The sequence below is a fragment of the Cryptomeria japonica genome, chromosome 6 (genome assembly GCF_030272615.1).
Source record: "Cryptomeria japonica chromosome 6, Sugi_1.0, whole genome shotgun sequence".
NCBI classification, from domain to species: Eukaryota; Viridiplantae; Streptophyta; class Pinopsida; order Cupressales; family Cupressaceae; genus Cryptomeria; species Cryptomeria japonica.
Window position 1 is genome coordinate 271,900,959 of NC_081410.1, and position 72,089 is coordinate 271,973,047.

The window sequence follows — 72,089 nt, forward strand, 5'->3', positions numbered from 1 at the left end:
GAGTGAATGTATGTATGGTATCAACATCTACATCTTTAATGCTACAAGTTCCTCCAAGATTTGTCTCATTTATCATTTGTATCTAACATACCTGTTGACATAATCTTGATGGTTATGTGACTCCCTGTCGTCTACTCCATTCAACTTCCTCGGGACTAATGATTAGTTCTGCTTATGTAGCTTCCAATGCTTCTTGTGTAGTCCCATACCTGATTTGTGTTGTCTTATTAGAGGGGTATATAATAGATGAAAAAATTTCTGGTATTCTTCCTTCTTTCAGCCCTTGTTCATAGTCTTGTTGTCTTTTTAGTCTGATTTCTTGTATCTCCTTTTCTAGCTTTAAGTGCATCATCTCTTGAGTGTCATCTGTGATATCACTGGACTCTTCTGGATTTTCTGTAATGGATGTATCAGAGAGGTGGTCTGGACCCTATTCATACTCGCTTGAGTCAGTTTCTGAATCTTCTACTTGTTGCCTACCAGTGTATGTGATTGGAACTTTCAGGGGTGCAAACAATTCTCTGATTCTTTCTACTTCGTCTCTCATATCTTCTGGAACTTCTACTCCTTGCATTGTTGTAGCTGACACCATCAGAACTTGAGTACTGACTCTTTCTTCTCTCTTGATTGGTAGTTCATCTTGTTCTTTTCCACACTCTGCTTGAGTTTGTTGAGTGTCGACTTCTTGTGATGTTGAAGGCGATATCCTTTTCTTCCACTTAGACTCAGAAGCATGTTTTTGGTCTGATGTCATTTTTGGATTGTATCCCAGTCCAACCTTATCATTTGTAGATTTTGTTTGCACCTGAATAGGTTCAATAATACCCTCTTGATGTTTGCCCAAGGGACCAGTACCTGAATATACCATGTGTTAGATCATTTTGTAGTCGGGACCATATTGGGTTGGGGAAATCTCACAATGTCGTACTTCCTTGTTTTGACTAACTTCCTTGAAAAGCCACTTAAGAATAGCATCCTCTTCTATTTCATCTACCAAGGAAGTACAAGACTGTACAAAAAGACCATCATATATGTGTAAAGCGGAAAAATTGAACCCTAGTCGTTCTCCCCTCCCCAACTCCAAGGAGAGAGAAGGGAGAGTCACTAGGGTTGATGGTTTTCACTTAGGGGAGACTTTACAGTCAAAAGAGGGGTTGAAACCCACAAGATCCAATCCCACACAATGCAAGATTGGATTCTAAATGAGTTTCAAGGGTTGTGATAGCAAGGATACCCTCTTTTGTAAAGAATGTAGATAGAAAGATTGAACTAGGAATGCATAGAAAGTGAGAAAGATTCGCTTATAAACTGAGTTAGGGATATGATATGAAGCTGCGGACCTGGAATTAGTAGTAAAATGTCGAGACGGCACTGTCCTGCAAATTTGAGCAAAAGTTGACAGGACGATGGCGCCCGGCGTGCACACGGTCCTCCGAAAAATCCGCGAAACGAAGGGGGATCTATTCGTCTCTGCACAAGGATTCCAGATCTTCAATTTCAGCCGCGTACCTGCAACCTACACACAGAAAAGCGAAGACGATTGGGGGGTTAGGGATTAGGGGTTTGCCCTTAGGTCAAACCCCAGTTTTGGAATTAACCAAGAAATGAGAAATGCTTGTAAATGTAATGTAAAACAAGTACTAATACCTTGTTGTAAGGATGTTTGTATCCTTATATGCGAAGGTATAGATGTTGTTGTTTGTTGTATGTTGTATGTTGTAGCATGTAATGTGTTGTAAGTGATCTCCTCTTCAATGGTTGAATCCTTGTCTTGAATGCAACACTTAGCCTTGAATGGAGACTTAGAATGATCAATTGCTTGAAGGAATGCTTGAATGCTTGAATGCTTGAATGCTTGAATATTGTTTCCACCTTTTTCCATCCTCCCCCAAAATGAGAGAGGAAAAGTAGTTTATATACTTGCCAATTAGGGTTAAAAGACTGATTTTCCCGACCTTAGGCCGACCAGGAAATGTTATTTTCCAATTTGCAAACAAAAAGGCCCGAAGTCCCATAGGAGACCGGGCCCAAAATAGGGCCAAGGACCAGGGCGCTGGGCGCCATGGTCCTGGGGGACCAGGGCGCTGGGCGCTCTGGTCCCACCTCTCGGGACAACAGGGTGCAAGGAGGATCAGGCCAGGGTGCTGGAAAAATGCAGTTTTTGGTGTCGTGAGCAAGTTTCGAGGTCTCCATTCGGGTTCAGTGTTGCGTCGCCATCGTGAAGACCCAAATGCGGTCGAAATTGCAAGTGTCACAATTTTAGGACGCTACATTTAGCCCCCACTTTAGCGGGAGTATAAGCGTATGCTCATACTTCCGGTAAAGTACAAGGAAACAATATTGAAAAACTTTCACCACGTCAAGGAGGCAAGATACACCAAGCCCCCAGTGGACTAAGGATCTTACGACTTCGATTGACAAAGTAAAAGGGAAGATCACGAGGGAGAACCATGACTGTCAGTAGTAAGGTTCCCTCACTATGAGTCATGCAAGAAAGATATCAAAAATTTTCGAGGCAAAGCTAAATTTGTCAAGAAATTTTCAAGTATCTTGAAAAGATATGAATGGGATGTATTCCCCCCTACGTTAAAGCGATCGCACACGCCTCACCGGGGGTGATTGCTTTAAGGTAGTGATACATATAAGAATGAGAAGGGAAAGGAGCACGTTATCGCAAGGATTTAGCCCCCAAGTGTGAGATAAGCCCAAGGATAATAGACACAAAACACAAAGCACAAGGTGACTTCGCTTTCCTCGGGGTCAGTATGCTGTATGATAATTCATGTATATCATATGTATGTATGCATAATTTTTCCTCATTCCCCAATCAAGGAAGGTCACCTAGAAGAAGGGAACACATGTGTCTTTTGAGTCAACATGAGAGAGATCGAGAGATCTCAATGCTTTGCATCGTCCTCAAGTAGACAACACTAAGGACAACAAATAGAAGAATGAGAATAACATATAGAAGAAGTAACAAAAGAGAGGAGGAGAGAATCTGCTATGCTAATGAAACTAGTCTAGCACGTCATCTACCCCCTGATCTTGCTAATCAATGTTTCGGGAAGGTAGGGAACACGCTAGAGGAGGAACATCCAACACAGCAGATGGAGCTATCACAAGATCCAAACAAGGGCTATGTTCATATCCCAAGCCGCGGTATTCTTGTCTAGGAGCTAGGATAAGTGCTTTAGAAAATTCATTAGATAAATGGTTATCAATATCAACAAGTTCATATTCACTATCAGAATGAACAGGAGAAGTAGCATTTTCATCATGAATAACGTTTTCATCTATATCATCATCAAGATTTATAAAAATAGGATCTTTAACTCACACAGGATCAAGACCATCATGCATCTTATGTTTAGGAGATTTCGGCTCAATCGTCGGCTGAGGAGAAAACGGAATAATGCTTGTTGAAGGTGTTTTTGGGGATTGCAAAGTTTGAGAGACAGCAGCCTGAGCTCTAAGATGACACTTTCGTCGGCGTTCACGTGCAGAACGATTTCGTCTAGTCTTAGTAGGAAGTTGCAAAGAGTGAGGAGGAGGAATGTTCTCATCCTTATCACTTGGGTGTTTAGGTTGTGGTCTCTTAGTTTGAACAATAGGAGAAGAGGAAAGTCTCTTCTCTCCATAAGAGGAAGGAGGAGGAACTGCTCCATATAAGGGAGGAATATTTGGTTTAGGAAGGAGACCAAGTCCATCATGACGAGGAGGGATAGGTCTACTTTTAGGAAGTTTATTAGATATAGGCATAGTCACATCCATAGGAATGGGTTGGGAATCTTCTTGAGGAAAGACATTAGTTTTATCTTTCAAAGGAAGAACTTCCTTCTCAAGAATGATAGGAATGTCAAGTTTGGGTGTTCTAGGTTCACTTAGAGATAGGATCATATCTTTTTTCCACTTTTGATAAGATTTGAAAAGATGATCACTTCGCGGTGGAAGAGATTGGAATTGTTTAGGCCAAAAATAATCTATAGGAACACTAGAAGTTCTTTCAGCTGGTTTAAAGAGACTATGATTGACAGTAACAACTTCACCATTATGGGGAAATTTCAAACACTTGTGAATAGGAGAAGCAATAGCTTTCATGGAAGATAGCCAAGGATAGCCAAGCTTCACACGAAATTGTTCGGAAGATGGAATAATAGCAAAGTTCACATCAAGGGATTTGTTACGTACCTCAATAGGTAATGTAATAGAACCAATTGGAGGAGAAGAAAATGCATCAAATAATTTCACAATCACATCTGTTTTGTCATAGATCACTTGATTCAATTGCAAAGTAAAAAGAAATTCTTCAGTAATGACATTAACGATACAAGAAGGATCAATAAGCACTCCACGGCAAGGTGTGTTCTTGACTTTTGCAACTATATATAAAGGACCATCAGGTGCCCTGATAGTTTCACTGGAATCAAATGTGATGGAAGGTTCTTTAGGGATTTTCTATTGCTCCACAAAATTAATCACATTCGGAGTCATAGACACGAGATCATCAGGTGAGACAGAGGAATCAGTAGTATCAATCGCATTAGAGGTATGAGAAGGCAATGGATCAGTAAAAATCTGAAGATTTTGGTTAGGAAGAGCTACAGATTTGTTGCTTTTATCATTCACACCAGAAACAGAGATAGTATTATTATCAATCAAATCTTGAATTTTCCCCTTTAAAGCAAAACATTTTTCAGTATCATGCCCAGGTTGACGATGAAATTGACAAAAAGATTTGTTATCAAAATAGGGTGAATTAATCTTTGCAGGATCAATTTGCCTTATAGGAGGAAGAGTAAGCACATTTTGTTCCAATAACTTATTCATAATACTATGCAATGATTCATTCAAAGGAGTAAACTTTCTTTCTTTCTTGAAAAACTTAGAAATAGGAGACACACCTGATGCTGCATTCACATTGTTGTTGATGATGTTTTCATTGAATTTAATGGACTCTCTGTTCGGTTTAAACTTCCCAAATGGTTGTTGACTACTATCACCCTTATCACTCGGAGCCATAGGATGTGATTGTTCCATTTGACTCACAATCAGTTGATAATTGTGAAGAGTTGCGCACAACTGTTGGAAAGAAGTAAACTCAGAAAACAGGAGTTTGTCTCGAATATCTTTTTGTAAATTAGAAATAAAGATTCTTTGAATATCATTGTCAGGCACTGGGAAAGAAATTTGAGCATACAAATGCTTATATCTACCAATGAAATCAGTCACTTTTTCTTTAACACCTTGTTTACAATGCATTAAATCAATCAAAGCAACTTTAGGACTTATATTGTTTTGAAATTGTTGAATGAAAGCATTTGCAAGTTGTTCGAAAGAAGTAATAGAATAGGAAGGCAACGAGCAATACCATTGTAGGGCTTTGTCTCTTAATGTTCTAGTAAACAATTTTGCAAGCAACCTTTGGTCATAAGCAAAATCAGTACATATTGTTTGAAAGGTCTTAACATGTGTTAGAGGATCACCCTTACCATTATAAAGCTCCAAATGCGGAATTTCAACATGTTTAGGGGGAATAGCTCGAACAATATCAAGAGAAAGTGGGCTCGCAACATCAAATGTGGGCACACTAGTCTTAGATTGATTCATAGAGGCAATTTGTTGCTACAAAGAAGAGATAGTTTGTGCAAGATTGTTAATGGTCGCTTCAGTCGAAGAGTTCATATTAGACGTATTAGATTGTGATGGAGGTGTTATGTTATTGAAAGAAGGTAGAGAGTAAGGTGGTGGGACACTATGATAGTTAGTCATAGGAGATGATTGGAAAGGAGGAAAACTACAAGGAGGAATGGAAGGGTTAAATGAATTGCCCCCTTGTGTCATGTTCATTTGTGGAGATATAAGAGGAACACTCACTGAAGGAATGAATGAAGAAGTTGGATTGAATGAAGGAAGAGGGTTGATTGAAGAAGAGGGATTGCCCCCATGACTAGTGATCATAGGAGGAATGTCTTGTATTGAAGTAGTCATTATGTTTGATGTAAAAGTAGGTATACTAGCAATAGGAGTCGTCAAAGGAATAGAATGATTGTCTTGAGTAGGAGGTTGTGTATAACCTAAGGTTTCGGCACAACTTTTCATAGGCATCACATTTGAATCCACAATGTGTGCAATACCACGCAAAATATCAATTCCATTCTTATCACTTTGAAGCATACGTTTTAAACCCTCAATTAAAGGAAGAGCTTGACTATCAGGGTATTCTTGAGACATCCATTGTCGAAAATCGTCAAATTGGTTATCCAATTTTGAAAGTTGTTCTACAGAAACCTCATGGAGAGCTTCTTCATCATTAAGAGGATTAGAGGAATTACCCATGTCCTCGTTAAAAAGACCATTCAAATTAGGTTCCATCTCCTCAGTAATTAAACCTTGGAAAGACTTAATTCTACGGCTTCGTCTAACGGGAATAGTGTAAGTAGGGCTTATTGTTGTAAAACTCATGCACTAAAGAAAGAGAGAAGATTTTGAATTTTAGAGGTAGCAAATTTCGATAAAATCAGCCAATCTCCTAGATTTAAGCTGTTAAATACAATCAGGACAATCTCCCGAAGTTTCGGAAAAAATGTTCGGGACCGTGGTGCTCGGAGTGCACACAGTCCTCGCAACTTTTTTTGAAATTTGCAGGGATGAAAGTTATGATGATTTTACGGCTAACCTGAAAAAATTGAGTGATTTTACGATCTGTAGATAGGCCAAATTAAAGTTGCAATCTCAAAATTGAACCCTACCAAGATTGTCGAAAAATGCAAAATTTGAATTTTGAAAAAGAGAGGGAAACTGAAATTTTGAATTTTATGATTTTAGAGGGAATACCAAAAGCAATGCAAGTTTTGAAATTTGAAGGTTGACTCAATTTCATGCAAAATTCAATTTTGAAAGCGGAAATCAAAGTTGTTGTAATTAAGCACTTAATTTCAAAAGTCACAAATTGCAAAAATTTGGATAAATCACTAAAATTTTGAATGAATGATAACACACTTTTCAGATTTAGGACTGTAAGAAACACAATTTTGATAAAGATTTCGATTTCACCAATTTTTGAATGATTAGAAGCCTCAATCCAAGCAATCACTAGACCAACTTTGACTGTAATTTTGAAAGTGTTAAAATTGATAAAATCAGCCAAAATTTTGGATTTTAGCAGAAAAATACAGTAAGATCTAGCTCCCGAAATTTCGGAAAAAATGTCGGGGACGATGGCGCTCAGAGTGCACACGGTCCTCGCAACTTTTTTCCAAATTTTCAGGGATGAAAGATATTGTGATTTTATTGCAGAATCCAAAGTTACAGCTGATTTGGAGATGTTTTGATCAGTGAAATTGTCCGACAAAGGTTGAATCAAGAGGGTTTCAAAAATTAGGGTTTTGACACTTAACCACTTAATTTTCAAAATTAAAGCACAAATATGAATTGATAATTTGTAATAGAAGGGCAGATCTGAAACAAGCATTAACAATTAAACATTTCACAAGTTTAATTACTTAAAAAGAAAATTTAGGGTTTTTATGCAATTAACCTCTAAAATTTTGCAAAAGATCAAACATGGAAATGTAATCAAAGAATCCAATTTTCAGATCTAATTATGAATAATCAGAAAGGATGTTCACGTCGGGTTCACCAAAATGTAAAGCGGAAAAATCGAACCCTAGTCGTTCTCCCCTCCCCAACTCCAAGGAGAGAGAAGGGAGAGTCACTAGGGTTGATGGTTTTCACTTAGGGGAGACTTTACATTCAAAAGAGGGGTTGAAACCCACAAGATCCAATCCCACACAATGCAAGATTGGATTCTAAATGAGTTTCAAGGGTTGTGATAGCAAGGATACCCTCTTTTGTAAAGAATGTAGATAGAAAGATTGAACTAGGAATGCATAGAAAGTGAGAAAGATTCGCTTATAAACTGAGTTAGGGATATGATATGAAGCTGCGGACCTGGAATTAGCAATAAAATGTCGAGACGGCGCTGTCCTGCAAATTTGAGCAAAAGTTGACAGGACGATGGCGCCCGGCGTGCACACGGTCCTCCGAAAAATCCGCGAAACGAAGGGGGATCTATTCGTCTCTGCACAAGGATTCCAGATCTTCAATTTCAGCCGCGTACCTGCAACCTACACACAGAAAAGCGAAGACGATTGGGGAGTTAGGGATTAGGGGTTTGCCCTTAGGTCAAACCCCAGTTTTGGAATTAACCAAGAAATGAGAAATGCTTGTAAATGTAATGTAAAACAAGTACTAATACCTTGTTGTAAGGATGTTTGTATCCTTATATGCGAAGGTATAGATGTTGTTGTTTGTTGTATGTTGTATGTTGTAGCATGTAATGTGTTGTAAGTGATCTCCTCTTCAATGGTTGAATCCTTGTCTTGAATGCAACACTTAGCCTTGAATGGAGACTTAGAATGATCAATTGCTTGAAGGAATGCTTGAATGCTTGAATGCTTGAATGTTTGAATATTGTTTCCACCTTTTTCCATCCTCCCCCAAAATGAGAGAGGAAAAGTAGTTTATATACTTGCCAATTAGGGTTAAAAGACTGATTTTCCCGACCTTAGGCCGACCAGGAAATGTTATTTTCCAATTTGCAAACAAAAAGGCCCGAAGTCCCATAGGAGACCGGGCCCAAAATAGGGCCAGGGACCAGGGCGCTGGGCGCCATGGTCCTGGGGGACCAGGGCGCTGGGCGCTCTGGTCCCACCTCCTGGGACAACGGGGTGCAAGGAGGATCAGGCTAGGGTGCTGGAAAAATGCAGTTTTTGGTGTCGTGAGCAAGTTTCGAGGTCTCCATTTAGGTTCAGTGTTGCGTCGCCATCGTGAAGACCCAAATGCGGTCGAAATTGCAAGTGTCGCAATTTTAGGACGCTACAATATGATATTCGGAGTTAAAGTCTGTGTTCTCATAGCCTCTGATGGTTTGCCCAACTGTTTTGGTGATGGAGGGAGAGAGACTAATGAAAGTACTGGTTCTATCTTGTATCCATCCATGCCAGTATTTGTAATCTTTAATTTCTTTTCTAAGTCCTTCATCAGAGCTTGTGGACTTTCATTTGTAGAGGTTTCCCTATTATAAGGCACAAAGGTATCAGCACCTTTTGTCAATGCATTACAGGGGAGATTTGTATCAATAGGGATACTGACTTCAACTCTGTTATAAGGAAATTTTAAGCATTGATGATATGTAGATGGAACTGCCTTCATTTCATGAATCCATGGCCTGCCCAGTAAGATATTGTATGACAGAGGAAGATCAAGTACCCAGAAAATGACATCTCTTTCTATAGGTCCCACCCTGATTGGTAATAATACCAAACCTTTAGAGGTCCTTTCTTCTTCATCATAGGCTTTAATTGTTATTTTCTTGGTCAGATCAATGACATTTTCAAAAAATCTTAGTTGTGTAAGCGGACTGTAAGTACAAATATTCAACCCCACGCCTCCATCTATCAAAACATGTTTAACTTTGTGTTTATGGATCATGGCTTCAATATGCAATGGTTGATTATGTCGATTATTTAGCGAGTTGTCATCTTCTTCAGAGAAGATCAGGTAGTGAGGTGAAGTCAGATGACCCACCATAGATTGAAACCGATCGATATCTAAATCTTTTGGAACATTAGTGGTGAGCAACGCTTTGTCCAGGATCTCTTTGTGAGCAAAAGAGATTTTGAGAAATTCAAAGATGGAGATTTGAGCATTCGTTCTTTTCAGTTGATCAACAATGCTATATCTAGAGGATGATGATGAAGTTAGTTGTTTAAATTTATCAAATGTTGATTATTTTTGTTTTTTTGACGAGGTTGGTAGGTTTGATGGTATTTGAGCCGAAGTTGAAGAACTATCTCTTTGAAGAGTTACTTTCTTTTGAGAACGTGTCATACCATTTGCATGTCATGATTCATGTTATTTGTCTTTGATTATAATCACATTGTAATATTCAGGTTGGGAAGACTCAGTCATGTTGATGACGTTGTCATTGCTGGTATAAGCGTAATTTACTTTGACACCTTTTTTTTGAGGAATCACCTTGTTCGTAAACAAGTAAAGGATCTTTAAATGCTTTGTGATCAGCATTTGTCAGGTGATTCCCGACAACAATTTTACCAACATCTATGAGATCTTAAATCTCATGCTTGAGCTTCATGCAATTGTTTGTGTTATGACCTTTATTTCGATGATAGTCGCAGTATTCATTTTCTCTCCACCATTTTGATTTAACGTTTGGATCATATGGCCTAGAATTGTCTAGTAAGGTTATCAGATCATTTGCCAATAATGTTTTGAAAGCGGATTCGTATGATTCTTCCAGAGGAGTGAAGTCACGTTTAGGTTTCGAAAGCCAAGGTTTCTCTTTGAACCACTCTTTTACTTTCTTCGGAGGATTTTCTGTTGCATTTTCAGTTGCTTTGAGTGCCTTTGTGCCACTATCCAAGTTAAATATCATGGATTTTGTTTTTACTTTAACAGTGTCTACCACTCTATCATTAACAACGTTTTTGTTGTTGTCTTTACCATATTTCCAATACTTGTTCTTTTCTTTAGAGCTAGATCCTTCTTGTGTTTCTTTCCAAAGTGAGATATCTCCTTTCTTTATAAGCACATCTTCCATCCTGAGGGAATTATCTACCATTTTGTTAAATGAAAGGTACACTTGCATTTGGATACTATATTTCAATTCAGGGATTAAGTTGTTGACAAAGATATCCATCTTCTCAGAATCTGAAATAGGCCATGAATATCTAGAGAACAACTTTCTCCATCGTTGGAGAAAAGTGAGAAAGGGATCTCCTGTTTTCTGTTTGGTATTGCAAAGCTCTATCATTGTGACTGGGTGACGAATGTTATAGGAGTGTTGTTGTAGGAACAGTTGGATTAATTCCTCAAACAAAATTATTCCCATAAGTAGGCTTGAGAACCATTCCATAGCTTGTCCTCCTAAACTTCTTGGGAAAAGGTGCATGGGATACGTTTGGTCGTGCATGAACTCCATACATAAAGCACAAAATTCTCTGATATGGTATTGGGGATATGAGTTACCATCAAATTTGTCAAATTTCGGGATCTCCACTTGTGAAGGAAATGGAGGCATGTAAATGTTTTTGTCAAATGGAAATGGGCATATTGTATCCAAAGAATATTGTTTTGGTGATTTATTCTTGTTTTTCAGTTTTGTGATCTCAGCTCGTAAGGCTTGTAATTGTTTGTTTACCATTGCTAAGGGTGTCTCTTCCTCTTTAGTGATGAGAGTCTCAACATCATAACCAGTAGGAAGTTTAGCTCCTTGTTTTGCTAGCTCTAGAAAATAGTCTTCTTTTTCTCTAGCCATGATAACCTTCATCATTTTTCGGAAATCTTTATTCGTTTGACATTTATGTATATCAATTTCTGGAGGTTCAGAGGCTTCAGATTCACTTGATGAGGAATCACTGTCGGTATCATGGATACTGATATCGTCATAAGTTTTATGTTTAGTAGCCTGTCTTTCTTGTTTTGTTCCAGATGTAGTGGGAGACAAGGACTAATCATAAACTAGGACATCTGATGTTGAAGGTTTATCAGTGAGAGGATCCTTTACGTAAAATGGATTATTTTGATATGAAAAGGATTCCCCTTTGCCTTTGGTAGCCTTCTTACGAGAACTTCTGGTTTGAATAGGAATTTTTATTGATTGGTGTGACCTAAAGTTGTAAGTGATGCAAAAGTCAAGATCAAATTTAAAGCTAGTTGTTTGGTTAACGTATTGATTGAGAGAAGCAACAAAGATTTAGTCTGGTTTCAGGAAAGATCTATCCAGTGTAAGACGTTTATCTAAGTTGATTTGAGAGAAGTGACTAAGACTCAGTCTAGTTTCAGGTTCAATCCATCCTGCGTAAGACATTATCTAAGTGACTTAAGTTTGATAAATGGTAGATTGAACTAGCTGGAAGATGATCAACAAAATCGTGCAACACAAATGAAAGAGGTACACTGTTTTGATCTGTTTATGCTCAGGTTGATGATAACCAGTTTTATGCTTGTTGTAGACTATTTTAGGCAAGTTTGACTATTCTGGACTGACAAAATCAGATATTCATACGACGGGTTTTACAGAACCAGACGACAGTTTAATAGCTTCGGGACGATGAAAATAGTGTTTTGTACGATTTGCTACCTAGGACCATACGACAGATGGGTATGTCTGAAACGACAAACTGATCAATGCAATGTTTTATCGTACGACACAAAATGCAGGCTCAAACAACAGTTCCCTAAATAGGACGACAAATAATCAGGTCTTGTACGACACATAATGCAGGCTTAAACGACAGACTGTTAGGATTGATGGAATTTTGTACGACACAGATATGAAGCAGGACGATAAATCAGAAGACTCGTACGACTATTTACTGGATAGAAGCTAAATTTTGAGTTTTCAATGAGTGAGTATGACCAATTTTGAGGCGGACTGAGTTTTGATCGCTAACTGACGATGACCAGTTTTGAGGTGGACTAAATTTTTGACTAGGATAGACTAGTTTTTGACATGGACAAAGTTTTGACATGGATAGAGTTTCGACTAGGATAGACTAGTTTTGACATGGACATAGTTTTTGATCACTGAGTTTGTTTCTTGTTTTCTCCAATTTTAGTTTGAGGGATGAAAACACAAAAAACACGTAATATGAATAATAACTCCAATCACAGCATGCAAACCCTACAAAAATTGGTGAGAGAAGAAAACATTTGCTTGTAGACTTAGGTACACACCCCATAGCTAATCAGAATACGGTCGTTGAGTCTCATGCAATGGATTCTCAACATTGTATTAGCCGACATCAAACACTAATGGGGGCACAAAATGACAAGTATCTTGGGAGAGTAACTATCTCTCGTGCACAAAGATTATCCCCCCTTTCGGAGATGAACCGGGTAGCTTCTAATTTTAATTGGAACTAGTAAGGGATCCGTTCAGCGCGTCGAGGTATAAACTCAATTAAAAGGTCTCCCAGCCTTGAAAACCAAGGTTTAATATACCTGAAGGTACAGAGGAGAGATATTCCCGAGCATTGTCGTTGACTTGATTTTCATCAAATCACATTTGTTTTATAGTGGATTGGAGTACTTGGCGTTTAGTCGTTCCCCTCTCACCGATCGTAATGGCTATAGAGTAATTAGCTCCTCGGGAGGGCAGGCCTGCTAAAGATATACAAATCTCAAACTTAAAGAAAATGCCTCAAGGGTCTGGATTTCTGATTGTCTATAAAGACAAGAGCATACTCTCCTACCTCAGAATTTTCTTAAAACACAAAATACAGATTTGTTCTTTAACCAGATAGCAATTTAGGTGCCTAAAAATGAATTTAATGAATACACAATGTTTGCTCGAATCTCCTCAGGCAACCTGCAAAGACAACGAATCAGTAGTCATATTGTCTTTGTGCGACAAGCATAGTCTTCGACAAGCGTTCTGCAAAAACTGATTAGGCTGTAAAAAAATATTCTCAAATAGACAGATAATAAGCCAGGGTCAGCGTCAGTGTGATAATAATTGAATGAGAAAACTTGACAAAAGAAATTTGCTTTTTAACCCAGAAATACAGTTCTGTACGACAATTCTCACTGACTCGTACGATAATTCGTACAGGATCGTATGATAATTGCAGTTTGTCGTCCGGCACTGTGGGAAAACTCGTATGACAATTCGCAGAAACTGTACAGACGAAAATCCAAAAAAATAAAAATTTGAAAAATAAAAATAAAATAAAATAAAAAAAGTTAGTCTTCGAGGCCAAAAAATATAGTCTTCTGCCCCACGGTGGGCGCCAGAAATGTGTGTGAAAAAGTGGAATAAGTCTGTAAGCTACAATACACAACACTTCAATTAAGTCATTACATGTATGGTTAGACAGATATAAGCATGAATATGAAAACCATAACAAATCGACTAATTGCCTTCTAAAAGATGTGAGTATAAGATTTCTCTCAGATTTGTATAAGCAATACCAGTGACTAAACTACACCAAGACAAAGGATTTAATCTATATGAGAATGAGATTAAGCTAAATGGATGCAAGATGGATGAAAGATTCAAGCAAAATGAGTTCAAGCAATAATGGATTCAAGCAATCATGAATAAACTAAATATGCATAAAGCTAAACTAAGATGCAATAATCTCAAAAAGCAAGCACAATATATTCAATGACTCCAGAGAGAAAAGTGTATAATAACAAATCTCTAGGGTGTTTTGAATGAGAGATGAAGGCTGAATTTATAGAGAATCACAAGAGAGATCAAGAAAAAGCATAATTTAGGATAATTAAAATAATTGAGAAATCAAATTCAGTTAACCTTGAGATAGATTCCAATTAGAGTTTAATTGAAATGCATTCAGATTATAAGTTTGAGTTTGCATTTGAGTTCCAATTTTAGAATGATTAATAATTCAATTAATTGATTTTCTGATTTCAAGTTCTCTCAATTTAGAAAAATATCTCAAGTTTGATTTCTCTTTCAATTCAATTCTTTTATTTTATTTTCAATTTAACTCTTGCTTTGTGATTAATTCCTCTTTTGTGATAAATCAATTTCTTTTTTATGATTAATGGCAAATTTATTAATTAATTAAATATGCTAGGATATTTAATAAATTAAATAGGATAATTGATCAAAATGATTTTCTTAGAATGATTTAATTAATATTGAGTAAATGATTTGTCATGTAATATTGGATGATTAAAGAATTAATTAATATGCTCAAGGTTGATTTAATTGCCTTTGGTTAGGACCTTGGCGATGTTGTCGAGATTAGGGGCCCATGGTTTTGATGACCATTTTTAGGGTATTACAGGACGAACCGCCAACAACCTCACTGACACACCACACCGACCTATGCATGCATGCCACTTCACCTTCACGTGGCACTTTTTTCGACATCCACCTTGGCTCACTATGTCGGTCTGACTTGGTCACCAATCAATAGCACACAACCGGATCCGGTTCACAAACCCTGTTGGTTATACCCTAACCGATCTGCCTTCAACTTGCACTTTGCTACTCTTCTGGTGGAACACTTAAACCGGTCAGCACACTTGCCAACCTACCTCATGCACATTTTCAACAGATGGGAGCCTTTCACATCTGCACTTTGTCAACTTACCGATTGACATCTATACCAGTAGTATCTTCTGCATGTATACTGGTATGATACTATGCACACTGATGGCACCAAACTTCATCTTCATTTCGGCAACATTCTCTATCTGCAACTGTACCTACTTTGCCTTCTTCATCAATATGTTGGTTCTCCTGTCAACTGGTTTGTCAAAGCAACAAACCTATCATTTTCTATACTGGTAACTCATCATGTCTACCCGGCTGATCCGGTGCATATCTTTGATCTCATGCACCTAAGGCAACTTAGTGTTTCACTGGTTCATCTGGTGTGAACATTCAATCACCTGCCTTCTACTCTTTTGTCTTATCTCAGAGGACTATGATGCATTCCATGCATAATAGGAGATAAGATCCACTTATCGGTGGGAATGGATCATTGTCACCTGCATCCGGCATTGCACCAATATGGCTTCCCTATTTGAGCAACCATAACATCAAATAGACACACATGATCCAATTGGGCACACTCTCTGAGTCTTCACATCATCTTTATCTGCTGGGAGTCTTGTTGTTTCACAACCAAAGATCCAACAACATACCGGTTGGCACATCTGCATTAGCCCACCCTGCATATCCACTTGCTAGTTCACCCTGCTTGCTCACTTGTCGATTGGCAACAATGCACTACCAACATGTCACTTATCGGTCTCCAATCCTTATGTCTTCAACACAAGCCAACACTAACTTGTGTACCGGTGACTCCTATGATCATTATGCTAGATGGTATTCTCTTCCTTACCGGTGACCTGCCATGCTAGTAGACATCAATGACACCAAATTTTTGGTATGCATCAATGACAACATTGCTCATCAATCTCCCATATCGGTTGTCATCCTATATCGGTTGACATCAATGACAACACAATGCCAACAATCTAACTCCGCAAGATCCAGGGAGCAAATGCAATAAAATGCAGAAAGAAATGTTGAAATTGCAAAATAGAAAAAAATAAACTGAAAAGAAATCTTTTTTTTGGTTGATGCAAGATTGCCAAGAACTGGGGATGCTCCTACATCAAACATTTGGGGTTGTTGAAAAAGTGAGTCCCTCACTTTGCACGGGTCAGAGGAAAACCAAGGCGGTCCACCTCTGCCTAAGAAATCCAAGATGAATCTTCAACTGGTTTGTCTTTCCATTTCACAAGATACTCCTTGTACTGGTTGCTCCATGTACTACGTCCAATCCTACTGTCCAAAATGTCTTCAATCTGATTTGGTTCTTTCTGGGGCAACTGCTTCTCCAAGTCTGCAATATTGTCTTCACTGAATTTTGATTCATGATATTGATGTAAATCTACAATGTTGAATATAGGTGAAATATTCAAACTATCCGGTAGGTCTACTCCATATGCATTTCCGGAACTAAATTTCCTCTAGATCTTACAAGGTCCAAACTTCTGCATCTGCAATTTGTTATAGGTTCCAATTGGAAATCTTTCTTTTCTCAGATACACCATTACTTCATCGCCAACTTCAAATTCCTTATGTCTTCTCTTCTCATCTGCTTTCCCCTTATATTTGTTATTCATTTCCTCCAAATGTTGCTTAACCTGAACATATAAGGCTTTCATATGATCTGCAAATTCTTCCGCCTCTGCACTCCTCTTGTCTTCATTGCTGATATATCTCAATTCTGATATATCCCTAGGGTGTGCTCTGGTAACAATCTTAAAAGGTGTTCTTCCGGTACTCTTGTTCATTGAATTGTTGTAGGCAAACTCTGGTTGTGAAAGAATCAAATCCCAACTTCCAGTCTTCTCTCCAACTAAGCATCTCAACAAATTTCCCAAACTCTGGTTCACTACCTTTGTCCATCAGTTTGTGGGTGAAAAGTATTAGGACATGGAAGGCAACTGAGAAGGGAGGTGAATCAGTTGTCTATTAATTTCAACCCAATTATAACTTATTCAAACTTGATACTTAATACCGGTAAACAAAACTTAATGTCGGTTAACAAATTAACAGTTAATATAAATACCGGTGAAATTTAATGCATGAAACAGAAAGAGAAACAACATCCACAACACATAACACAAAGATTTTGACGTGGAAACCCTGTAAGGGGAAAAACCACGGTGGGAAACCTTACCCACAATCAGTTGATACTACTGCAAATAGTATGTGTATACAAATGGGGTATGCACATGCATAAAGGCCAACCGCCTAGATCACACTGCTCAAATGGGAGTCTCAATGACTACAGTAGGATGGTTAAATCCTAGAATAATGTATTGCTCAAAATAGCATCTCCAATGTTGGATTCAGTACCAATTAAGCTCTGACAAACACCTTCAAACCTTCCTTGAACCTTCTCTTATGGTCCGCTCATATGATCTTCAATATTCGCACATACCATGTTACGTAACCATAACCTTACATACCATATCCTATCCTATCTCATCTCAAATGAGATCTTACATATATACAAAACCTAAGACCAAATGTGTAGGTCGGCTCACTAAGAATATTACAATTAAATCAATTACAAACAAGTCTAGATGTGATGCATCATGTCGACTCAATACATTTACAACAATATCCAATCAATAAATCATCTCCATAACGTGTCGTGCTGATCTGGAATAGATAATGCATATCGGTCCATAACCTTGACCAATCTGTCGGTAACAACAAATATGTCAACCCGATTAGACCATTAACCAAAATACCAAAACCAAGTATCCAAACCATGTCTTTGACATAATCAAGTGATCTCCAGATGATAACAATTTATCTTCGATGTCGATGAACAATATAACCTATCGATGGACAATATACCGGTGACTGTGCATAAGTCACTGAACTTGTCGGTGAGCACAATGTGTCGGTTCAACATAACCAAAGATCTCCATAAGGATAAATGTTGACATTAATGACAAAACTAATGCAACACATCCATAATACCAGCAATCTCCCCCTTTGGCATTGATGGCAACACTAGATGGAAAAACATCTAAGTGCCAAAACAGAATGCCAAAAACCAATAGACCAACAATCTCCAAAATAGATCAATACCAGAAATCAAAATCAAAATGCAGAGAGTATATATCTCTCCCAATGAATAATCTTTCCCAATTAATAATCTCTCCCCTAGGATAATGTTTTTCCATAGATCTCTCTCCCCCTTTGACATCAAATGCCAAAGAAAATAAATACCAGAACATATGACCAATTAATATAGCCAACTACTCCCCCTGTGAAGTAGCTATCCTCCATCAAAGCCGAAAAAAGGTTTCTCTGTTAGTTTCTGTCGGTTTGATGCCAATCTTCAATTGTCTAAGTCTCTATCGGTGCTCGGGTATTACCCCAAGCTGCTCTCTGAGATATTCAAAAGTTTCCTTAGGCAAAGGCTTCGTAAAGATATCTACAATCTGCTCTTTAGTATTCACATAAACCAATCTCACTTCTTTTGCTTCAACATTCTCTTTCAGAAAATTATATTTGATAGAAACATGTTTAGTCTTAGAGTGAAATACCGGATTCTTTGATATATCAATTGCTACTGAATTATCACAGTAAATGATTATAGATTCTTTGCATTTTACCTTTATGTCCTTCAACATTTGCTTAATCCGTAATACCTGAGTACAATTAGTTGTTGCTGCAACATATTCTGATTCTGCTATTGATAATGATGTACAACTCTGCTTCTTGCTTAACCATGAAATCAATCTGCTGCCAAGAAAGAATGCTTTGCCAGTGGTGCTCTTTCTGTCATCTATATCTCTTGCCCAATTTGCATCGGTGTATGCAGATAAATCAAAATTTTCATCTTTAGGGTACCATAAACCAAGATTTGTTGTACCTTGTAGATATTAGAAAATCCCTTTTACTGTTGATTCATGATTTTCTTTAGGATTACTCTGAAATTTTGAAACAATACATATTGCATTCATTATATCAGGTCTTGTTTGTGTCAAATACAGTAAACCTCCAATCATAGATTTGTATCTTGTCGGATTAACAAGAGTTGAATCATCCTTCAATGTCAATTTATCAGTTGTAGTCATAGGAGTACTTACCGGTTTAGAGTTTTTCATACCAAATTTCTTCAATAGTTCCTTCAAGAATTTTGTTTGACATATGAATATACCTCTATTATTCTGTGAAATCTACAATCCTAAAAAGAATTTTATCTCCCCAATCATAGACATTTCAAATTCTTCCTGCATCTTGTTAGCAAAGTCTTTACACAATCCATCTTCTCCTCCAAAAATGATATCATCAACAAAAACTTCAATAACCAAGATGTCATCATTAGTCACTTTGAAATATAAGTTGTTGTCAGTATTACCTTTAGTGTAACCAAGCTTCAAGAGATATTTGTCCAATCTAGCATACCAAGCTCTAGGAGCTTGCTTCAATCCATACAAAGCTTTCCTTAATCTACAAACCATATCTTTATCATTTGTCAGTGAAAATCCATCAGGTTGTTCAATGTAAACTTCCTCTTCCAGATCTCCATTCAGAAATGCACATTTTACGTCCATCTAGTATACTTTGTAGTTCTTATGAGCTGCAAATGCAAGAAATAATATGACTGCCTCAATTCTGGCTACCGGTGCAAAGGTTTCATTATAATCAATTCCCTCTTTCTATGAATATCTTTTACACACTAATCTTGCTTTGTTCCTGATTACCTCACCATCTTCATTAAGTTTATTCCTATATACCCATTTAGTTCCAATTACATTTTTGTCTTTAGGTCGGGGAACTAGTGTTCATGTATTGTTCTTTTCAATTTGTTCTAATTCATCTTCCATTGCTTTTATCCAACGTTCATCTTTACATGCTTCAATAACATATTTTGGTTCAATTTGAGAAATTAAGCATACCTCTTCATTTGTCAGTCTTCCTCTTGTCATAACACCTTGATACTTATTCTCGGTTATCTGATTTTCTAAGTGATTATGTCTTACATACCTGGGTTTATTCACATGTTGTTCTTTAGTCACTGTGGAATTCTCTGATGATGCCGGTGTGACTGGATCCACATTCTGTACTGGTGCACTCTGTATAGGTTCATTTATGATCATCTCAATTGCTGGTTCAGAATCTACAGACCTTGAATTTCCTCTAAAGTGTTCATTTATCTTCACATTAGCACTCTCAATGATCTTCTGCAATCTTTTATTAAAACATCTATATACCTTGCTCTTAGATGAATAACCAAGAAATATTCTTTCATCACTTCTAGGATCAAATTTGCCAACATACTCATCTCTTCTAATATAACGTTTGCTTCCAAATATTCTGAAGTACTTAAGAGTAGGAGTATTACCAAACCATAGTTCATAAGGGGCCTTACCGATTTCACCTTTGATGTGAACTCTGTTGAAAGTGTAAACCGTTGTATTCACTGCTTCTCTCCAATACATATGAGGTAGATTTGCTTCCAATATCATGCTTCTAGCTACTTCCATAATAGTTTTGTTCTTCTTTTCCACAATTCCATTCTGTTGAGGTGTCTGAGGTGCTGATAGTTGTCTTTTGATTCCATTCACTTCACAGAGTGTATTAAATTCCTTTGAAGTAAATTCTCCTCCTTGATCTGATCTCAAACATTTTATTTTCTTACCGATTTCATTTTCTACCATTGCCTTGAACAATTTGAATTTTCCAAAAGCTTTTGATTTCTCCCTAAGAAATGTAACCCAACACATTCTAAAATAATCATCAATAATTAGCATAAAATATCTATCTCCATGTAGACTTCTTGTTCTTATCGAACCACACAAGTCAGTATGGATTAAATCAAGAGCATTATTGGATTTCTCAGAAATACTCTTAAAAGTTGTTCTAACTTGCTTTCCCATTTGACATTCCTTACATACTGGATTATGAGGTTTCACAATCTTAGGTAAATCCCTTACTTCCTTAGTTGAACTGATCTTTACAATGCAATCAAAATTCATATGACAAAGTCTCTTATGTCATAACCAACTTTCATCAATATATGCAATCAAGCATGTCTTATCATTGTTGTTCAAATGAAAGATATTACATTTAGTCTGATTACCAGTTGCAATCTCCAATCCAGTTATGTTTCTGATTTTGCATTTACCATTCTTGAACTGTAACTTAAATCCCTTTTCAACTAATTGACCAACACTCAAAAGATTATGCTTCAAACCTTCAACATAGTAAACATTGTCAGTATTGTGCTTACCATCCAAGGATATAGTGTCTTTTCCTTTGATTAAACAAGCTTTACCATCGCCAAACCTTACTAGACCTCCATTGAATTCCTGAAAAAGACAAGAATTTACTCTTATCACCAGTCATATGATGTGAACATCCAGAATCTATGATCCATTCATCTTTTTCTTCAATTTTAGCTGTCAGGGCCTGCTCTACCGATGGAACAGTAGGTGCCAGTTGATCTTCTTTTATTGCAACAAAATCCCATCCATTGTTTGTCAGTTCTTCATCAGAATCATCAATAACTCCATCAGCATAGTAACAAGATTTGTCTCTATTCTTCTTAAATTTGTATCTCTGATATTCAAGGTTAGGCTTATATGTCCTTTTAGCTTCTTCTCTCAATCTCGCATGTCTATTTGGACATCTAGATGCCATACGACCAACCTTATTGTAATTAAAACATTTAAACAGTGCTTTACCTTCATACTTACTTCCAACTGGACCTTTAGGCATTTTCCTTGCAAATAGTGCTTCAAGTTCTTCCAGTTCTACATTTTCCTTTTTGATATCTTCAAGTTCTTTTGCATAAAGTGTTTTCCAATCAGATATGTCAGATTATGATGATGATGTTGCAGATGATGATGCTCTTAAAGCTAAATCTGTCTTAATAGTAGCAACAGGACCAAATTCCTCAAGCTCAAATGCTGAAAGTTTTCCAACCAAGGTATCTCTAGATACTGATGTATTAGGCATTGTTCTCAACTCAGCAATAGCAGTTACTTTCATTTTGTATGCAGGTGGCAATGCTCTTAAAACTTTAGAAACAATTTCATCTTCACTTAAGGATCCTCCACAACATTGTATTCTTAAAACAATTTCATTAACTCTTTCCATAAAAGCAAAAATTCTTTCATCTTCTTCCATTTTCAAATTTTCATACCTGACCCGGAAACATTCCAGTTTTGCAATTTTGACAATGGTATCTCCTTCATTCAATGTCTCCAATTTATCCCAAATAGCTTTAGCAGTAGATCGGTCAGATAATCCCATTATTTGTTGATCTGATAATGCGCTCAAAAGTGTTTCTCTTGCTTTACAATCATTCTCTTGATCCTTGCCCAATGTAGGTGGATTAGGTTGATTCTGAGTAGGACCAACATAGCCATTCTTTGTAACTTCTCATATGTCTCTTCCAATGCAATTCAGATGTGTCTCCATTCTGATCTTCCATATACCATAGTTAATTCCATCAAGTTTCGGACTATCCTTCTTGAAAATGTTAGTTGCCATAAGATCTCCTCAAGCTGATAGGCTTCTGCAAAAAGAGGACTTAGCTCTGATACCAATTGTTAGGACCTGGAAGACAATTGAGAGGGGGGGTTGAATCAGTTGTCTATTAATTTCAATCCAATTATAACTTATTCAAACTTGATACTTAATATCGGTAAACCAAACTTAATGTCGGTTAAGAGATTAACAGTTAATATCAATACCGGTGAAACTTAATGCATGAAACAGAAAGAGAAACAACATCCACAACACAAAACACAGAGATTTTGATGTGGAAACCCTGTAAGAGGAAAACCACGGTGAGAAACTGTACCCACAATCAGATGATACTACTGCAGATAGTATGTGTATACAAATGGGGTCTACACATGCAGAAAGGCCAACTGCCTAGAGCACGCTGCTCAAATGGAAGTCGCAATGACTACAGTAGGATGGTTAAATCCTAGAATAATGTACTGCTCAAAATACAATCTCCAATGCTGGATTCAGTACCAGTTAAGATCTGACAAACACCTTCAAACCTTCCTTGAACCTTCTCTTATGGTCTGCTCATATGATCTTCAATATTCGCACATACCATGTTACGTAACCATAACCTTACATACCATATCCTATCCTATCCTATCTCATCTCAAATGAGATCTTACATATATACAAAACCTAAGACCAAATGTGTAGGTCGGCTCACTAAGAATATTACAATTAAATCAATTACAAACAAGTCTAGATGTGATGCATCATGTTGGCCCAATACATTTACAACAATATCCAATCAATAAATCATCTCCATAACATGTCGTGCTGATCTGGAATAGATAATGCATACCGGTCCATAACCTTGACCAATCTGTCGGTAACAGCAAATATGTCAACCCGATTAGACCATTAACCAAAATACCAAAACCAAGTGTCCAAACCATGTCTTTAACATAATTAAGTGATCTCCAGATGATAACAAGTCATCCTCAGTGTCGGTGAACAATATAACCTGTCGGTGGACAATATACCGGTGACTGTGCATAGGTCACCGAACTTCTCGGTGAGCACAATGTGCCAGTTCAACATAACCAAAGATCTCCAGAAGGATAAGTGTTGACATCAATGACAAAACTAATGCAACACATCCATAATACCAACAAAAAGTAGAACTGAACTCCAAATTTGTCTTCATCTTCTTCCAAAGTGTCCTACAAAAATAACCAACAAACTTGTTGTCTCTGTCTGAAAATATGCTCTTAGGTAATCCACGTAATCTCACTACTTCCTTGAAAAATAAGTCAGCTATATATACTGCATCTGATGTCTTCTTACAAGGTATGAAATAAGCCATCTTTGAGAATCTATCCACCACCACAAATATAGAATCATTCTCTCTATGTATTAGGCAATCCAAGTATGAAATTCATGCTTATGTCCTCCCAAGGTCTCTCTAGAACTATCAAAGGCTTATACAATCCCACATTCTTACTACTACCTTTTGCAACTTGACAAATTCTATATCTCTATACAAATTTCCTGACATCCTTATGAATCTGAGGCCAAAAGTAATGTTCACTCACCAATGCTACTGTTTTGTCAACACCGAAGTGTCCGGCTAATCCTCCACTATGCTTCTACTTTATCAGATTCTCCCTCATAGCACTCTTAGGTATACACAACTAAACTCCTCTGAATAACATCCCATCTTGAATGAAATAATCCAACCACTTACTCCTATCTACTATAACCGGTGTTCTACATGCTTTCGAAGGTTCTGCAAAATCCGGGTCATCATCATACAAGATCTTCAACTCTTCAAATCCTAATATTGTCACTCTCATCTATGTCAGCAAATTCCTCCTTCTACTCAATGCATCAACAACTTTGTTTGACTTCTCACTCCTATGCTTCAACACAAAGGTGTAACTCTGCAAAAACTCTACCCATCTCATATGTCTTTGATTCAACTTACTCTGATTGTTCAAATATTATAAGGCTCGATGATTAGTATACAACACAAACTCCTTAGGTAACATGTAATGTCTCCACTTTTTCAAGGTTTGAACTATGGCATAAAATTCCTGATCATACACTGAATATCTCCTTCTCGCATCATTCAACTTCTCACTGAAATAAGCTACCACTCTCCCTTCCTGACTTAACGCGGCTCCAATTGCATTCCCACTTGCATCATAGTCCACTTGAAATACTTGTTGAAATCTGATAAAGCTAACACGGGATGCTAAGTCACCTTCTGCTTCAACAATTCAAAACTCTTATTTGCTCTAGTTGTCCATTTGAATTCCTTCCTATCTCCTCTCATTGTCTAAGTCATAGGGCCACAAACTGAACTGAAATTTCTAAGAAACTTCTGATAGAAACTAGCCAATCCATTAAATGATCTTACCTCTCCAATGCTTTCCGGTGTAGGCCATTCAACAATTGCTTTTACCTTCTCAGGGTCCATCTTCAATCCATCAGCAGATATCACAAACCCCAAATAGATTAACTCTTCCTTCATGAAACTACACTTCTTTAGATTTATCAGCAACTTCTCTTCTCTCAACCTCTGCAAAACTTGTCTTAAATTCAACAAATGCTCCTCTTTTGTCTTATTAAAAATCAAAATATCATCCAAATATACAATAACAAACTTACCCAATAATTTCTTCAATACCTCATTCATCAACCTCATGAAAGTACTTGGTGCATCAGTCAACCCAAAAGGCATCACCAACCATTCATGCAATCCCTCATTTGTCTTGAATGTTGTCTTCCACTCATCTCCTTCTCTGATTCTGATCTGATGATATCCACTCTTCAAATCTATCTTTGTGTAGCAGTTTGCTCCACTCAAACAATCCATTATGGCATCCATTCTAGGCAAAGGAAACTAGTACTTCACTGTGATCTTGTTTATTGCTCTGGAATTGGTACACATCCTCCATTATCCAATCTTCTTAGGTGCCAGCATTGTTGGTATTGCACAGGGATTCAAACTTTCTCTTATCAAACCCTTCTTCAACAATTCATGCACTTGTCTATTCAACTCTTCATTCTTTGTCGGGTTCATCTAATGTGCAGCTTTGTTAGGCAAACTACCTTCGGGAATCAGGTCCATGCAATGGTTGATACTCCTCATAGGTGGCAATCCATCAGGCACATTAACTGAAATGATATCTTCATACTCTGTCAGCAACTCTTTTATCTCCTCTGGTTGTTCTTTCTGCTCTGGGTTCTCAATCTTCTTAGGGACTAAGGCAAAACACATGTTCTCGTGTCTCATTCCATCAAGGAATTTCCTTCCATCCACCAAACAGATTCTAGCATTCGTACAGACTTCACTCTTTAGGGGCTCCTCCAAGGGTAACAAGGTTTGTTTCATCCCATTTGCTACAATAGTGTATATGTTCTTTCTCCCACCACGCATTGCCTGTTTACCAAACTGCTAAGGTTTACCCAACAAAATGTAACAAATATCCATAGGCATAATATCACACAAAACTTCATCATGATAATTTCCAATTTTCAATTTCACCAAGCACTGCTCACTCACTAACAACTTATGATCATCTTGAATCCATGCTATCTGATAAGGCTTAGGGTGTTTCAATATTTCCAACTTCAATTTTAATAACCATTTCTTCTGAAACAAGATTATCTGAACTACCACTATCAATATTTACTTTACATCACTTACCGGATACCTTACATCTGGTCTTGAACAAATTTCTCCTCTGCAAGGGCTCTTCATCCTCTTTGGTATGATACAAGGCTCTTCTCATCATTAACAGTTATCCATCTTCCAGTTTGTTAGCTGATCCGATGGGGCTTTCTTCTACCAAGACTGTTCTCCCAGTGTTCTTTGTCTTCTTACATTCAAAAGAACAATGTCCTTCTCCTCCACACTTAAAGCAAGTTCCTCTAAACACTCTTTTATCCTGTCTTTTGTCATCCTTTCCAAAACCTTCATTTCGATAACTATCAAGTTCTCTTCTCCGATAGAAATTTTTGTCATCCTTCCAGTACGGACTACCATCTTTGTTTACTTCTTTTTCCTTTCTCTGATCTGTACAGGTTCCTCTTCCTCCGGAATATCCTCGACCTCCTTGAAATCTTCCTCTGGAAAACCTTCCACCTCTACCCCTCTGCCTCTGCTCATGTCTTTTGTTCAACTTCTCTTCTGCTTTCAAGGCATATTGGTAAGCTTCTTCAACACTCTGCAACTTGATCAAACTGAGTTCATCTTGTATAGTCATCTGCAATCCATTCAAATATCTTGCAACTTGTTCGATCTCATCATCGACATGTCTGGATCTAATATTCAACTTGTAGAATGCTTCGGTATACTCATTCACACTTGATTCTTTCTGCTTTAAGTTTTGGAACTTCCGGAACAGAATTACTTGGTAATCAGTTGGCATAAACTTTTATTTTAACTTAGCAACCATCCGCTCCCATGATTTGATCTTCTCTTTGCATCTTCTCTGTCTATCAACCTGCAAACTTTCCCACCAAAGAGATGCATGACCTTTCAACCGAGTGCAGGCATATTTCACCTTTCTTTCTTCTGCAGTGTTCTCAAAATCAAAAAACTTCTCCATCTCCAAGATCCAATCCATTAATTCATCTAATTCCAACTTTTCATCATACTCCTGTGGGGTGAAATGTGGCTTAGTGTTTGCCTTGCTTAGAACCCTCAAGAACCTTTCTTCATCTGGATCAATCGTTGGTGGACTTGCTACTTGTTTTGCTAGTGCTTCTTCTTCTTCATCTTCACTCACATCTTCAATGTATCAACCTCTTCTCTAGGTTGTTTCAACAGCTTCCAATCGGGCGACAATTCCTCTCAACATCTCCATCACAACAGGGTCTGTATTCTCATGTGTTCCGCCATTTCTATTTCCTCTTCATGTCATCTTCACGCCAATCCCATGCAGCTGCAAGTCAGATCCACAGTCTGCCACCCTGCAACAAAATCTTCAGGACAACGCAATCTCTAGAACGAAATCTCGCTCTGATACCACTAGGTGCAGTCACAGTTAGGAGGGACCTCAATGAGATCTATCCAAACCATGCAACAAGAGTAAACACAACGAAAGCAAGACAAGATGATGGAGGCAATGCAGAACTAATTAAATGAAAATTGATTACAAATGGTCGGTAACATCCGAGTTACAAGATTCGACTCACTAGCCTACCACATACATGCTCAATTACAAAATCGATCCACTTTGAACCTTTAAATCTCAAGATATATCTCATATATTCTCTCCCCTTTTATTATGATGCTAAATTACATTGATTTATACGCTCAAGAGAGATCCACATCGGCCCAAGAGGGATCAAATGTCGAAGAACAAAATCAAACGTATAAACCAAGTCAACCTCCGCTAAAGAAAATCCTCCAGAAAATCCAAAGGAAGAAGTGCAAATCAAAGGGAAGGTTGGCCACACGCCAAAGAACATTGGAATCAACGAATTGAAGCTCGGCAAACTATGGAAAGAATCCGCAAGATTCACCAATAGCAATAGGTCCAAGCGGCTTCGGTGTTATAAGCCTTAAAACTGTCTCGAAATCCAAAAGCGATAATTTGCCAAAAAAATATCGAAACATTTCACGGTTCAGGAATAAGAAAGATAACTATGTTTACAAGCAAAATCCAACTCCATAAGATCCGGTGAGCAAATGCAAGAAAATGCGAAAAGAAATGCTAAAACTGCAAAACAGAAAAAAATAAACTGAAAAGAAATTTTTTTTTTGGTTGATGCAAGATTGTCAAGGACCGAGGATGCTCCTGCATCAAAAATGGCTCAAGTGTGTGACTTTTGTCCACCCAACTTTTATTACATAACTCGCTCTTTAATTGATATAATATTAGAAGACTATTTACAACAAATACAAAAAATTGTGTCTAAAACTCCTAATCCTAAAAATATCTTCCTCAAATACACTAATATGCATTTCTAAAGCAATTTCAATCAAACATTTAGCTCCAACATAATTTATAAACATCATATTTTTTCCTAATATATAATAACATGGCAGTTACAAAATGTGCAAATATAGAGCTAGTGATTACAAACAATGCAATGCATGTATTTGCAATGGTTTTCATATTACTATTGTAAGGCATTATTTCAAATAGTTGAACAAGACAACTTGTTTTTACCTGGACGTAAACAGTGATAGAACTAATTTCATCTACACCCACTTTAGTCGCAACCCCAATAAAGCTCCCTTAGAACCAATTAGAGAGTTCGAACGTACAAAATCATTATTGTAGACCTCGAAAAGAGAGCCTTTAAAACAAATTTGCAATGCTAGAATGCACATTCATTTGGGAAAGTCAAGTAAATCAGGGATGCTTCAGTAGCACGGGAAACCCAAATAATTGACTATACTTCAAATTTGAACTAAAGGCAGAGGCTAATCCACTCAAAGCATTAGATAGGCATTTTTCATTAGCGAATGCATGAAGTTTGATTCAGGTCTATTGCACCGTTTAACCTTCTGAGCACATGATAAAACCCAAGAATAAACCTACGCGCTAAATATTCAAATATATGGTATTCTTTCTCTGAAAACATAAAACCAGTGGTAACCCACAAGAGAAGGGTAAAGTCTCTGCAGAGGTCCACAAAAAACATAAACGTATAGATCCTTTAAACTTTCATCACAGTAGAAACCCTAGAAAATATTCATCTGATTGTATAAAATACTCAATATTACAGCTAGACAATAACAAAAACTACATAAAATAGAGTAGCAGAACCTTGTACAACCATAAAAAAAATCTTACAATTTATCATGAGCATTCAAGAAACTCGAGACAGAGTGTCAACGATTGTACAAAACACCAAGGGATCAAGTTACTCATTGCTTCCATTCTAAGATATGTTGAAGGCGATTTGCCGCAAATGCGCTAAGATTTGATTTCTTTAATAAAAATAAAAACTAACAAAAACCATCTTATTGTGATGATTTTCTAAAGTTTATATTTAAGCAAATTCTAAGCATTAGAGAATCACACTTTAAAGGAAAATATCCAAGAATATCATTGGTGAAGTTAATAGGGACTAATAAAAGAATTTGGCAAAGTTCTTACAACAGTATCCTACTGGCAAGAGTTAGAACCCCAGGAATGCATCTGTATGTGGACGAACATGCATATTGATATAATTACATTGTCATGTGGAAATCAAGTTCTTATTTACAACAGCACGAGGAGACAGTCTATAACATGGGCATAATCTCCTGGTCAATTCCTGTACAGAATAGACATTTGGTTAATGATACTCCAACTCGAAGATCAAAAGCGAGTAACCTTGAAAGATACTATGTATCAGTAGTAAAAGTCAAATGCCAAGGTAAAACTAAACTTGACAAATCACAAAAAAAAATTATGATCTAGATTCTAAATCTATGTCAATCAATGTCACAGAACTTCAAAGCAAATTTGTAATTTGTCATGTAAAAACTATTGGACTAAAGGGGCCAACCTGATAAGACGGCCAAAAGCGTCCCTATTCCATGGGCCCTCTCCCTCCGGTACTGCTGCTGCTGTTGATGTTCCTCCTTTTTTTGTGTTCATGTTGTTGAGGCTAGTGGTTGTGGTACAATTAAAATAAAAACAGCAGTTTGCATTAAGTTTGGTGAGGCGATGCTCTGCATCTGCCCAAGCCCAGGCTTCCTCATATATCCCTTGCCCTGAAACCAACAACCTTTTATTACTGTTATTCATCTTGACCTCATTCTCATTTTCATCATTGACTGTGTAATATGTGCTCATTTCCCACCGCTTTCTCCCTTCCTTCCTATCTCCTCCTCTACTCCACTCCATCATCGTCATCAATTGGCTTTTTCTTTTGTGAATGCGAGACTGCAACCATCTTATGACCAACTGTGCAGCTAGATACCCTATAACCAGCGAACGCAAGCACACATGTCTGTCGCCTTGTAGGATTGTTGTACCTTCTGGCAGCATCGCCATTGATCTGGGAATTATTATGTCATAACCGTCTTCTCCTTTTCCTTGGCACTTGTACTGGGGGCAGCAAAAGCTATAAACTACTGAGTAGGAGTGGGAACGGGAATACCTAATCATATCCCCCACGACAAATGGCACAACAGCATAGGATTCCTCCTCAGCTTCAAGCTTAGCCTCAGAATCAACCGCCTTGCCTTCAAATCCCCCACAATGCAAGGTTTTCCCTTCACAATTCACTTTCAAATAAGCTAATTGTCTTGTAGGATTGCAATAAATCAGAGTATAAATCGCCAGATAAAAGTAAAGATTGGATACAAACATTTTAATTTAAAGTTTCGGAGAGCACTGTGTATGGCATAAGGTGGGATGTCTTCATTTGACTCCTACCATACACGTCTCCAGAAACCTTTAATTAGAGACTTTATGGGTTGTGTACACTAAGTTTTCCTAATAGATCCGATTGATATGAAGAGCTTCTAGAAATAAAGGACGTTTTGTTTACGTCAACCATTCAGATCACTGATCTATAATGAGGATGAAAGCAAATGTTTCCAATTGCGAATATAAACAAAGCATACAAGTTTTTTCAGGAGCTCTTACTATCAAATCATGAGTGGTAAAAGCTGAAAATAATTGATAACAGAAGGCTAAATAGGGTTTGAGTGCACACAGGGATGGCGAATGTCGAGGCGCAGAGCTCCTCCGGAGTAGGGAATAACAAAGAATTCTGTCCATAAGCTCTCCAGATATCCGTGACGGGTGTAAACGTTCAGGGAGAGCAGCCCAACACCTTCACTCCTTACATCGTTTGGGGTTTTAAACGCATAAAACCTCCATTTAAGCGGTTGCTGCCAATTCTGTGTCCAAGCATAAAGAGAATTAGCTATTCTATCCAAATACAAGAGCAAAGGTGAAACAAAGCAAAGCAAACAGAAAAAGCCTGCAACTCACATAGCTCCCAATTTGTACAGAGAGCTGAATTTGAGAGGAAGAAATGGATTCTGTAGCAATGTCGACAAACCTGCCCTCACAATTACAAATCCAAATATGAGAATTTAACAGGCAGAGAAACAGGGGATGCAAATGTATTTATAATTATGGATTTGCACTCACCCGTAGAGAAGAAAGTCTTGGGCTTGGGCGATTGCTAGCGCATACACCAGGAGAATCGTCCCTATTTTCTGCATTTTAAACAATGCTTTCCCGCCCTCCATTACAAAATCCTTACAGCCTCATTGAAAGCAAAATGCTTTTGATTTGATTTTCCTTTTAAATATTGACTCGCCGGCTTATTAAATGCTCTCTCTCGTCACTCAATTATTATGAATTCTCACTTACTTTCATTACTTTTATCAATATTTTATTTTATGGGGATTCAGATCTGCGAGCACGACAGCCAGACAGAGTATGAAGTCTGCGAGCTGCCAGCCCAGCAAGAGTCTTAAAGAAGTAATGTTTGTCACCCGATACGGGGCACGAGTCAATAGGCTGAACCTCTTCGGCTAAGAGCCAAGGACTGAGGGGTATCCATTCTGCCAAATTCGCCTCTACACGATCGCGGCCTCATCCCCTATGATGTCAAAGCCTTGCACTCAACAACACTTGATCCCTAGTGGGCTCATTTAGAACCAATCAACTTCACCTCATACACAATAAATTCTCTTCATTTTTTTTTAAGTTCTTATTCTTTTAAATTTATGCATTTTTATCAAATTTCATTTTTCTTTAGTTCTATTGGCTAATAATAATGATGTGGAAATGTTTTTTTTTCAAATTTTTTTATACATCTTCATATTACTATTCCAATTATATTAACCTATGGACATTTGTGCTACTATTCCAATTGTATTAACATATAGACGTTTGTGCTACCATAATGCAATAGTAAGAAATAAGTTGCATGTTGTGAATAATTCTATTTGAAGGGTATTGGGTAGAATAGGCTTGTGTTACTTAAGCAATACTGAAGGGTTTTCTTACTGATTCTTTCCCTTCAGTGCTTTTTTAACCAGACACTATAAAAAACTTTTAAAATTTAATATAGTTTAGTGGTTCTATCCACTTTTATCCAAAAAAAAAAAAAAATCTATTTGAAATTTCAATCCAAGCATAAAAAGCCAAAAACCAAAATGTTATGTCTCGTACTCTTTAAATAAAAGAAGAATTAAATAATTTTAGTAAACAATGAAGCTTAAATAAAACAACAATTTTATAATTTTACTAAGTAATGAAGTTTAAATAAAATAACAATTATATAATTTTACTTAACTCCAATTTTCATAATTCCTTTACAATTTTACTAAGTAATAAAGTTTAAATAAAATAACAATTATATAATTTTACTTACCTTCAATTTTCATAATTCTCTTAATAAATTAAAATTTTATTTGAAGGATTTAACTTTATAATCATGAACTAATTTCGCTTAATTAAAATTTTATTTGAACAACTTAACATTATAATCATGAATTAATTTTAATTCGATTTCCAAAAAAGTTCATATTCATATTTTGTATTTAATAAGATATCATTAATTTTACTTTGACTCTAATTTTAATAGCTCCTTTAACAATTGTAAATTTCATTTGAACAATTCATCTTTATATATATAGTATTTGAATAATTTAAAAATCTGATAATATATAGTATTTAAATAATTTTATTTCTTATTAGATCTCAATAATCTTAATTTGATAATATTTACGCATCCAATAAAAATACTTATATAGATGTTTTACATTTTTCCAATGACCTATCATATCAATGTCAATCAACATTAGATTTCCCCACATCAAATTTTTCAAATTAAGGATGGTGAAAAAACTAATGCCACAAGTAATTCTAGAGTCTTCTCTTTGGAGTTGTGGTTTCAAATTTATACAGCTGCGCATGTGACGATAATTATCTTTATCTATTTCAATTAAATGAGTACACATATTAGATATGATAATATTTGTTGCGATGTGTTGTGATCTATCTTTTTGACAATTTGTAAAAATAATGTGAACTAATTGTACATTTGATACGGATAATCAAATAGAAAGTTTCTTGTCTAGTTGTAAGATTTTTTTCTTCTAATATGTCTCATTCACTATTAAAATCACTTTAGGTGCATTATTGCCCATCCATGCAACCATGCAATTATTTAAGTCACTTTTAGTGTATTATTGTGATAGTTGATACAATTGTTGCTCAAATTTTTGTGCTCATTATTGTGACCATTATTGTGACCATTTCTAGGCGGAAGAGGCTATTCTCCACATAAAATAGCACGTCGTACTGGAGTATGGCCATCCGCCACATATGTGGAGTTGTATGGGCCCCGCATGGAGCGTTGCATTTTCCAGTGTGGAGGACAACAAGAACGGTAGGGACGAGCAAGACCTTTCGACGTCAGTCATTTCCGACGGTCAGAAAGGAAGGACTGTGCGTGGGAATTTTGGCGGCAAAATGGCCAACTTGGCTACGGTAACTGCTTAGCTACTGTAATAGGGACGGTCGACGGGAGATTTTTTTTTGGCGAACGGCTGTGTTGAAAACACAGCACGTTTATTAAGACACGGGGTTTGTTTTTGGATGCCTCATGTTTTAGCGAAAGACCGGGTTCGATCAGCACACGAAAGAGTAGGGATTTTTATCACGCAGCAAGAAATAGGAGTGGGAAAATGAGGGTTTTTGTCACCATGCGAAAGGAGGTTGGATTCGACAAGGGTCAAGGAAGAATTCGACAGAGAAAAACCAGTAAGGAACCCATCTTTTTAATGTTGCAAATTAAGTTATTCGTGGAGTTTTTTTATGTTTTAGGTCTCTGAAAGGGAATTTTTTGGGTGAAACAAAGTATGGCTATCTAACTTCGACCAAGGGTTTTGTGCGTTCGAAATTCGAGGAAATGAGGGTTTTTGTCACCATGCAAAAGGAGGTTGGATTCAGCGACGGTTAGTGAAGAATTCGACAAAGAAAAATCAGTGAGTAAGGAACCCATCTTTTTAATGTTGCAATTTCAGTTATTCATGGAATTTTTTTACGTTTTCGTCCTCTAGAGTTGCATTTTTTCAGTGAAACAGAGTATGCATATCTAATTTCGGCCAAAAACGTGCATTCAGACTATGCTCCCCTAATTTACTAGAAAATCCTCAAAGATTATTGTGTGTGGAAAACCATAGTTTTGTTTATTGTGTTTTGAATTTACATTGTGTATCGTGGCATTTATCAGTATTTTAACTTATTTTACTCCATTTGAGTGCCTTCATCCTTACTCTCATTATTTTGGGAATTTCACCATGATTTATTGTTCATAATAAGAATATAGAGGTGATTTCTTCTTCCATGGACAACATCTCGATAGTGTTGGCATCTTTGGTTCTACTTTAACTTGATCTTGTTCTTTTTAAACACTTAGTTAATGGTTAGGATTTTGTTATATTTTATCTTCGTATATTTTCAATTATGTAGATAAGTTAGTAATTAGTATTAGTTATTCTTATTGTTAGTAAATATTATTTGTATTATTGTAAATTATATTATATTTTATGCAAATAATAATCTAATAGAAACAACTCTTCCATTACTAAAATAAAAATCAATTTGAATGGTGCTTGATCATTCCCTCTTGGCTAGAATACATGATTTGAACTCCTTTATTAGAAATCACTTCAACATGAACCAATATTTCCATACAATACCTCATTATTATTCACCTTCAAATACCTCAAAGGCATTGTGTGATAAAAATTTAGTCACATTGGATGGTTGTATTACACCTATACATCATCAAACATTTCACTTATAGTTTCTAAAATTCAACTTTTTTACTCTACGACATTGTGACAACCTTAGACACATGTTTGCAACCTTCTAAGTTTTTCTTATGTATTGTCTTATCATTGTGGAAACCGCTATGCACTTGAAATGTATTTCTTAACATTGTTGCACTCTCCAACATTGAATCTTCATAATCTCATTAAAATTCAAGCCTTGAAATTAGTGTGCATGTTTTTCTCATATGCAAAATTTCAACATATACAAGCATATTAGGATAACCTTTAGTAAGTGTGGAAAATGTTGCTTAAGCATTATAAACACTTCAAGAACACCATCAAAAGACAAGTGTACCATGCAACAATGTACATTGAAAATATCATACTAAACTTTTCAAACATCTCAAATCATAACATTTAACAAACAATTAAACATCATCCAAAAATGTACACTTAATTTAAACACTAGGTGAACTTTCTTGGTCATATAAGGTCTTGTGAGATTTTTAATTCTGGGATTTCTCCTACATACCCTTTGGGTGTTGAAATTGGGTCTTCATTATAAAATAACAAGTGCTCCTAGTGGCTTGCTTTTGCATTACCAAAAGTAGTTGTAAATGTCCAGGTCATTGGTGTTGTTTGCCCTTTTTGGTGCATACAACACTTGGTTATGAAAATGCTAAGTAAGGAGGTTTGTTGAGTTTGAGTGAACAAAGGAATTTGATTGCGAAGGTTTTCATCAAAAAAATGGATAGTCGAGTTTCACATAAGATTATCGAGGAATAAATTTTAAGCCAATTAAATATACAAATGACACAATTTTCATGGGATAAATCTATCTATGAAAAATATGCAATGAATAGAGTAATAGATTCTGAACAATTAAAAGACTCTAAGCAATTTCAATGTTTCTCTCAATCTTTAGAACTAGAGAACATGTCATTATAGCTATATATTGCCAATATTTAGCATTATATTTGAACTTAAAAGTGATAATGTGGGTATGTTGTTTGGGATTTGGTAAGCTCATCACCTTCCTTATATTTATGAAAGGGGTATATGGGTATTCATGGGCAAGAAATAAAACTAGATGTTATAGTATTCATAAATAAAAATATTGTCTTGAGTTTATCTTTCTAATAAATGATGATATTTTTTATGTTACTTTAGATTGCATTTTTGTTTCCCTACAAAATGTTTTTTATAATAATTAAAATAAACAAATCTCATTAAATATAATATTTTAAAAAATTTAACATAAACCTAATATTGAAAAAAAAAAAAAAAAAAACTTCCATAATCATTCATTGGGTCTTAATGGAAGGCTAGCTTGAAGTTGAGAGTACAACTCCCATTATAGAGGAGTGATAATTTGTCATTTCTATTTGGAGTGTAATATTTTAGCTTGTCTCATGTAGATAATTTGAAGTTAGGTTTGTGTGATATTTTGGCGTGTTTAAGGATAATTACCCGTTGCTACTTACGAGTCACTCTTAAGATTTGCAAGTTGTAACAACAAGTACATTGTGCTCCTCCATATATTGAGGGGAAAGTGGAAACACAATAAAGTGTGTCAGTCAGCAATGTGAAGGGAAGATGATCATTAACATTGGTCTTTTATGTTATTGTAGATTACCCATATGTTTGCCCAAGAAAGGGAAGACATGCAAGTATCTTTTAATGAAAGAGAACCAACCCACTTGGATAAAAGATGCACAATCACAACAAAAATATTGAAAAGTTGAGAGACACCTCATGTGGGCACTTCTCATCAGGATTTTGTACACTTTGTTGGGTACCTTGATAGAATGGCAAACAGATACATGCGAAAAATTCTAAGGTACTTTGTCTAGTGCAAGGAAAATGATGAATGAATGAATGTATGTGGGTGATGAATGAATGGATAGATGGATTGCACTAATTGTTTCCCTTATAATTAAGAGCCATAATATTTGTGGAGCTGATAAGGGAATAAAATACCCTAACATGTACTTCAACAATAATTTATAGACCCTAACCGGATTTTAGAATTTGCAAAACGTTCTTGTAATTTACCATGTTCTATCGGGACTTATGTTGAAAACCAACATGTTAGTTTCAAACCATCGTGTTTTGTCCACTCTTTTTCAACCCCCCTCGTCTCCCCAAGTTTATTAAAAATCGTAGTAACATTACAGATTCCATAAGTGTTGAAAACCCTCGCATTCTCGAAATGATTAATGTAAGTGTGAAAATTTGTAGTTTTATTGTTTTGTTTTGAATTTGCATTGTGTATGTTGGCTCTTATAATAGTTGAATTTAGATAAATTCTCTTTATTTTTAAATTGTGTAGTTATTTAATTGAATTAATATCAGTATAGTAAAGTGATTTAATTTAAGTGTGGAGAACCTTTGTGTTTTTTACAAGAAATGCAATGAAATTTGAAATGAAATGCAAAGCAAACATACAAATTGAGCAGATTTAAAAAGTTCCAAATTTCTTTCCACTTGTTTGAAAACCCCAGTCTTCTCCCCATATAGTGTGGGCATTGCTTTTAAATAGTTGGGTTCCTTTTTAAGTTGAATATGATTTGAATGTTGCAAGTAGGATAACCAATTGTGTTGTCCAACCCCCGGAAATGAAGTTTTTAGTTTGTATGATTTGCAAGCACAGTTTCAGTTCTCAACAGGAGAGATGGGCTTAAGCTATTCTTGATTAAAGTTAGGCCAAACACAAAAATAATATTTGGTAGTTAATAAAAATGTGTGTTTTGTAGTTGCATTTCTTGAGAGGCTTTGAATTCTCATTTCTAGACCTCCTATCTAAACTACCATATGTTTTTGGTGGTACTGGAATCTTTAGTTGTATAGTGTGGTACTTCATTATTGTTTTGAAAATGATTCTTCTATTCTTTGTATATCATCATCACCTCTTTTCGTTCACTACTCAAAATAAAATACATAACCAATGAGAGAGGTGACGATTGATCGCTTAATGCTCTTCACTACATGCATAACTTCTAGTCACCGTTCGTAGGATGCATCATATTTTTAAGACTTCCCAACTTCTTTCTATTACTGATTGATCTTTATGTCTACAGATGTAAACAATGAGTTGTATGTTTGAGGTTGGTGGCAACAATAAACATATGTGGGTTTTGGAGGTTACTACATGGGTTTTGGTGTACATGCCTTTCATCCTTTCCATGTAACATTTTAAATGCAAAACACAATGACATTCTCCTGTTATATGCTCTTCCATTTTGTTATTAATCTACATAGTATGTTGATTCATATTGGAGGTTCTTAAACTAATTCATGATAGAGGCTTGTAGGTTGTATATCACGTTGTTTTTTACAATATGACTAAGTTCATGGATGATATGAGGTGTACTTGATGGCCTACGGTGCACATTTCTTGAAACCATTCACTTGATTTGTGAAATTCTCTCCTCAAGTAAACGAGGTTTGTACACCCCTTACAAAAATTACCTCTATGCAATAAGCTATATGATTACAATGTTGGATTGATGGAATGTGTAAACATGAAGTTAGTAGTTGTTGGGAAACCGCTATATGACAGCCCCATTAGAAGAATGCATCATTTAGTTTATGTTGTTGGCCATATTCTACCCACAACTTGCAGGATGTCATTTATTTTTATGCTTTGTTTATTTCTGTTAATTGTTAATTTAATTTTTTTTGAAGAGATGTCAATGATTTCTTTCATATCTGAGGTTGCTTGCAACAATGGTACTTGTTTCACATTACTGGAAACATTTCACACCATTTCCCAACATCTTTCATGTGGAGAAATTGGCCATAGGGATAGGATGTTTCATTCATTGGATATGTGTATTTAAGGTATTTAGTCCTTTCCAAATTCAAGGTTGTCAACCCCAAGAGACAATGTATTCTTTAGAATACGTCGATGTGGGGTGGCCAATATCCCCAAACTGCAAATGTCATTGTGCACTGTGTAGAACAGTATGTGCTCTTCAACCTGCACGCCTTGCACCCACAATTGGTAGGGTGTTGTTCGTTTCCATGCTTGCTTTATTTCTCTGAAACACTGATTCAGCATTTTTTGTACAAAATGCAACAATTTCTCTTTTATCTGATGTTATTTTAATGAAACCAATGGAACGACATACTCATGCAACATCCTCATAACACATATAAACATTGATATTGTTATGTAAGGTTAACTACACGAGTGAATCACTTCAGCGATGGAGGATATGAGTATGTTTACGATCAAAATAATATATTATGAAATACCTTTGAACAACTATTTGAATGTGTTAATAATGAATTGTTATAGTCAGTGAATCAACTTAGTTTTTAAATAATTATTTTTTTGTTATATTTTTTTCCACTATGGGAAGCAATAACCTTTGGCATTCATGAGAAGATTGTCCTGTGTCGTATGTTATTAGGATGGTCAGACAATAAAAATGGAATTTGTTAATGGACTTACAAGTTCAAGATGTTGCCAATGGAGTTAGTCATTTTTCGGCAAACAATATTCATTGGAGTCCAATTATTGTTGAAATTAATGGTCATACTGATTGTAGTGTCCACCCTTGATCGGACTTGCATTTTATTTTGATAGACATATCTAGACTTTCATTTCATGCATGATGGACATACTTAGACTTGTTGATGCCATGGATGATGATTATGACTTCTTATATGTTTCAGTTGCTTATTACGATGCTAGACATTATGTGGATTCATGTTATTTGATGATTATATGGATGATGATATTATTTTGCTAACACCATGATTCGTTAGATCTTACATATATGTTTATGTGTCGATAGATTTATATGTCTTGTTATGATGATGGATTATATTGATAATGCATTGATGTGATTGGATGTGCAAACCCTAATCCTTGATTTATTATGATGAGATGATTTCATGAGATGTATGATTATTGCTCGATCATTGTCTGACTCTATTCATGGAGAATCAACGTCACATCTCTCGTCACATCACTCATTGCGAGCGAGATGTGTCATTGTGATATTCTTCCACTTGTCTGTTATATGTATATGCCTATGTATCGTTGTTGTTGTTGCAGTACTTGGAGGTACCAAGACACTTATTCCTCTTGGATCTCCAGGTGTGAGCTCCCCTGGCTTTACAGGTGCGAGCGTGTCTTTTTTCCCAATGGTAAAAATGTGGTTTCAGAGATGATGTCGGTTCCCTATACACACTCTAGGTCTAAGTTATCGCTTTGTGCATTTTGTCAGTATTGGCGTGATTCCCCATGTCAGCTTGGTCGCCTTGGGTTGCGAGTATGTGGTATGATGTGGTTGTTTATTTATTTGGCTATTAATGTTAGTATGATTATTCAATTGTGATTATTTGATTATTAATGTTGGATTGATTATTTAATATTAATTAGTGATTTTATAGTTGTAATGCTTATTTTAATTTATCAAGATTTAATGATTTTTAATTAGTCATTTGGCGATTAATATTTATTATTTAAGGTGGTTTAAGGTTTTATTTAATATTTGATGTTTATAGTTTAATTTATTGATTGTGTTTATTTTATTTTTTTAAATAAGGGGTAAACGCTTTTGACCTGGAGCTATGAACCAGTGAGGCCACAAACAGGGGACCTCATCCCCACACTTCACTTGTTCAAATCCGTGAGCACAACAGCCCAGCGAAGGCACAAGGCCTTGCGAGCACAAAGGCCCATTAGGGATTTGAACCATGGTGACCGCTTCACCAACGAAGTGTTTTAACCACGACACTACATGTCCGAAGACTATTGATTGTGTTTATTTATTGTTTATTATTTATTTGATTTATTTAGTGTTTTAATTTAATCTCTAATTAATTTGGTTTTGTGAGATTGATTATTTAATTTATTCTATAATCTTGTCTTTGATTTATCTAATTAAGTCTATCTCTTTATTATAACTGCTTTAAAATATTTGTGGAATAAAAACTAGGGGATTAAATAATAAATTATTCCCCCACTCCTTATATTAAGGTGTTAATATATTATATTTGTGTGTAGATATTATTATTTCCTCTCTTGATTTTTAAAAATCTAATTGAAAGTCAACAGAGAGAGAGATATATAAAATATATTATAAATTTGGGGATGAGATGTATTTCAAAATTAAATAATCTCATTGGTCCAATTTGAGGTTAGGGTTTTGGATGTTTTTGTCGAACTCTTTATTTTGTTGTCGGGAAGATTTTTCTTCTTTTTCTTCTTCCTATCTTTTCCTTCTTCTGAAAAAAAATAATTCGGGGTCTGTAATTTTTCCTTAGGCTTTGGAGGAGCTTTGGTGTGGAGTTGAGTTGTGGGATTTCTGGAGCTCTTCGTTAATTTTCAAATTCCTTTATGAAGGTTCCAGTTTGGGTTTAATAATCCTAGTTTTTGTAGAGACTTCTCTCTATGTTTTCTCTGTGCTTGTAATTGATTGTAATGTATGGGTAATAATGCAAATTTTATTACATAGTATATTGTTTGAAAATGATAATATTGGGGGAATAGGGTTTATTTTACTGTGCATACTAAATAATGTTGAGGTTGTATGCATTTAATCTAAGAAATGTCATTCACGACAATACTTATCCCCTTTATATTTGCAATGGTGATTGTGTGTTTCTTTGTGGTAGCAATATCTCTTCTGGGTGTGTTAGTTTATGTCGTCTATGATTTTAAATTTCTTATGATTTGAATATGTCTTTTGAGTACTTCCTAAGCATTTTGAGTTGTATTCTAAGAGTCAAATTTTGTTGAGATCTCCAGTATCATTCCACCATTTGAATTTTTGTTGGATTTTGAGTCTTTCCAGACCTGGGCGACTCTCCGTTGGTAGTGTATTTGGCATAATGGTCAAGTCTAAATTTCTCTTTTTTTAGTTTTCGGCCACCAGTATTTTTCAATCATGGTCTTGTCATATTTGAGCGCTGCAAATGAAAAACGTTGCACTTGTTGCATCTGTGTCCCCTCTGCTTGCATATTCAGATGTTTAGGTTGGGTGTCGTCCTTCATCCCCATGTCGTAAGCCTTTTTTTGTCGCTATGCGGAAGCTTGTCTGCATTGTGTTGAAGGCGTTGCACCTGGTTACCTTCGCACGACCTCCCCTTTTGTTTGCATCGCACCCCCTGTTTGTCACTATTAGGTTGCTGAGTTGGGCATCAATTTTATCCTCCCACACCCTATGTTTTTTTGTCGCCATGCGATATAGGTAATTATGAGCACCACAACCTTGTTGGCACTGCAACTGTGCATTGACGTGACTGAGTTGATGCACGCACGACCCCCTTTCATTGTTGTTCGAGTCTTCTTTTGTTGTGTGATAGAATGGTGGTTGGTGCACTAAAACCTTATCAGCCAAGTATTTATGCACATGCATAACTCAGATCGACTCCCTGTCGGGTCTGTGTAATGACTGTGTTTGGCCAGTGTATGGGACTTCGCATTCACAATGTGCATTTATCTGTGATTCAACCTGTTGTATGTGTAACCCAATCAGTCATAAGTGTTGTCTGTATTTGAATGTGAATTTCAGTCAAGTTTTTGTGATGTTGTGATGCTGAATGTGTGAGTCTATGATGATACCATATCCTGTAAGTATAGGTGAATGCTAGTTGAGTAATGTAATGTTTCAAATGTTTATAATGATATCAGTTGTATATAAGTGTGATGCCCGTGAGTTACAACACGGGCCAGCGTAATGTAACACTGTGATGTTCTGTCATATTATTTTATGTTTTCGATGGTCATTTTGTGATTTTGGTTTCTGATATACTTCGTACCAGAGGCTGTATTTTTGGATCTACAATGTTTTCAGATTGCTTCCTATTCAGATTTGATGTTATTTATTAGCTTCATTGCATTATTACTTAGTAAGCATGATATGTGGCTCTTTTGTACACTCCTCATGATGTTGATTTTTCATGAGAGATGAATATATTAAGTTGTTGTTGTTAGTGCCAGCAAGTGTGGAGACCTTGCTGAGGTTTTATTTCCTCTTGCAGTAGTTATGACAACCTTGTTGGGAGCTATGTTTCATACTTTAATTTTACAAGAGGCTCTTGTTTTGTCTTTTGAGGTTGTAGCCTTCATGTATGTATGGCTGAATGAGAAATGGGGGTGCATGTTTTGATGTTCTTTCAGATTTTCCTACTTGGTTTTCTAGAGCCTCATGTGATTCACTTTTGTATGGGTCCTTGTAGAGGGAGTGGACTTCCTTGTGATGACCTAGGTCGTGAGAGATGGGCTTTCATGAGGTTCCTTGTAAGGATGCATGAAGTCTAGACCGCCTGGGCACATGGGAGTTTACCTTGCATTTTAACAAGTGATAACTAAATAATGAACAAGGGATGGGTAGCTAGACAATTAATAAGGTAATAAAATGATATGTGCCTCATGACTTAGTCCTAGGGAGGATGTTTTAGGATAAGCATGAGAAGGCCACGGAGACTCATAGATAAAGAGACAATGTTATTTCCATAGTTGTTTTGTCCTGTAGCAAGTGTTTATTTCATAGAAGATAAAGGTTTAGGGATGGTACTTAGACTTTGTATTGTGCATATAGGTAGCATGGAAGGAAATAGTCATGTTAAACTTAGGATCTCATATGAATCATGCATATGGTAGGAAATAATACGTTCCATGTTATGTACTTAGTAGTGATTAATCATGGTAGTTTTATTATGCTCATATGGAAAATGAATGGATAAGGGGCTAAGAATATTTGGATTTGGTGATTAAAATGAATATTAGATTTAAGGGGGTTTATCTTGCATATTGAAACCATGTAGTCAAGGATGCATCATAGAAATAGAGTAAGGTGTTATGCCTACATGCATAGTTAGAAAAGAGAAGCATTATGGTTGCATACCCTTGATTAGGGAATTGATGATAGATGTACAATGCATTATTAATCATGTAGTTGCACTATAGGAATTGATAATTTAGTAGAATGCATGTGTATATGTGTGGTATCAGTAGTGTAGTAAAGATGTTTAGTAATAGAGGTTATTGCTGAAATTAAGCAACGACGATAATGTACCCTAGAGAGATGGATGTGATTATGTTATTTTGATTCTACTTGCGTAATGGACTTAGTAGATAGATGATGTGTTATGATGTTAAGATCATGTTGTAATTAAACTAATGAATGCTTATTCATGTAGTGGGATAACATTAGTGTTTAGAAAGAAGAAAAAAAATTGCTCCATTAGAGGTTAGATTAGTGTAGATTCTCTAGGGTATTTTTAGTAGGTGTTACATCTGGTATCAGAGCCCGTGTTCATACACTGGGTACTCTAGTTTCATTTGAGCCTATTGTGCATGTTATCTTTTAGCATGGGGTAGCCCAGTGGTTTTATCTCTACTTATTTATTTTATTTTCTTTATTTCCTTAGATGGTTAGTTTCTAGTTTTCTTTTGCGCCTTGGTTAGACAAGATGCTTGTTAGGGGTAGGAATCGTCATTTTGCTGGTCGCATGGGTACTCGTAGGAACCCTTGTCTTGAGGTTTCTGAGGATGCTTCCGAGGAGTCACACCATGAGGAGAAGCAACATAGTCATTCAGGAGGTAGTGATGCGATTCCACAATTGGTTACAACACTTTAGAATCTTCTTGAGCGGTTAGGACCGAGACATGAGGAGAACCAACAGGAGGAGTCTCATCATTCAAACCTTTAGGAGAGAGAGTGTTCACATTCTCCTAGGATGATAGTTGAGGTTGATTAGTGAGCAGTTGCAACTGGTCACATGAGAGACTTGATGAGGGCTCACCCTCCTACTTTTGATGGATTAGGATTTGGCTTGGAGGTAGAGACGTGGCTTTTGGACTTGAGAAGGTATTTTACTATGCACCTGTATAGTAGTAACACTAAGGCGAGGTGTGTGATTATGCATCTTCATAGTTTTTCATCGACATGGTGGCATATTGAGGAGCAGAAGTTGCATTTGGACATAGCAACAGTATCTTGGGAGTTGTTCTTGGAGCAGTTTCATGCTATATTTCTCTCAGAGCACTGGAGGCAGTGTAAGGTTGATTTGTTCAATGATCTTAGACAACATAGGATGTCAGTGGATGAGTATGAGCATAAGTTTTTTGAGCTCCAATAGTATGTAGGTATTGTGGATGATGAGCCTATGCTTATTCGACATTTTGTGAGAGGACTTAGTGATTGTATCAGTAGGGAGGTTCAGATGCATGAACCTAAGACCTTGGAGGCAGCGGTAGAGAAGGCAAGAATAATTGAGGAGAATATAAACTTAGCTACAAGAGGTTCTACATGAGGTGCCATAAGAGGATGGACAGTTAGTGCACCAGTTGTAGGTACAGTTGTGAGAGGCTCTCAGCAGTAGCCCACAGTTATGTCTAGGAGCCATCCCTCTTATTTCTGTAGTAGCCGGTGGTTTAAGAGGAGACACTCTCAAATACATAACTTTGTGCGAGGAGCTAGATATCAGGTAGATAGAGGTTGTAGTCGATAATGTGATAGGAGACATACTTCTACACAGCTAGCATAAAGTTCACAACCAGCCTCTAGTAGAGTCAGTGTACAATAGTCGAGTACTGCACCTAGGAGTAGAGTATTTGATAGGAGAGGTTGTTTCACATGTGGGCAGCATGGACACATAGCGGTTAATTGTCCTCAACGTACATCTCAGGCATTAGGGCAGCAGAGGACAACTACAACAAAGTCCACTATTGGAGATGCAGGCAAGTCTCATCGAGTATTTGTGGTGGTTGATAACCATCAGGCGGAGCATCAAGCCACTATTGTGGAGACATTAGGTGCGATAGGTGGTATTCCTTGTTCTATATTATTTGATTCAGGAGCATCAGATTCATTTATTTCTCCTTTCTTAGTTGAGAGATGTGGGTTTTCTATGACAAAGTAGGATGATATGTGGCAGGTAGAGCTAGCTATGGGGTCCAAGGCGGTAGTGGATTCCCTTGTGCTCAGTTGTCCATTAGTTTTAGGAGATTTCCATACTTCGATGGATCTTCGTGTTATGTAATTGGGATCCTATGATGTGGTTCTTAGCATGGATTGGCTTGGGTCTCACCAAGCGCAGATAGACTGCAAAGGTAAGACAGTTTAGTGTGTAGATGATGGTGGGAAGAGTGTGGAGATTGTGAGTATCCAGAGGCCTATCTCTCTTCGCATGATTTCCGCCATGTAGATGAAGAGATGTGCACGTAAGGTTTGCCAGTTATTTGCAGTTGGATTGAAGGATGTGGATGAGGAAGTTAGTCCAGAGGAGTTATTGCGGCAACATCCTATCCTTCAGGAGTTCGCGAATGTTTTTCCCAGTGAGGTTCTAGGTATGCCCCCTCAGTGAGATATAGATTTCAGGGTTGATCTTGTGCCAGGAGCTGAGCCAATCTCTAAGGCTCCTTATAGGATGGCCACTTAGGAGTTGAGTGATTTGATAGTGCATCTTGAGGAGTTGTTGGAAAAGGGTTTCATTCATCCTAGTATATCCCCATGGGGTGCATCGATGTTATTTTTGAAGAAGAAGGACGATACCCTTCGATTGTGCATTGACTACAGACAGTTGAATAAGGTGATGGTGAAGAACCAATATCCCTTGCCTTAGATAGATGACCTATTTGACCAGATTAAGGATGCAAGGGTCTTCTCTAAAATTGACCTTAAGTCCAGATATCATCAGTTGAGGATTCATGAGGCAGATATACCCCGTACAACTTTCCGTACGAGATATGGTTACTATGATTTTACAGTTGTGCCATTCGGTCTTACGAATGCACCATCGGTTTTCATGAGCTTGATGAATGGTGTATTCAGGACTTATTTGGACAAATTTGTGTTGGTATTTCTGGATGACATTTTGGTGCTTTCGAGATATGTTGAGGATCATGAGGATCATTTGAGACAGGTTTTACAGTGCTTGAGGGAGAATCACCTATATGCCAACCTAGCGAAGATTGGGTTCTTTCAGTCGGAGCTCAGGTATTTGGGTCATGCTATTTCAGGAGAGGGTATCGCAGTTGATCCCTCGAAGATTCAGGCGATAGTGGATTGGCCAGAACCCACTAATGTGGGTGAGGTGCGTAATTTTATGGGTCTAGTTGGTTATTACCGCATATATGTACAAGACTTTTCTAGGATTGCTCACCCTATTACTTCTCTCCAGAGGAAAGGGAAGAAATTTGTTTGGTCAGAACGTTATGAGACAACTTTCAGGATTCTTAACGAGAGGTTGACTAGTGCACCGATTCTTGCAGTTCTAGATCCTCTTGGTGATTTTATGATTTGTACAAATGCTTCATTGGAGGGTCTAGGAGCGGTGTTGATGCAAAATGATAGAGTTATAGCATATAAGTCACGAAAAAATCAAGGATCATGAGTTGAACTACCCTACTTACAATCTTGAATTAGCGGTAGTAGTATATGCATTGGTTCATTGGAGGCACTTTCTCTTAGGGCATCGATTTGTGCTGCATACAGATCATCGTAGTTTGTAGTACATATTTACGCAGCCAAATCTGAATGCTAGGCAGAGGGACTGGATGGATTTTTTTATGTGAGTATGACTTTGAGGTGAAATTTATCTAGGGGAAGGAGAATATGGTTGCAGATGCCTTGAGTCCCAGGAGACATGAGATATCAGCAGTGACGCTTGAGGTAGATTTGAGGAGCTGTATTCTTAGTGCACTTCCAATGGATCCTTGGTATCAGGAGGTCAGTTCAGAGATTGCATCAGGTAGAGCTTTAGAGGGAAGATATGTCGGATATCCAGTGGATGTAGATGGTCTACATAGACACATGGGACGCATTTATGTTCCACCATCCGATGGACTTCAAAAGTTGATCCTAGTAGAGGCTCATCGCGCACCTTACTCGGCACACTCTGGTGTCAAGAAGATGCTCGCGGATTTGAGTCAACTTTACTTTTGGGCAGGTATGTGGAGAGACATAGCAGATTTTGTGTCATGTTTCCTTAAGTGTCAGTGGGTGAAGGCAGAGCACCAACATCCGGCAGGATATTTACAGTCACATGCAGTTCCAGAGTGGAAATGGGATATCATTTCCATGGATTTTATAGTTGGTTTACCTACATCTTCTCGATGACATGATGCTATTATTATCACCGTTGACCAGTGGACTAAGGTTGCACACTTTTCACCACTCAGATCCTCTTATACAGCAACATCAGTAGCACAAATTTTTGTCAGACATTGACAAGTTACATTGTATTCCACATAAGATCATATCATAAAGAGATCCACTGTTCACTTTTGCATTTTGGACAACACTTCAGCATGACTTAGGGGCACAATTGAACTTTAGTTCATCTTATCACCATGAGACAGATGGTCAGATAGAGCATGTGAATTAGGTTTTAGAGGACATTTTGAGGATGTATGTCATGGATTAATAGTCCAGATGGGAGGATTACCTAAATTTGGTTGAGTTTGCCTATACTAATGGGTATCACAGCTCCATTGGTATGTCACTATATCAAACTTTGTATGGTAGACCATGTCGCATTCCCTTGAGTTGGGATAGATTAGAGCACATAGTCCTCATTGGTTCAGAGATGCTACAAGATATGGAGGAGCAGGTTGTGCGCATCAGAGAGCATTTGGTAGGAGCACAAGATAGATAGAAGAAATATGCAGATGCACATCGAGTGAACATGCAGTTTTCTGTAGCTGATAGGGTATTTTTGTGAGTTCGCCCACGAAAGAGTCCAATCCATTATGGAAAAGGCTCTAAGTTGCTGCCTCAATTCCTACAACCTTTTGAGATTTTGGAGAGGATTGGTCTTGTGGCTTATCGCCTTTCCTTTCCGCCTAGCTTATCCCACATCCATGATGTCTTTCATGTTTCCATTTTGAGATTGTATCATCCTAATGTATCATATGTTCTTGGTTGGAATGCTTTGCAGATCAAGGATGGGCAACTTTATTTGGAGTCAGTGTGCATTCTTCAGTGCAGAGAGATGTCCCTCAGCGGTTGAGGAATAGAGAAGGTAAGGGTCCAGTGGGACCCAAATGATGATTCATTTGCTACTTGGGAGGATGCAACACGGATGAGAGAGTTATACCCCTATTTGTTCTCAGGCTTCCAGGAGTAAGCCTGGGCAAAGGGGGGGAGGATGTAGTGTCCAACCTTGATTGGACTTGCATTATATTTTGATAGACATATCTAGACTTTCATTTCATGCATGATGGACATACTTAGACTTGTTGATGCCATGGATGATGATTATGACTTCTTATATATTTTAGTTGATTATTACGATGCTAGACAATATGTGGATTCATGTTATTTGATGATTATATGGATGATTATTATGACATTATATGTTTCAGTTGCTTATTACGATGCTAGACATTATGTGGATTCATGTTATTTGATGATTATATGGACGATGATATTATTTTTCTAACCCCATGATTCGTTAGATCTTACATATATGTCCATGTGTCGATAGATTTATATGCCTTGTTATGATGATGGATTATATTGATTATGCATTGATGTCATTGGATGTGCTAACCCTAATCCTTGATTTATTATGATGAGATAATTTCATGAGATGTATGATTATTGCTCGATCATTGTCTGACTGTATTCCTGGAGAATCAACGTCACATCACTCATTGCGAGCGAGATGTGTCGTTGCAATATTCTTCCACTTGTCTGTTATATGTATATGCCTATTTATCGTTGTTGTGGTTACAAGACTTGCAGGTACCAAGACACTTATTCCTCCTGGATCTCCGGGTGTGAGCTCCCCTGGCTTTACAAGTGCAAGCGTGTCTTTTTTCCCAATGGTAAAAATGTGGTTTCAGAGATGACGTTGGTTCCCTATACACTCTAGGTCTAAATTGTCACTTTGTGCATGTTGTCAGTATTGGCGTGATTCGCCATGATGTCAGCTTGGTTGCCATGGGTTGCGAGTATGTGGTATGATGTGGTTGTTTATTTATTTGGCTATTAATGTTAGTATGATTATTCAATTGTGATTATTAATGTTGGATTGATTATTTAATATTGGTGATTTTATAGTTGTAATGCTTATTTTAATTTATCAAGATTTAATGATTTTTAATTAGTCATTTGGCGATTAATATTTATTATTTTATGTCACTTTGGATTTATATGATATTTATTATTTAAGGTGGTTTAAGGTTTTATTTAATATTTAATGTTTATAGTTTAATTTATTGATTGTGTTTATTTATTGTTTATTATTTATTTAATTTATTTAGTGTTTTAATTTAATCTCTAATTAATTTGGTTTTGTGAGATTGATTATTTAATTTATTCGATAATCCTGTCTTTGATTTATTTAATTAAGTCTATCTCTTTATTATAATTGCTTTAAAATATTTGTGGAATAAAAACTAGGGGATTAAATAATAAATTATTCCCCCACTCCTTATATTAAGGTGTTTATATATTATGTTTGTGTGCAGATATTATTATTTACTCTCTTGATTTTTAAAAATCTAATTGAAAGTCAACGAAGAGAGAGATATATAAAATATATTATAAAGTTGGGGATGAGATATATTTCAAAATGAAATAGTCTCATTGGCCCAATTTGAGGTTAGGGTTTTGGATGTTTTTGTCAGACTTTTTATTTTGTTGCGGGGAAGGATTTTCTTCTTCTTCTTCCTCTTTTTCTTCTTTTGAAAAAAATAATTTGGGGTTTGCAATTTTTCCTTGGGCTTTGGAGGAGCTTTGATGTGGAATTGAGTTGTTGTGGGATTTCTGAGTCAGTTTTCAAATTCCTTTACGCAAGTTCCAAGTTAGGTCTGAGAACCCTAGTTTTTGTAGAGACTTCTCTTTGTTTTTTTCATGCTTGTAATTGATTGTAATGTATGGGTAATAATGTAAAATTTATTACATAATATATTGTTTGCAAATGATAATATTGGGGGAATAGGGTTTATTTTACTATGCATACTAAATAATGTTGAGGCTGTATGCATTTAATCTGAGAAATGTCGTTCACGACAATACTTATCCCCTTTATATTTGTAATGGTGATTGTGTGTTTCTTCGTGGTAGCAATATCTCTTCTAGGTGTGTTAGTTTATATCGTCTATGATTTTAAATTTTTTCTGATTTGAATATATGCCTTTAGAGTACTTCCTGGGCATTTCGAGTTTTCTTCGAGAGTCTCATTTTGTCAAGATCTCCAGTATCATTCCACCATTTGAATTTTTGTTGGATTTTGAGTCTTTCCAGACCTAGGCGACTCTCTTTTGGCAGTGTATTTGGCGTATTGGTCAAGTTTGGGTTTCTCCTTTTTAAGTTTTTGGCTGCCAGTATTTTGCTATCACGGTCTTATCATATTTGAGCGTTGCAGATGAAAAACGTTGCACCTGCTGCATCTGTGTCCCCTCTGCTTGTGTATTCAACTATTTAGGCTGGGTGTCGGCCTTCATCCCCATGTTGTAAGCCTTTTTTTTTTCGCTATGCGTTAGATTGTCTTCATTTGCGCTGAAGGCGCTGCACCTGGTTACCTTCGCATGACCTCCCCTTCTGTTTGCATTGTACCTCCCTGTTTGTCACTGTTGGGCTGGGCGTCAATTTTATCCTCCCACGACCCATGTTTTTCTATCGCCATGGGACAAAGGAAATTCTGAGCGCCGCAACCTTGCTGGCACTGCAACTGTGCATTCACGTGACTCAGTTGATTAGAATGTCATATATTAATATTATAAATTATAATACTTTTAAGTTTTTACGGTTTATTAGTAAATTAGAATGTCATATATACAATTTTGTAAAAATATAGTGTTGTTATATGGAGCCTAATCGGATTCGGAGGTTAAGTTTTCCCTACTTTTATCGGTGTAATTTCACCCCAAATTATTCAACAGGGGTTTGGGGGTAGTGCCCTCAAGACGGGGTCAAGGGATAGCGGGGTCAAGAGGATTCATTTATTTGCCAAATTCTACTAGTGATAATTGCTCATTAAGGGCGTTGTAATCAAATTATAGATTAAATTATTTTTTTCTAAATTTGAATATAATTAAATTTGTAGAGGTATAAATTAATCATTAATGAATTTATCTAAATTGAATAATTTTATCCAATATAAATGCAATATTAATTCAATTATAATTGAAGTACATTATATTAAATTACCTTATAAAATTAGTTTATCTAATCTGTCTCACATTTTAATTATAGACATGACAAATTGGGAAACTTTAAAATATTGATTTGAAATCAAGATTGGAAAGAAATAAACTGAGTCAATTGTATTCTACTTCTCATCTAAATTATATTTACTTCATACATTATAAAACATTTTTGTACAATTTATATTTGAAATATATTTACTTCATTCATTCATATTTACATTTTTTTTATTTTGAAATCAATTCGTATATATTGCTATTATGATTTTATATCTTCCAATATATTATTCAAAATATTATGATTTTATAACTTCCAATATATTTTACTATCAACGAAACTATTGCACCTCGTTTCTGTGTAAGTGCTAGTAATTTTTATTTTAGAATCAAAGAGAGGTTTTAAATGTCATAAAGAGGACCAAGGTATATATCAATCACCATAAGGATGGCATGCAAAAAAATATCTTTCATTTTGGTTTTGAGCCAAATCTTCCAAATTTTCCCCTCCCATGTTGAAAAGGCAACAAATGTGTTCATTTTGTGAAAGGAGGGAAATTAGGGGGAAATTAAAGTGCAAAAAACTCAAAGTTCATGAAGATTTCCCATGCCTTAGGTTTTTCTTAAGTTTACCTCGATTTTATATTATTGCTAAGATTTCATGGCCATGGAAGGTGGAGTTCCCTGCGTGTAGCTGAAGATCATCTCTCTTTCACCATTGAATGCCCATCAAAGAATTGGAATCTAAGATATCTAAAGATCCATTCATGAAAAGAGAAATCCCATAGCTTCATATAGAAGTTAAGAGCAAGCACAAGGAGTTCCAGCCAACGACTCAAGAGAGGTAGGGTTTTTCATCCAAATTAATAGTGAGAAACAAGTCCTTTGCATTTTAAATCTTCTTGTTTGCATATTTACAAAATCATACCAGGATTCCATATAGCTATGATAAGTTCTGAAACAATTCTTATTAAGCGATAAATGCTAAAAAATTCAATTCTATATATGAATTTTCACTCTGTGAATGCTCCATGGTTATTGTCTCTCTTCAAAGATGATTGTGTCTTCATTTGACATTATTGTCCTTGATCTGATAATAACGATCCTCGACTACCACAAAATGTCTTCTATGCCTCTAATACCTGTGAGTGTCTTTCAACATTGTGGCTGTGATATTTGCTCACACACCAAATTTTTTGTGTTTTTTGAGGTTGTTCTTGAATGCTTTGAAACCTTGTTTGGTAATGAAGGTTGGTATGACCTTTGGATGACTGCAAGTCTTGTGCTTTGTCTTTGACCTTTTGATTAATGTTGCTCTGTCTTAAGGTATGTATATAACCTCAATACTGCCTTATTTTGTCAAATTCATGGCCAATTAGCTCCTTTAGTTGCTAAATACCTTTTGTTTTCTCATAATTTTCACTATCACGGCTCTATTTTCTGGTACCTCTATCAATGCTCTTCTAGCTAAATTTACTCATACACTCTTATTTTTTACCCGTGTTCTATATTGTGTATGGGCATTGACCTTACTATTTTGAAACCCTTACATAAATTCCTTGACTATCATTATTGTTGTATATCACTGTCTTTTGGCACATTTGACATGTTCTTAGGCTCCCAAAAACAATGTTCCACGGGCGTTGGGGACGGGGGGGACGCGTTTCCGGGACGGGGGACCAAGGGCCTAAATTTGGGGACGGCGGGGGGACGGCGGCGGGGGGGGGTGGCGGGGTGGTGGTGCTCATATACTTATACATATACATATAGTACTTGAAAAACTAGTTTTGAAAAGATGTATGACAGTATTACAGTGTAAGAATTACATTTCAAATGAGACTATAGGAAATTTGAAATACTAAATCTAAATACCAAGATTTCTAAGTTGTGTTGTTATATGGAACCTAATCAAACTTGGAGGTTAGATTTTCCCTACTTCTATCGGCGCGGTTTCCCCCTATATTTTTCAACGGGGGTTTGGGGGCAGCGCCCCTTGCGCGTTCCCTTGCGATACAGGGCGGGGTCGAGGGGCAGCGCCCCGTGAGGCCAAAAATACTTTTATTATTTTCTAAAGGCGTCGGGTGTTATTTTTCTATTGGCCCACGTCCAATTAGAGTTACCCCTTAACCCTCAAAAAACTTAAAAAGTCACTTTTTTTGTAAATTTTAATTTTAAACATTGCATATAAGTGGGGGCGACAGGAGACATCTGGGTGTCTCCCCGTCCTTGGAGAGACGTCTGCACGTCTCTTGAAGGACGGGGAAACGCCCAAACGTCTCCCAAGGAGACGTGGAGGCGTCTCCATGTCTCTCTGGGAGACGCCCAGACGTCTCCCAAGGAGACGTCTCCACGTCTCCATGTCTCCTTGGGAGACGCGGGGACGTCTCTACGTCCCGGCGGCGCTTGGGTGGTGGTGGCGGGACGGCGGGGGACGTCGCGTCCCCGTCCCCCCGTCCCCGAGACGTTTCTGACGGGGGGACGCGCCCAAAAAGGGGGGGGACGCGTCCCCGTGGAACACTGCCCAAAAATGATGATCTCCAATCTATGTTGTACTAACAGTTTTCATGATGTTCACTGTGATTGTGAATACATCTGCATATGTTAATATGAAGGCCTTTTCTATTGTACCTTGCAATTACACATTGGTTGTGAACAACTCCTTACAATCCTTACAAGGGACTGTCAAAGGACTGATATCTCTATTTTTTATGACTTTAACAGACATTGTGACTATTACTATGACTGCTTTAGACATGTTGAAAGTGCTCTCCTTATCATCAACACATTGTCTCTTGGTGAATGACTATATTTGCTCCTAACCAGCCCTTGTTGAATCTTTAATGGTCTTATCTGTCCATGGAGTCTTCATGAAATACTTCTTGAAACTGCTCACTGCGATCTCTTCAAAGGAATGCTTCAAACCCATAGTCAGATTGCCACCTTTATTTTGTATTTCTTTCAAATAAAAGGTCAAAATAGTGATTTTTCTTTTGAAGTCTGGGCACCTATGACTTGTTCTAGATTGCTATCTAGGACAATCCTCTAACTATTCTTGGCCTGATATTTTGCATTGATCTATTAATCTTTCCTTGATTCAAATATGTTTTTCTAAATGCCAAAGGTCTGTTGCAATTGTTTGGTAAAAACCCCTTGCTTCACTAGTCAAATTATGACTGTAAAACAATATTGACTAAGGTTAATATTGGCCATTGGGATTTTGATTTAAGCTTAGAAATGACCTCTTTTCTTTGCCTGGTCATAGAACACCCTTGAGTGTATCAAAAACGTCTCTTCATTTATCTCTTGAAGGTCTATCTTTTATTCTTCTAACTGCAACCTTAGAATATCAAGAAGGCCTTGATACTGTATCTCTCTGATCTGCTCTTTATCAGTTGTGGATCTATCTTCTCAAAACTCTTTGTCATTGACATATCATTGCTCTATTCTTCTCAAGGATTATGGTGTGTCACAGATTCTTATTGTAGGTTCTGAAGGTAGTGATCATTTCTCTGTTATAACTGAGCTTTGTCAAGGATTCTTATAACTATAAAAGCCTTCCTCAAACTATCTTCCTTCTTGCCTTGACAGTGATAAGTGCTTCTCTAAAAGTCTGTTCACTGAGTCAACTTGGTACTAATGACCTACCCTTTTCACTTTGAATAAAATGATCTTTATGTCTATGAGCCTATATTTCTTTGACAGTATTGTCATCTATGTTATGACTGTTTCCTTTATGCACAAAGTATCACAATTAATTCCTTTACAAAAAAAAAATTGTAGTTCAAGAGTTTATCCATACCATGAGGATCTTGGGAGACAATCTTTAGTAGGTTACAGGCTGCAATATTTGACTGTTCTGGCCTTCAAAGATAAAGGAATAAAGGTCTGCCTTGAAACCATGAAATCTATGGAAGAAACGATATGGAGGAAACAAGACCCCCCAATCCTTCAATCTCATATCTCACCTATACAACCTCTAGAAATTTTGTAATTTATTCTTCATAATTGATTTTCTCTGTGATTCTTGATGATCTTGGGACTGTTATTTCATTCATACCATATGTTGTCTCTGCTATAACTTCTGATTGATTTTATGCATTACTATGGACGTTTGTTTTTTACTAAGGACCATTCTCTTTAAACCCTTGTCCAAAGAATTGGCTCCTTCAATGGTATGGCTGTCAATTTGATTTTGATCTTTTTAGTCCCTTGTTTTGATAAAACGCTTCTTCCCCTTGACTATATTTTTATGTTTTTCATTCATGGTCTCACTGTCCTATAAACCTTTGAACTAGTTATAGATTGCTTGTATTTGCCCGATATTATTATGTATATAAGGATGATGAGTTGGTCCTCTTTTGATGACGGTATCCTCTTTGGAAACTAAATGTTAGTGTTGCAAACATAAAGCCTTTTTTGTTTACCTTTGTTTCATTTTGTATTGACTGTCTTCTTGAAGACTTAACCTTGTATTTGATGTGATCTTCATAGAAAAACCTCTATGATCTTTATAAGGTTTGTGTCTTCTTTGTTATGTTGCAACCATGGTTTAGTTGTCACTTTATTATATTTAATAAGCTTTGTACCTTTATATCTCCCTTATGACTACATATGCTCGCTATCCTTTTCATATGATTGATTCCTAAGGATTGTTCCAAAATTTACATCATGATTGTGTATCTCTGCCCAAAACTGTTTGTTGTCACCATATTTGTTCTTAAGATAGTGATCTATCATCTCGAAGAATTCTTGCCGTCTTTATAGTTTTCACTTAGTATCGGGGTGCAATCCTTCATGGAATAAGGATACATCTTGTCTTAGACTGGGATGAATATCAAGAAGAGAGTAGGGATCGGTTTTGACATAATCATAGAGACATCAAACCACAAAGCACATGACAATGATCATAACGTCACATAGAATTAGCCAAAGAGATACAAAGACCCAGTGTAATCACAGTCCAAAGATATGATGAAAGGCAGTTCTAAAAGGCACATAATTAGATATAACCATCAAGTAAATGATCAAGAGGATATGAGATAGGGGTTCAAGATAGCAAGCTACAAATTATAGGCCACAACAAGAGTAATCCATATATTGAACCCAGTCAAATAAGTCATTAGTTGTGACAGGGTATAGGGCACAAAAAGACAAATTCATGTAATGATGAAAATCATCTAAGATGTAGACTTAATCAGGTCACCAAACACAGTCAGAGGATCAAGCTTCCAAAAGACATCCTACACAATTAAAAGGGGAAGAGAAAACTGCATGGAAGACCCAGTCATAGAGTCTTAGCGAGAACACAAATTAGTCATGACATTCATTATATCAGACTCAGATGCAAAAGACACAGTGAAGATCACTGCCACGATAAGATGACAACTCCTGTAGCAGTCCAATAAAGGAGAATTGTAGTCTCAAAGAGTCACAAAAGGTTATCAAAGGCATTCACAGAGCTGAAATAGGGTTATATGCACCTTATATAGGCAGTCCCAAACTTAATAGAAGAAACGATAATGATGAAAGCACCCAGCATAAACCTTGAATGATAATCATCTTCATCAAAATAGAGAAGCAAAGCCAAGTTGAGGTATAAGATAAAGTAAGCAGTTGTATGGAAAGGGAGCATATATATAGCAAAGGCTTGAGGGACAAAAGACTCCCAATCAATGCCTTATATCAAACAATTAAAGAGCATGACAACTTAACAATCAATAAAGTTGTAGATCAGAGAGTAGCCCTTGGAGATATGTTTTGATTCAGCCAAGAATGCATGTTTGAAAGTTGCAGAGAGACCCTAGGGAAAGGTTACGAAGTAAAAAGACAATCCTAACCAATCATGAGCAAATAAAGTTTCAGGAGAGGTAAGTTAAAGGACTATCATTATCAATCAAAAGATAGTGATATGAAAACCCAGCAAGGGTTCATTCAAAGAACTAATGTAGTCATTTTGGCAAGAGCATTCTCTGTATACTCGGAAAATATAGTCACAAGGCATAAAGAAAGACAATATCACAAGGAGCTGTAACATATGAAGAAGATACAGTCAATTTATAAGGTAGGAGCATATCTGAAAATAAATGAGGCCTTGTAAAGTTTGATGACAACCCCTTTATATAGTCTTAAGCAACCTTAATGTACAATGATCAAACCTTGAGTAGTAAAGACACAAGATAATTCTTGTGAGATGATAAATCTAAAGGAGTCCAGAGATACAAAACAGTATGAGCAGTCATCTTTAGAATATATCTTGATAAATGACAAAGATAAGAGGTCATGCTAATGTTTTTATCCGCAAATAAATTTATAACAGTCTAAGGAGCCATTGTACAACTCTAAGGACTGTCAATATAGTGCCATAAGGAGATAAAGGCAGTTATAAATAATTGCCATAACAAAGAACAAGAATCAGATGATTCATGCAGGAAAGGAAAGCAAAGCATAGTGATTTTCATTCACTATCTAGTCATAAGCAGTTTGAACACAATCTTCATTATTTGAAGGGGCATAAAGACCATCAGTTGCACATCATATTGAAAGAAAATTTATTGGTATCCCACAGATAGTGAAAGAAAAGCCCATTCCAATATGGCACTATTGAGTAATATCTAAATTATCAGTCATGAGCAACCTTCAAGGAAGGTTACTACTTCAAAAGAATCTTCAATCATAATGGTATGAAACCTTTGAAGATCTCTACCTTCTCTATTCTCTCTGTTATGTTACTTTGTCAAACTCCATGTCTAACTTTGATTGTTCTCAACTACTTGTCATGCTTCCCTTTGTTGATTGATCATCTTATAATATTATGATGTTTTAAAGATTGTCTCTCTATTATGTGCTGAGACAAAGCTTCATGACTGCACTTCTGCTCACTATCATGCATCATGATAGTCCTGTGGCATTTTGGACTATTTGAACTCATAAGTATCATATGTCTAACTCTTTATTTCTTAATGCTACTGTGATATATATCTCCAAAACCTTCTGTCATGCTATAAGTTGAGCTCTTGAAGATTTAATGTTGGACTATCTTCATTATCATCTTCTATGGCCGCCTTTTCTTTATCACTGTCCTAATGAAAGAGGTTGGCCTTTAATGCCTAATTTTGGACAGCTATGTGACTGTGACTTGATAGTGATGCACTGTATTTCTCTACCCTAGATTGTGTTTGGTTGCCTAGGACTGCATTCTGAGATATGGTGCATAATGGTATAACTGCTCTGTATCATTGACTGTTAGAGCTTCTCATACCTTATGCATCATTAGGTATTCTCTTCTTGGGATTTGATCATTGTTCAAATCTATTTATGAAGGCTATCATTTTGATATTTTATCCTTGTGCACCAGCATGTAAGTTGAGACCTCTGTTTTCCTTGCTTGAAAGCTATACTTCATAATACTTTTTCACTACTTTGGACGAATATGCATGGATCATTCTTGATGGGTCTATATATACTATCATTATGACCTATCTACTCACAAACAAGCTTTCAAAACTGTTATCATTCACTATTTTTTGGATGACTAAAATGTTCCTTTCATGGATCACTGTTCTTTGAGGATTAACTTATGACTGCTCTAAGACTCAGCTACAACCTTCATATCTCTTGAATGCAACTATAGCAATACTTGTGATTTTCATTCCTTTTTACCTCAACTTTGACATTGAATGTATTATGACTGTATACTTCATTTGAGTGCCAAAAGCATTGTCATTCTTGCTCTTATGGTTTTTAACACCCCATAAATAAAGTTGGACTATCTTCATTATCATCTTCTAGGGCCTTCTTTGCTTTATCATTGTGCTAAGGAAAGAGTTTGGCCTTTAATGCCTAATTTTGGACAACTGTGTGACTGTGACTTGATAGTGATGCACTGTATTTATCTACCCTAGACTGTGTTTGGTTTCCTAGGACTCTATTCTAAGCTATGGTGTATAATGGTATAGCTGCTCTATATCATTGATTGTTAGAGCTGCTCATACCTTATGCATCATTAGGTCTGCTCTTCTTGGGCTTTGATCATTGTTCAAATCTCTCTATGGGACTTGTAAATATATTTAAACCCTTGGGTCCTACTGTCTTTAGAATATTTTTGCATGCTCCTACAGACTGTCACGAATGCCCTTTGGACTATGAATAGTTCAATGTCTTATTTGTTGTCCTCTGAAAGATGCTATGCTGCTCTAAAACTTCCCTATGACATTCCCCTTAATGGAGATTTACATCTTATTTGGACTATATATTGTTTTGTCCCTTGCCCTATATTTGTTTTCTCATTAGCACTGTCTTTGAATACCCTTTACCGTTGTTGTTCTAACAATGAATATTATTGTTTCTAACAATATTTTCTTTGCTTTGGACAGCTTAAACGACCACTGATGGTGACAGAAATTTTTTTGAGAGAATTGGGGTTGGGATGAGGCTAAAGCCTCTTCTAGTTGGAAAACCATTGATAAGAAAGGCTTCATCACCCAACATATGTTGCTGGAGCTTACTTAAACTATGATTTATTTATCATTGGTCCATAGAGAGGATCACAAACTCAAGGGAGTACTTGTAATAATGTCGGATGTTGCTCAAACCCCTTGTTGGCCATTTGGAGGAATTGATTATGTGTTGCATTGATGTTTTGTCATTGATGTCAACACTAGCTATTTGGGATGCTTTGTCGACAGCCTTTTCGTCCCAATAGGATGTGTGGTTTCTGGTTGGATTGGATCCAACATGATCCGGTATGCTCCGGAATGGTTTGGTTATGGAATTGGCTTACTCATGTTCATATTCAGTCAGTTGGTTTTGGTCTGGTGATCGGATTCTATCCTACTTGCTTGGAAGCTTGGTTTGTGGTTCCAGCGAGGGTTTCATCAACAAAGCTTTTGATGAAAATCTTTGATGAATTGATAAGTGGTGTTGGTGTAGCTTTTGGTATGGATTCAGGATACTATTGGTGATCATGTTCGAGACTTGGCGGATTGGGATCACCGCTTTAGCGTGTGAGCCTATATTGGGTCTCGGTTGATCTAGGTTATGGACTGGCTTATTGTAACGTGTGGATTGGACCTCTCGATGTGTTTCCGAAATATCTTATGAGTTGGATATTATTTGTTTGGTCTAAGACCGACATGTTTTGTAATTATGTAATTGGTTTATTTTTTGGTGGCCGACCTTATTGTTTATGGTCGAGGGTTTGTATATATATGATGTAAGATCTCATTGTAGATCATCATAGGCATATGGTTAGGGAATGGGATATGGATATGAAATATGCGAATAATGTAATATCATCTAGGCAGAGGATTTGGTTGATCATTAGAGATTGAGTTGGCTTTATGTAAGAGGATTTAGTCCTCTAGTATTGAGCTTAATCGGAACTGTACTCAGGCATAGGAGATGTTATCTTTGTAGTTCATTCATTCTTCTGGATTGTAGTCTAGATTTCTATGTAGTCAGTGAGACTCCTTTTTGTGATAAGCAGTGCGTTCTAGGTTGTTGGCCTTGCTACAAGTGCAAGCCCTTCAATTGTAATTCATATACTTACTCCAGAAGTATTATCTGACTGTGGGTAGGCTTCCCACCGTGGTTTTTCCCTTTATCGGGTTTTCTACGTATAAATCTTAGTGTCATGTGGATGGCATTTATTATCTGATTATTGTTGATGCTTAATTGGTTTAACTACTATTCCGGTATTTGGTTTAACATTCTGGTATTAATGTTTTGAGTTCCAGTATTAAAGTTTTAATTGCTAAATGTTTTGGTAATCTGTGACAATTGATTCACCCCCCCCTCTCAGTTGTCTTCTGATTATTTGAACTATCTAACAATTGGTATCAGAGCTTTGGTCCTCTTTGCAGAAAGCTTAACCACTTGAGAAAGATCCTATGGCGACTAATAGTTCAATTTCATCTAGTTCATCTGGAGCTATCTTTCGGAGAGATATTCCTAGGCTTGACGGAACAAATTACACATTATGGAAGATTCGGATGGAGACTCATCTGAGATGTCTTGGTAAGGAGATTTGGGAGATCACACAGAATGGTGTCACACCCTATAATATGGGATCTAGCAATCCTCCTGTAGCAAACCTGGGCAAGGAGCTTGAGAATGATTGTAGAGCAAGGGAAGCCCTCTTGTGTTCACTTTCTGATCAGCAAATAATGGTATTAACCTACAAATCATTTGGAAAGGCTATATGGGATAAGTTGGAGACTCTTAATGAAGGTGACCCTATAGTAAAGATTGTTAAACTAGATGGTTACCGGGTGAGATATGAAAACTTGAAGATGGAAGAAGATGGAAGAAGATGAAAGCATTACTGCATTCATGGAAAGGGTAAATGAGATTGTTATGAGAATTCAATGTTGTGGTGGAACTCTGAGTGAAGATGAAATTGTTTCTAAAGTCCTGAGAGCCCTACCACTGGCTTATAAGATGAAGGATACTGCTATTAATGAGTTGAGAACAATGGCTAATACTTATGTCAACAAAGATACATTGGTTGGGAAATTATCTGCTTTTGAGCTTGAATAATTTGGACCTTCTGGAGTTGTGAAGACTGAACCTGCTTTTCATGCATCTGCACCAGCAATTGGTAAGCAAGATTGGAAAGCTTTATATGCAAAGGAATTGGATGATATGAAGAGAGAAGATGATGAGTTTGAGCAACTTGAAGCACTATTTGCTAGAAGAGTACCTAAAGGACCGGTAGGAAGTAAGTATGAAGGAAAAACACCTTTTAAATGTTTTGCATGTAGTAAGATTGGTGATTTTGCATCTAGATGTCCTAAAAGGAATTCAAGATTTGAAGAAAGAGTTAGAAGATATTTTAAGCCTAACTTTGGATATCAGAACAAGTATGAGTACAAGAAAAATAGAGACAAATCATGCTACATAGTAGATGAGGAAGGTGTTACTGATTTCGATGATGAACAAACAAAAGACTCTGCTAGTGGTTTCAGCAATGGGCGGGAATGGGTATTCCTGGATATCAAGGAAGATGTTTTGACACTGGAAGAGAATGTACCTGAAGAGAAGGCACTTGCTGCTAGAATTGAAGACAAGGATGAATGGGTAATTGACAGTGGCTGTTTACATCATGTGACTGTAGATAAAATGAAGTTTCTATCTTTGCAAGAATTTGATGGCGGTCTGGTTAGATTTGGAGATGACAAAGCATGTATGATCAAAGGAAAAAGAACTATATCACTGGATGGTAAGGACAATACTGATAATATTTATTATGTTGAAGGTTTAAGGCATATTCTTTTGAGTGTAGGACAATTGGTGGATAAGGGATTTCAATTATAGTTCAATGATGGAAAATGCAAAATCATTAACAGATCTGGTTTGGAGATTGCAACCGGTACACAGACAAAAGGTAATATATTTCATTTGAATTCCGGTGAGAAGACATGTTTAATTGTACAAATTGATGAGAGTTGGTTATGGCATAAAAGGCCGTGTCATGTGAATTTTGATTGCATTGTGAAGATTCTTTCAACTAAGGCAGTTAGAGATATACCTAAGATTGTGAAGCCCTATAATCCGGCATGTAAAGAATGTCAAATGGGTAAACAAGTCAGAACCTCTTTTAAGAGTATACAAGATAAATCTAATGATGTTCTTGATCTTATTCATATTGATTTGTGTGGCCCTGCTAGAGTTAAAAAGTTTTCAAGGTGATAGATATTTTATGCTAATCATTGATGATTATTATAGAATGAAGTGGGTTACTTTTCTAAGGGATAAATATGAGGCTTTTGAAAAGTTTAAAATCTTTAAGGCTAAAGTGGAAACTGAGACAGTATTGAAGATTAAATGTTTGAGGTCAGATCATGGTGGAGAATTCACATCCTGTGAGTTTAATAACTTTGTGAGAAGCATGGTATAAGGAGATAATTTTCTGCTCCTCGGACACCTTAGCAGAATGGAGTTGTGGAAAGGAAGAACAAAACCATCTTGGATGCTGCTAGAACAATGATGATGGAAGCTAGTCTACCTCATATTTACTGGAGAGAAGCAGTGAGCACAATGGTTTATACATTCAATATAGTACATATCAAAGGAGAAATTGGTAAGACACCTTATGAATTATGGTTTGGCAATACACCTACAATTAAGTATTTTATAATCTTTGGTAGTAAATGTTATATCAAGAGAGATATCATTGGAAAATTTGATCCTAGATGTGATGAAGGCATATTTATTGGTTATTCTAATGAAAACAAGACATATAGATATTATAACAAGAGATTGTAGAGAATTGTGGAGAGTGCTAATGTCAAGGTGGATGAGCTGAATAGAGGTCAAATCAGAGTTTATGAGAAGGAGCCGACGGTGGAAATGATTGTATCTGAACTGATAACATCTTTACCAGAATAGAGTGTTGAACCAGTTACTCCGATAATATCAAAAAATTCAACAGTAATTGAAGAACTGGGAAGAGGAATAGAGAGTCAGAAGACTCCTAGGTATGTGAGATTGAATCATTTAGAAGATCATATCATTGAGGATAAGACCAATGGAGTGATGACAAGAAGAAGACTGACAACTAATGAGGTATGTTTAATTTCTCAAGCTGAACTGGTATCAGTAATTGAAGCATGTAAATATGAATATTGGTTGAAAGCTATGGAAGAAGAATTAGACCAGGTTGAGAAGAATAACACATGGACTTTGGTTCCCCAGCCTAAAAAATAAGAATGTTATTGGAACTAAATGGGGTTTTAGGAATAAATTGAATGAGGATGGTCAAGTTGTAAGGAATAAGGCTAGATTGGTTTGTAAAGGATATTCTCAAAATGAAGGAATTGATTATGGTGAGACTTTTGCACCTGTAGCTAGGATTGAAGCTGTAGGATTATTTCTTACCTATGCTTCCCATAAAAACTACAAGGTTTATCAGATGGATGTTAAGTGTGCATTTTTGAATAGGGATCTTGATGAGGAAGTTTATATTGAGCATCCTGATGGTTTTTCACTATCAGATGATACAAATATGGTTTGCAGGTTAAGGAAAACTTTATATGGTTTGAAACAGGCACCTAGAGCTTGATATGCAAGGTTGGATAAATATCTTTTGAAGCTTGGTTTTACTAAGGGTAATGCTGACAATAATTTATATTATAAGATCACTGTTGATGATATACTGATTATTGAAGTATTTGTTGATGACATCATTTTTGGAGGTGAAGATAAGTTGTGCATGGAATTTTATAAGAATATGGAGAAAGAATTTGAAATGTATATGATTGGGGAAATGAATTTTTTCTTAGGTTTGCAGATTACTCACATTGATAAAGGTATTTTCATCTGTAAAAATAAGTATTCTAGGGAATTGTTGAAGAAATCAGGTATGGGAGATTCTAAACCGGTAAGTACTCCTATGGTTACAAGTGAGAAATTGACAAGGAAAGATGTTTCTGCATCGGTAAATCCTACAAGATACAAATCTATGATTGGAGGTCTGCTTTATTTGACTCAGACTAGGCCTGACATAATGAATGTTGTTTGTATTGCATCTAGATTTCAGAGTGATCCTAGAGAAAATCATGAGAGTGCGGTGAAAAGGATTTTTAGATACTTGCAAGGTACATCAGAATATGGTTTGTGGTACCCTAAGGACGATGACTTTATTTTATGTGCATATACAAATGTTGATTGGGCTGGAGATGTTGATGACCAGAAAAGTACTTCCGATGGAGCTTTCTTTCTTGGAAAGAAGTTGGTTTCATGGATCAACAAGAAACAATCATGTACTTCTTTATCTACTGCTGAAGCTGAGTATGTTATTGTTGCTACTAAATGTACACAGGTTATATGGATGAAGCAAATGTTGAAGGATATCAAAGTGCATTGCACTGGACCGATAGTTATTCACTATGATAACTCTATTGCTATTGACATATCAAAGAATCCGGTATTTCATTCTAAGACAAAGCACATATCTATCAAGTATAAATTTTTGAAGGAGAAGGTGGAAGAAAATGAATTTAGATTGGTTTATGTGAACACTAAAGAGTAGATTGCAGATATTTTAACTAGACCTTTGCCTAAAGAATCATTTGAGTACCTAAGAGACATGTTAGGGGTTTCTTCCCCTCCGACAGAGAATTGATTGATGTGTTTTGGCATCAGTCCGATACGCATTATCAAAGATATCATTCATTCCGACATTGATGTGGGGATGTTACTACTTTGGGGGAGTAGTTAGCTTTGTGTTTCGGTGGTTTATGTTTTTGCTTTGATATTTATGCCAGATTTATGGCATTGATGTCAAAGGGGGAGAGATATTGATGTGAAAAAGAGTTGTATACATTAGGGGGGGAGATATATGTGTAATTTAAAGCTTTACATAGATATCATTTACAGGGGGAGTTTGGTCTTTGTTTCAAAACTTCATTGCTATATCTTTATGTGGGAGATTGTTGGTTGTCTTCCATTGGGGGAGACTTGTTTGGCATTTCTTTGGCACTTGGATGTTTTTCAGATCTAGTGTTGCCATCAATTCCAAAGGGGGAGATTGTTGGCCATTTGGAGGAATTGATTATGTGTTGCATTGATGTTTTGTTATTGATGTCAACACTAGCTGTTTTGGATGCTTTACCGACACCCTTCTAGTCCTGGTAGGATGTGTGGTTTTTGGTTGGATTGGATCCGACATGATCTAGTATGCTCCAATATGGTTTGGTTATGGAATTGTCTTACTCATGTTCATATTCAGTAAGTTGGTTTTGGTCTGGTGATCGGATGCTATTGTGCTTTCTTGGAAGCTTGGTTTGTGGTTTCGGCGAGTGTTTCACCGACAGAGCTTTTGATGAAGATCTTTGATGAATTGCATAAGTGGTTTTGGTGCACCTTCTGGTATGGATTCATGACACTGTTTGTGATGATGTTTGAGACTTGGCGGATTGGGATCATTGCTTTAGCGTGTGGACCTATATTGGGTCCCGGTTGATCTAGGTTATGGACCGACTTAATGTAACGTGTGGATTGGACCTCTCGATGTGTTTTCAGGATGTCTTATGAGTTGGATATTAGTTTTTTTGGTCTAAGGCTGACATGTTTCGTAATTATGTAATTGGTTTATTGTTTGGTGGTCGACCTGATTGTTTATGGTCGAGGATTTGTATATATATGATGTAAGATCTCATTGTAGATCACCATAGGCATATGGTTAGGGAATGAGATATGGATATGTAATATGAAAATAATGTAATATCATTCAGGCAGAGGATTTGGTCGATCATTGGAGATCGAGTTGGGTTTATATAAGAGGATTTAGTCCTCTGGTATTGAGCTTAACCGGAACTATACTCAGGCATAGGAGATGTTATCTTTGCAGCTCATTCATTCTTTCGGATTCTAGTATGGATTTCTATGTAGTCAGTGAGACTCCTTTTGTGATGAGCAGTGCACTCTAGGCTGTTGGCCTTCCTACAAGTGCATGCCCCTCAATTGTAATTCACATACTTACTCCAGAAGTATTATCTGACTGTGGGTAGGGTTCCCATCGTGGTTTTTCTCTTTATCGAGTTTTCCACGTATAAATCTTAGTGTCATGTGGATGGTATTTATTCTCTGATTATTGTTTATGCTTAATTGGTTTAACTGCTATTCCGATATTTGGTTTAAGAATTCCAGTATTAATGTTTTGAGTTTCGATATTAAAGTTTTAATTGCTAAATGTTTTGGTAATCTGTGACAACTAATTCACCCCACCCCCCTCTCAGTTGTCTTCCGGTTATTTGAATTGTCTAACACCCCTTACAGACCTTCTGCTCGTGTGATTATGCCATCATTGTTTCTTTACTGTTTCATGGATACAATCATCTTTATGCCTCTGAGTTTGATCTCCTCACATGATGTTTTGTGCCTTTATCTTTCCTATAAGCTTCTCTAGGGTTACACTATGGCTTTTAGGGTTGTAGCTGTCTTTTTTTTCCTAGGTCTTTATGTATTATTTTGTGGCTGCTCCCTGAATACATGCTATGGTGTCTTCCCATGAAGGTCACTATTATTTCTCTTTCTAACTGCTATTATGCTTTCAATGAGCTGCCCATTGTTTTAATTTCCATCTCTGTATGGTTGTCATGAAGGCTTGAGCGAGTTTTCTATACCTTTTGAGAGCGAGGTTTCTATACCTTTTGAGAGCTTTGATATCTTCTCTACTATTATTGATACCCTCTATGTTTTCTTTGGTATTGAGAATAGGACTATTCTATACCTTTGTGGCTACTTCTCAGGCTTTGACAGTGAACATCTTTGGCACTATATTGCAATTGCAAAAGTTGATGTGCTCGTTGTCATTTGATTATGACTATAGCAGACCTCTTTGACTGTGTGTATGGTGATTCATTGACTTTTACTATTGTGGAACTCCTTGTGGGTCCAAGGTATCTTTGTTGGAATGTTGTGACTTATGAACCTTGTCACTACTTTGTTCTTTGTATGTTGCTACAGGTGTCTGATCTTAAATCTACTATTATCAGTGAATGAATCTTCTTTATTCAGGTTAATCATGACTTCCATATGAAGAAAACATACTCTCCTTAGGACTGATACTTTGAGCCTCTGTACCTCATCATTTCATTGTTTAAGTTGCTCTTAAGGTCTGAGTCCTTTGTCTCAGATTTTGAGATAGTCTTTTGGATTGTTTTCTATGATTTGTAACTATATTTTTTGGGCATGCTGCTGTTTGAAAACTTTTCTATTCTCATCTCATGATTATAGAGATGGAAAGATCTTTTCACATGCATAGGAGGAAACTATTGCCTCTCGATGAAATATTTTAAAGTAAACAAAATGGGACTTTCCTTAACAAAGTGATGCATGCTTGACCTTGGAATATAAGAGCTTCTTTCACATCCAAATCATTTAAGACTACTCTTTGCACCTTTGGAAGTGCTCTTACACATGCATGGATCCATGCATGATCAGTTCCTCATTTTTTGTGAAACCCTCCATATACAATAGTATTATAATTAGTCTCTTTATATGGATCTATGATAGTCCTTAGATTTTGGAGTGCATTATCTCTTTTGTTACTTGTCATGATTGCACATTATACTGTCTAAGCACAATGTTCAGATTTGACATTATGATTATGTCTCCTTTTAACAGTTTAGAGAATATCCTAATGAATTTAACCTTGGATTTCATTGCTACCTTCAAATGGGACTATGTTTATGACCTTAAGAAATTTAGGACAATCTCCTTCTGGCTTGTGGTTGTAATACCCTAAAAATGGTCATCTAAACCATGGGCCCCTAATCTCGACAACATCACCAAGGTTCTAACCAAAGGCAATTAAATCAATCTTGAGCACATTATTAATTCTTCAATCATCAAATATCATATGGCAAGTCAATTACTCAATATTAATTAAATATATTTATTTAATTAATTGAATCATTCCAAGAAAATCATTTTTTTTAATCAATTATCCTATTTAATTTATTAAATATCCTTGCATATTTAATTAATTAATAAATTTGCCATTTAATCATGCAAAAAAGAATTAATTTATTACAAAGCAAGAGTTTAATTGAAAATAAAATAAAAGAATTGAATTGAGAGATAAATCAAACTTGAGATATTATTTCTAAATTTAGAACTTGAAATTAGAAAAGCAATTAAATGAATTATTGATTATTCTCTAAAATTGGAACTCAAAACTTTTCAGAAAAAGAAGTTCAGTTGCATTGAAAAGACTCTTTTCTTGAATAAATCAAAGAATTATCTATTTTTATCACAAGTGCATGGAATTAATTAATTTTTATTTCTAATGCAACTTGAACTTCCTATCTAAATGCATTTAAATTAAACTGTAATTGGAATCTATCTCAAAGTTAACTGAACATGATTTCTCAATTATTTTCAATTAATCCTAAATTGATCTTTTTCATCATTTGTCTTGTAATTCTTTATAAATTTAGCCTTCAGCTCTCATCCAATTTACCCCAGAGATTTTTGAGAACACGCTTAGAGATTATTATTATGTTGATTTTTGCTTTGGAGTCATTGAATACATTGTGCTTTTTAAGATTATTTGCATCCATATTGCTTGAATTCGCTATAGCTTGAATTATTCATCCATCTTGCATCCATATAGTTTAATATCATATATATTAAATCCTTCGTCTTGGTGTAGTCTAGTCACTGGTATTGCTAATAAAAATCTGAGAGCAATCTTATACTCACATCTTTTAGAAGGCAATTGGTCGATTTGTTATGGTTTTATTATTCATGTTTATATTTGTCTAACCATACATGTAATAACTTAATTGAAGTGTTGTGTCCTGCAGATACAGATCCTTATTCCACTTTTTCACACACACAGTGGTGATTATCTTACTCTTGACCATTCTATATTGCTTCTTGTTACTCATCTTTTGAATATGCTCTCACTATGTTATCCATCTTTGGATTATTATTGTCACTATCTTGGTACAAGGTATCTTTACAACTGCTCTTGGAAATCTTACTAAAATAGTGGCCTTATTTGTATCTTCATGAAGGAGCATGAAAGGGTCTTCATTAGATCTTGCATAATAGGTAGACTAAGAAACAATCAATGAGGTAGTCATACTATGATCTTTTTGAGTATCCATTAACTTGTTGATGAAGATTATCTCTTTTTGTTGTCATGACTACAACATTATTATTGAGTAAAAGCGTTGATGAATATTTTCACTTTTGTGAGTATATTTATATCCTTACTATTTGCTCCTTGCAATTTTCCCTATCCATGGATGTGGCTTTGAAATGTGTGACCCTTCACACTACATGCTTTGAATGATGTAAGTTGCTATTGTGATTGCCTCTACCTTTTACTCATTGTCATAATGTTTTCCTTAGGCACTATTATGAAGAATAACCCTTGAATCATTGCACATTTTGTTGTTTTGTTTATTCACAACAAGATCATAGTCATGACCTTGATGCGTGTGTATTGTGTTCCAACTTCATGGACTGTGTCAGACCTATGATAGAAAATAATTCCCTTTTTGGAAACAGAATCAAGAGACTATCTTTCATTTGTTCCAAAATTGTTGTCCTAAGCACAATAATGTCATTCTCTTGGAATTCACATGATTGTAAAATATTATGATCCAAAATATTGATACAAAAAACACACAATCTTATGCACAAACAACTATGGATTGTCGAAAACTGATATCTTTAGTATTCAATACATTTAATGAAAATGTTTATATGCCAATTATTGGCTTTGGAAGTCATATATATTAGGTGATATGTGATGAATGATTGTAAAGTAGTCACTGGTTAGGAGGGACCTCAAAGAGATCAATCCAGACCGATCATCAAGAGTAAACACAATGGAAACACAAAGACATGATGGAGAAAATGCAGAATAGATTGAATTAAACATGAAAATTGATTACAACCAATCGGTAAAAATCGTGTTATAGAAACCGGCTCATAGGCCTACTAAACATGCTCAAAATACAGAATAGGTCACAACCGGGACCTAAAATCTTAAGATCTATCTTCTATGCTCAATCTAACTTCTAGGTTGCATTCTAATGCTCTATTACAATGATTTATACGATCCAAGGGGATCTAGTCGGTCCAAAAGGGACCAAAACCTAAAGAACAAGACCTAACATGCAAAA

The 72,089-nt window shown here is 36.4% G+C and overlaps 2 protein-coding genes across 2 annotated transcripts; one reads left to right on the top strand and one right to left on the bottom strand.

Moving 5' to 3' along the window:
- Positions 1-29,490: 29,490 nt before the first annotated feature.
- On the bottom strand, positions 29,491-31,868 carry LOC131062612 (uncharacterized). Its single transcript, XM_057996315.2, has 5 exons — positions 31,684-31,868; positions 31,522-31,591; positions 31,241-31,427; positions 30,083-30,794; positions 29,491-29,848 (listed from the first exon to the last, which is right to left on the bottom strand). The coding sequence occupies exons 1-5, from the start codon at positions 31,782-31,784 to the stop codon at positions 29,842-29,844; spliced, it is 1,077 nt and encodes a 358-aa protein (XP_057852298.1). The 5' UTR covers positions 31,785-31,868; the 3' UTR covers positions 29,491-29,841.
- Positions 31,869-47,099: 15,231 nt separating this feature from the next.
- LOC131062591 (uncharacterized mitochondrial protein AtMg00860-like) lies at positions 47,100-47,687 on the top strand. The gene has a single exon (XM_057996279.1). The coding sequence runs from the start codon at positions 47,100-47,102 to the stop codon at positions 47,685-47,687; it is 588 nt and encodes a 195-aa protein (XP_057852262.1).
- Positions 47,688-72,089: the final 24,402 nt, after the last annotated feature.

Coding starts and splice junctions, on each gene's coding strand:
- LOC131062612 (XM_057996315.2), bottom strand. CDS start 31,784: ATGGAGGGCGGGAAAGCATTGTTTAAAATGCAGAAAATAGGGACGATT. Junction 31,592..31,683: donor CAAGACTTTCTTCTCTACGG/GTGAGTGCAAAT, acceptor TTGTGAGGGCAG/GTTTGTCGACATTGCTACAG. Junction 30,795..31,240: donor CCTCGACATTCGCCATCCCT/GTGTGCACTCAA, acceptor TGAATTGTGAAG/GGAAAACCTTGCATTGTGGG.
- LOC131062591 (XM_057996279.1), top strand. CDS start 47,100: ATGAGCTTGATGAATGGTGTATTCAGGACTTATTTGGACAAATTTGTG.